Below are 68,557 nucleotides of genomic sequence, written 5' to 3'. Positions count from 1 at the left end.
CGTGAGCTCGGCATGCTGAGGCGGGAGAGGCGCTGTGTGGGGATGGGGTGGGCACGGGGGTGCAGTCGGGTGCGCGAGGTCATAGCACGCTGAGGTGGGATAGGCGCTGTGTAGGGATGGGGTGGGCACGGGGGTGCAGTCGGGTGCCATGAACTCATAGCACGCTGAGGTGGGAGAGGCGCTGTGGGGATGGGATGGGCATGGGGGTGCAGTTGGGTGCGTGAGGTCATAGCACGCTGAGGCGGGAGATGCGCTGTGTGGGGATGGGGTGGGCACGGGCGTGCAGTTGGGTGTGTGAGCTCATAGCACGCTGAGGCGGGAGAGGCGCTGTGTGGGGATGGGGTGGGCATGGGGGTGCAGTCGGGTTTGTGAGCTCATAGCACGCTGAGGCGGGAGAGGCGCTGTGTGGGGATGGGGTGGGCACGGGGGTGCAGACGGGTGCGCGAGGTCATAGCACGCTGAGGTGGGATAGGCGCTGTGTAGGGATGGGGTGGGCACGGGGGTGCAGTCAGGTGCGTGAGGTCATAGCATGATGAGGCGGGAGAGGCACTGTGTGGGGATGGTGTGGGCACGGGGGTGCAGTCGGGTGTGTGAGGTCATAGCACGCTGAGGTGAGAGAGGCGCTGTGTGGGGATGGGATGGGCATGGGGGTGCAATCGGGGATGGGATGGACACGGGGGTGCAGTCGGGTGCGTGAGCTCAGCATGCTGAGGCGGGGGAAGCGCTGTGTGGGGATGGGATGGGCACGGGGGTGCAGTTGGGTGTGTGAGGTCAGAGCACACTGAGGCGGGAGAGGCGCTGTGTGGGGATGGTGTGGGCACGGGGGTGCAGTCGGGTGTGTGAGGTCATAGCACGCTGAGGCGGGAGAGGCGCTGTGTGAGGATGGGATGGGCACGGGGGTGCAATCGGGGATGGGATGGGCACAGGAGTGCAGTCAGGTGCCATGAACTCATAGCACGCTGAGGTGGGAGAGGCGCTGTGGGGATGGGATGGGCATGGGGGTGCAGTCGGGTGCGTGAGGTCATAGCACGCTGAGGCGGGAGAGGCGCTTTGTGGGGATGGGGTGGGCACGGGGGTGCTGTCGGGTGCGTGAGCTCATAGCATGCTGAGGCGGGAGAGGCGCTGTGTAGAGATGGGATGGGCACGGGGGTGCAGTCGGATGCCATGAGCTCATAGCACGCTGAGGCGGGAGAGGCGCTGTGTGGGGATGGGGTGGACATGGGGGTGCAGTCGGGTGCGTGAGCTCAGAGCACGCTGAGGCGGGAGAGGTGCTGTGTGGGGATGGGGTGGGCACGGGGGTGCAGTCGGGTGCGCGAGGTCATAGCACGCTGAGGTGGGATAGGCGCTGTGTAGGGATGGGGTGGGCACGAGGGTGCAGTCGGGTGCCATGAACTCATAGCACGCTGAGGCGGGAGATGCGCTGTGTGGGGATGGGGTGGGCACGGGGGTGCAGTCGGGTGCGTGAGCTCAGAGCACGCTGAGGTGGGAGAGGCGCTTTGTGGGGATGGGATGGGCACGGGGGTGCAGTCGGGTGCGTGAGCTCAGAGCACGCTGAGGCGGGAGAGGCGCTTTGTGGGGATGGGGTGGGCACGGGTGTGCAGTCGGGTGCGTGAGCTCGGCATGCTGAGGCGGGAGAGGCGCTGTGTGGGGATGGGGTGGGCATGGGGGTGCAGTCGGGTGCGCGAGGTCATAGCACGCTGAGGTGGGATAGGCGCTGTGTAGGGATGGGGTGGGCACGGGGGTGCAGTCAGGTGCGTGAGGTCATAGCATGATGAGGCGGGAGAGGCACTGTGTGGGGATGGTGTGGGCACGGGGGTGCAGTCGGGTGTGTGAGGTCATAGCACGCTGAGGTGAGAGAGGCGCTGTGTGGGGATGGGATGGGCATGGGGGTGCAATCGGGGATGGGATGGACACGGGGGTGCAGTCGGGTGCGTGAGCTCAGCATGCTGAGGCGGGGGAAGCGCTGTGTGGGGATGGGATGGGCACGGGGGTGCAGTTGGGTGTGTGAGGTCAGAGCACACTGAGGCGGGAGAGGCGCTGTGTGGGGATGGTGTGGGCACGGGGGTGCAGTCGGGTGTGTGAGGTCATAGCACGCTGAGGCGGGAGAGGCGCTGTGTGAGGATGGGATGGGCACGGGGGTGCAATCGGGGATGGGATGGGCACAGGAGTGCAGTCAGGTGCCATGAACTCATAGCACGCTGAGGTGGGAGAGGCGCTGTGGGGATGGGATGGGCATGGGGGTGCAGTCGGGTGCGTGAGGTCATAGCACGCTGAGGCGGGAGAGGCGCTTTGTGGGGATGGGGTGGGCACGGGGGTGCTGTCGGGTGCGTGAGCTCATAGCATGCTGAGGCGGGAGAGGCGCTGTGTAGAGATGGGATGGGCACGGGGGTGCAGTCGGATGCCATGAGCTCATAGCACGCTGAGGCGGGAGAGGCGCTGTGTGGGGATGGGGTGGACATGGGGGTGCAGTCGGGTGCGTGAGCTCAGAGCACGCTGAGGCGGGAGAGGTGCTGTGTGGGGATGGGGTGGGCACGGGGGTGCAGTCGGGTGCGCGAGGTCATAGCACGCTGAGGTGGGATAGGCGCTGTGTAGGGATGGGGTGGGCACGAGGGTGCAGTCGGGTGCCATGAACTCATAGCACGCTGAGGCGGGAGATGCGCTGTGTGGGGATGGGGTGGGCACGGGGGTGCAGTCGGGTGCGTGAGCTCAGAGCACGCTGAGGTGGGAGAGGCGCTTTGTGGGGATGGGATGGGCACGGGGGTGCAGTCGGGTGCGTGAGCTCAGAGCACGCTGAGGCGGGAGAGGCGCTTTGTGGGGATGGGGTGGGCACGGGTGTGCAGTCGGGTGCGTGAGCTCGGCATGCTGAGGCGGGAGAGGCGCTGTGTGGGAATGGGGTGGGCATGGGGGTGCAGTCGGGTGCGCGAGGTCATAGCACGCTGAGGTGGGATAGGCGCTGTGTAGGGATGGGGTGGGCACGGGGGTGCAGTCGGGTGCGTGAGGTCATAGCATGATGAGGCGGGAGAGGCACTTTGTGGGGATGGGGTGGGCACGGGGGTGCAGTCGGGTGCATGAACTCAGAGCACGCTGAGGCGGAAGAGGCGCTGTGTGGGGATGGGGTGCGCACGGGGGTGCAGTCGGGTGTGTGAGGTCATAGCATGCTGAGGCGGGAGAGGCGCTGTGGGGATGGGATGGGCACGGGGGTGCAAGCGGGGATGGGATGGGCACGGGGGTGCAGTCGGGTGCGTGAGCTCATAGCACGCTGAGGCGGGAGAGGCGCTGTGTGGGGATGGGATGGGCACGGGGGTGCAGTTGGGTGTGTGAGGTCAGAGCACACTGAGGCGGGAGAGGCGCTGTGTGGGGATGGTGTGGGCACGGGGGTGCAGTCGGGTGTGTGAGGTCATAGCACGCTGAGGCGGGAGAGGCGCTGTGTGGGGATGGGATGGGCACGGGGGTGCAATCGGGGATGGGATGGGCACGGGGGTGCAGTCAGGTGCCATGAACTCATAGCACTCTGAGGCGGGAGAGGCGCTTTGTGGGGATGGGGTGGGCACGGGGGTGCAGTCGGGTGCCATGAACTCATAGCACGCTGAGGCGGGAGAGGCGCTGTGTGGGGATGGGGTGGGCACGTGGGTGCAGTCGGGTGCGTGAGGTCATAGCACGCTGAGGCGGGAGAGGCGCTTTGTGGGGATGGGATGGGCACGGGGGTGCAGTTGGGTGCGTGAGCTCAGAGCACGCTGAGGCGGGAGAGGCGCTGTGTGGGGATGGGATGGGCATGGGGGTGCAGTCGGGTGTGTGAGCTCATAGCATGCCTAGGCAGGAGAGGCGCTGTGGGGATGGGATGGGCACGGGGGTGCAATCGGGGACGGGGGTGCAGTCGGGTGCGTGAGGTCATGGCACGCTGAGGCGGGAGAGGCGCTGTGTGGGGATGGGGTGGGCATGGGGGTGCAGTTGGGTGCGTGAGCTCATAGCACTCTGAGGCGGGAGAGGCGCTGTGGGGATGGGGTGGGCACGTGGGTGCAGTCGGGTGCGTGAGGTCATAGCACGCTGAGGCGGGAGAGGCGCTTTGTGGGGATGGGATGGGCACGGGGGTGCAGTTGGGTGCGTGAGCTCAGAGCACGCTGAGGCGGGAGAGGCGCTGTGTGGGGATGGGATGGGCATGGGGGTGCAGTCGGGTGTGTGAGCTCATAGCATGCCTAGGCGGGAGAGGCGCTGTGGGGATGGGATGGGCACGGGGGTGCAATCGGGGACGGGGGTGCAGTCGGGTGCGTGAGGTCATAGCACGCTGAGGCGGGAGAGGCGCTGTGTGGGGATGGGGTGGGCATGGGGGTGCAGTTGGGTGCGTGAGCTCATAGCACTCTGAGGCGGGAGAGGCGCTGTGTGGGGATGGGGTGGGCACGGGGGTGCAGTCGGGTGCCATGAACTCATAGCACGCTGAGGCAGGAGAGGCGCCGTGTGGGGATGGGGTGGGCACGGGGGTGCAGTCGGGTGTGTGAGGTCATAGCATGCTGAGGCGGGAGAGGCGCTGTGGGGATGGGATGGGCACGGGGGTGCAAGCGGGGATGGGATGGGCACGGGGGTGCAGTCGGGTGTGTGAGGTCATAGCACGCTGAGGCGGGAGAGGCGCTGTGTGGGGATGGGCACGGGGGTGCAGTCGGGTGCCATGAACTCATAGCACGCTGAGGCAGGAGAGGCGCTGTGTGGGGATGGGGTGGGCACAGGGGTGCAGTCGGGTGTGTGAGCTCATAGCACGCTGAGGTGGGATAGGCGCTGTGTAGGGATGGGGTGGGCACGGGGGTGCAGTCGGGTGCGTGAGGTCATAGCATGATGAGGCGGGAGAGGCACTTTGTGGGGATGGGGTGGGCACGGGGGTGCAGTCGGGTGCATGAACTCAGAGCACGCTGAGGCGGAAGAGGCGCTGTGTGGGGATGGGGTGCGCACGGGGGTGCAGTCGGGTGCGTGAGGTCATAGCACGCTGAGGCGGGAGAGGCGCTGTGTGGGGATGGGGTGGGCATGGGGGTGCAGTTGGGTGCGTGAGCTCATAGCACTCTGAGGCGGGAGAGGCGCTGTGTGGGGATGGGGTGGGCACGGGGGTGCAGTCGGGTGCCATGAACTCATAGCACGCTGAGGCAGGAGAGGCGCCGTGTGGGGATGGGGTGGGCACGGGGGTGCAGTCGGGTGTGTGAGGTCATAGCATGCTGAGGCGGGAGAGGCGCTGTGGGGATGGGATGGGCACGGGGGTGCAGTCGGGTGTGTGAGGTCATAGCACGCTGAGGCGGGAGAGGCACTGTGTGGGGATGGGATGGGCACGGGGGTGCAGTCGGGTGCCATGAACTCATAGCACGCTGAGGCAGGAGAGGCGCTGTGTGGGGATGGGGTGGGCACGGGGGTGCAGTCGGGTGCGTGAGCTCATAGCACGCTGAGGCAGGAGAGGCGCTGTGTGGGGATGGGATGGGCGGTGGTCGGGTGTGTGAGCTGATAGCACGCTGAGGCGGGAGAGGTGCTGTGTGGGGATGGGGTGGGCACGGGGGTGCAGTCGGGTGCGTGAGCTCATAGCACGCTGAGGCGGGAGAGGCGCTGTGTGGGGATGGGGTGGGCACGGGGTTGCAGTTGGGTGCCATGAACTCATAGCACGCTGAGGCAAGAGTGGCGTGATTTGGGCAGACACCCCTGGGCTTCGCCCTGCAACCAATGACCCTGCCGCCCCGCCCAGGTGGAGTCCCCGACGCAGATGGATGTGGAGCTGGTGTCCGAGTCTCCTGTGGGGCTGTCGCCCCGGCCCCGCTGCGTGCGCTCTGGCTGCGACAACCTGCCCATCAGCAGCAGTGACTGGGACAACGAGTACTGTAGCAGCGAGTGCGTCGTCAAGCACTGCAGGTGAGGGGGGCGCTGCGCCTCCCCCATGTTCCTGGGCACCCCTCCCTCCCCCCTGCTGACACTCGCTCTGTCTCTTTGCAGGGATGTGTTCCTAGCCTGGCTGGCTTCTCGCAACGCCAACAGCAGCGTGGTCTTTGTGAAGTGAGCGGTGCGGCCGGGACGGAGCCTGTTCGGAGTGCGGGCAGCACCCAGCGCAGCCACTGCTGGGGCCCAAGGGGGATCATGGCCCCTGCGGGTGGGGGGGAGGTGGTGATGGCACAGACTTTGCTCTTACGCCAGGCTATGCCTCTGGAGCTGATTAAAGTGGGAGGGGCTGGAGCTTTGTGAGCTGCTTATTGGGACCGGGGGGCACAGCTGCCTGGCCTGAGTCCCCTTGAGTCAGGAGTTGGGAGCTGCCTGTGCCCAGCCAGCGAGGCCTAGCGTTCGTTTTCTCGTTTTATTACAAAATAACCCTGTCCCCTCCGCCCCCTACATGTTCTTGGGCTTGGAAATGATCCCATCTGGGTAGCGCTGCTTGAACTGGGCCACCACATCAGGGTCCAGCAGGTGGATGCCGTCCAGCTGGTTGCCCAGTGTGATCCTGCCAGAGAGAGGAGGGCAGGGTTAGCAGGTAGGGGGTCCCGGTGTCCTGGGAGGAGTTGGGGGAGGGGGCCCTCACCAGTTGGGCTGCACGTTATGCGGGCGGCCAAAGAGTTCGATCTTGCGGGTGCCGGGAGAGAGGCGCTCGATCATGCCGTAGATCTCGTCTGGCTTGTGGCTGGTGGAGCGGACCTGCAAAAGGGGGTGACCATGGGGAGCTGTGGGGAGTGGGGAAGGAGCCCTAGCCACTCCTCGCAGGGATTGCCAGAGCATGGGGAGGTGCTAAACTTACCTCAGCTACGATGACATCGCAGTCCAGGCCCCGGTTGAAGCCCTGGGGGTTCCCCTTGACCCCCACCTGTACAGGACAGAGAGAGAGAGAGGCTGAGCCAGGAGCTGGGGGGACCCCCCATCTAAGCTGGTCCCAGGCAGTGTTCCCCCATACCAGGCAGTGCTCCTTGCCGTGGTTCAGCCAGTGCCCTGTCCGCCCCGTGCGGATGATTCGCTGGAGCTGGTTGGTTTTCACCCAGATGATCTCATCTACCCGCTCATACCTAGGGCAGAAGGAGAGGGGATTAATAGCTGGGCCGGGGGGCAGTGGCGGTGGGGGAGGGGGACTGACCAGACACTCACCCCCAGAGGTTGAGGCACTCGCGTCCCAGCTCCATGGCCCTGCGGGGACAGCAGGTGGGGGTGAGATGCTGAACTGGCCCAGACACACTGTCAACCTGCCTAGCTCCCCCCATAGCCACTCAGTGACCTCTGCAGCCTGACCCACCCCAGGCCCCCTGGCAGGCTCACCTGTCTCCCTGTGCTTGCTGGTGACCCAGAGCCTCTGCTGTGCACCCTCTCCCCCCCCCCCCGCCCATAGCAACCAGTGACCCACAGGCTCAGCCCCCTCCCAGCATACCGGCCAGTGACCCAGAGGAAGAGGAACCCTTCGTCCTGCAGCACAGGGATGTTGAGGCGTCGCATCTCATCATCGGTCAGGGTGCCATAGGGTAGCTCCATGTGGATGTCCCAGGGCGGGTCGGCCATGACCACCGCGAACTTGCCCAGGATGCTGACGTCCAGGTAGCGGATGTCGCAGCAGATCCACTGGGGTGAGGGGAGGGTCAGAGAGAAACCAAAACTACCCACCCCCATCCCCAAGGAGAACGGCCTTTAGCCGCTGATGGGGCAGCAGGAAGCCTCCACCCCCCATTGCAACCCCCAGAACTGTGTCATCCCACAGCTCACCAGCCACTGTGCCACTCTCCAGAGAGCACAGTCCCGCCCCATTGCCCCCCCCCAACCCTTCCCTGGAGACTGGATAGCCCAATCCCCGTAATGCTGCCCAGAACCCCCCTATCGTCCCCTAAACCCTTCCCCAGAGACCCAACAGTCCCACAGCTGTAACACTGCCCAGAACCCCCCCATTGCCCCCACCACAAACTCTTCCCCAGAGACTGGACAGCCGAACCCCCGTAACGCTGCCCAGAACCCCCCCATCGCTGCCCAGAACCCCCCCATCGCCACTCAAACCCTTCCTGAGACCCAACAGCCCCACGCCTGTAACGCTGCACATTGCCCCCCCCATCACCACCCAAACCCTTCCCCAGAGACCTGACAGTCCCACCCCTGTAATGCTGCCACCAGCCCTGTTGTCCCATACCACTTCTTGCCTAACCCCTCACCCCCGAATCGATTTGCCCAGACACTTGCTCCCCCCCGATACCTGTGGGGGGAAGAGGCGGTCGATGCTGGGGTCCCCACCCACCGCCTGGGGCAGTGCCAGCTCCTGGCCAGCACTGTGGTCACGCCCCCCGGGGGCATCCAGATCACTGCAGGCATCAATTTCGTAGTGGACGTATTTGCAGGTGTCCATGTGGAAGCAGGTGTTGAGGAAGGAGCAGTCGCCCAAAGACTCATCCGTGTGCTTGTTAATGATGCGCCTTGGGGGGACAGTGATATATGACAGACATGGAACCCAGGAGTCCGGGTGTCCAACTTGCCATTCCCCCCACTAGATCACCCCCCTTCCAGTGCCAGGGAAAGAACCCAGGAGACCTGGCTCCCAGCCCCCCTTCCCCTCCCAGAGCCAGGGAGAGAACCCAGGCGTCCTGATTCCCAGCCCAAGGGCAGGCTCTCACCTGAAGTGCAGTTTGCGGCAGGGCCACTCAGCGTCCGTGGCTTTCATACACTCCTCCTTGGTGCCATAGTCACAGAACTCCTGTACCTGGGCGCGGCCCCGCGAGCGAAACTTCTCCACGATTGACTGCTCCTTGGCCGTGGTTGTGTTCAGCAGCTCCAGGATCTCCTGGCTCACCTGGGGTGTGGGGAGAGCTGTGAGAAGGACCCAGGAATCCGGGGTTCCCTTCTGCCTGCTCCCTTCCCATATCCAAGGAGTCCAGATTTCCAGCCTCCCCTGCCCCTCCCTATGGGAATAATGGGGGTCTAGCAGACCTTCCTCAAGTGCTGGAAAGCGGGTAAGGGTTCGTATATGGTCACAACAGCCTGTACCAATGAATGTTACTAAATGTTAATGAGGTGTGAAAAGGAGACAGACTGTATTGGTCCAAAGAAAATGGTCTCAGGGTCCCACCCAAGGCCAGGGTTGAGATCATGTCTGCTCTGACCCACTCGTCTCCCAGAGCCAGGGACAGAACCCAGGAGTCCTAGCTCCCAGCCCCTGACCCTAACCCACTAGACCCCACTCCCCTCCCAGAACCATGGTGAGATCCCCCAACACTGGGCCCCTAGCCTGTGTTGAGACTAGGATCCAGGTGTCCAGCTGGTACCTTCTTGCTCTGCTGCTCCTTGGTGGACTGCTGGCTCAGCAGGCTCTCGATCTCCAGGTCCAGGTCTGATGCCTGCTTCCTAGACTTCTTGGCCGGTTCCTTGGCCAGCTCCGAGGTGGTCAAGGCAGAGGGGGTGGCACTGGCTGGGGAAGGAACAGCACCCCCAGCATCCTGCTCCGCCCAGCGCTTCTGGCCCCCAGCGCTGCCTGGCTCAGCAGGGCCCTTCCGCTCAGCCACAGCGCCCATCATGGCAGAGAGCTTGGAGTGGTCAGCATAGGTGACCAGGGTGGGCTGCTCCTCGTCATCCTGCAGCAGCCCCCGGCGCACCTCAATCAGCTCCTGAGCTGCAAACTTCTGTAGCAGGCTCTCCACGCTATGCTGGGTGACAGGGGCCTCCGGCTGTAGGACAGACAGGATCACAGGGTGGGGCAAGTGTGAAAAGAGATGGGGTTACCCCAGTGCCTGGCAGGGGGAGAGACAGGGTCCCCTGGGGAAAAAGATGGTCAAATTGGAGGGAGGATGAGGGACGTGTCAGAGGATCAGCCAATCCAGGGAACGAAGGAACAGCAAATAGTTGACAGAGCAGGTGCTGCTCGGGGACAGCGGGTGTGTTTTCACATGGACAGGCGGTGGAGGAGAATGGGGCTGGTCATCAGGGCACCGGCAGCAAGTGGGAGGGACCAGGCTCTCACCGTGGAGATGGCCAGGCAGATGGAGAGGGCATCGGTGGGCAGCGCCAGCCCCAGGTCCGAGAGGTGATGCAGCAGCTTCTTCTCCAGCTCGGGGTCAGTGGCCAGCTCTCTAGCTGCGCTGTTGGGTGTGGGGGCTGCGGGCACTGGGCTGTCGCTGCGGAAAGGTGACGCCAGCTCTGGGTTCCTGAGGTCTAGGGAGAGAGATGGGATGATGCTGGTGATATCTGAGTATTGAGAGGTGACACCCCCCTTCCAACCTCCCCAGCACTCACCCACTACACCAACCGCCCGCATCCCAACTTCTCCCCGTAGCTCCAGCCAATCAGTCCTGCCCCCTCCCCCACTGCCTCTCACCCTTGTGCCAGTGGGTCCAGCTGGGGTCCCTGCTGCAGCTGTTGTTGACCCCCCTAGTGCTCCGACTCCATGGCTTCTCCTGCCGCCCAATGCATCCTGATTCCTGACCCCCTGTATCCCCAGCACATTTATGCCCTAGTGCCCTTTGGGGACCACTTGAGCCCTGTGCCAAAAATGCCCTTTAACTTCTGACCTCAACACAGGGGTTCTGCTTCTGTCACCGATGCAGCCACCCTCTGCCCCTGCCTCGTGGTTCCCAATTTCCCCCTGCCGCAGTGCCCCTTGCCCCCAGTACCCCTGCATCTGCCCATCTGATCCAGTCATGGCCTTGCTGACATTTGACCCTCACAGTGCTCCTGGATCTCACAGCCACGGGATCTAGCCTGCACCCCCGCCCCCCGCCATCGATAGCTCCCTGAGCCCTGGCCAAACCCCAATCCCCACCAGCCCCTATGCCCACTGTGCCTTCACCGCCTCTAGCTCCCCGACCCCTTGGTATCCCCTAGGCCCTAGGCCCTCACTCATGCCACTTGCCCTTTGACCCTGTGACACCCCCGACCCCATCCCCCCAGAGAATCCTGCTGGTGTCACCACTGCCCCTTCATGCCCTTTGCCCCCTGACCGCCTTGCATCACCAATGCTCTAGGATTGGCCCCTGATTCCGTGCCCTTTGACCCCTGAACTCCATGGTCCCGCTCTGCCCTTTCCCCGCGCCCCCCACCCGCTCACCCAGCGGATCCTGTTTCCGCCGCCGCTGGAGCCGCTCCCGCAGCGAGTCCAGCTGCTTCTTGTGGGCCTGGATCGAGCTCCACGTGTCCGACATAGTCCGGGCCGGCCCGGCCGGGCGCGGTCTCCGGCCCCGCTGCCCTTCCCCGCTCAGGCAGCCCCGAGCACCGGACAGACCGACGCTGCTCAGGCGGACCGCGTGGTCACGAGTAACCGGAAGTGCCTCGGGGGGATGGAGATAAGGAGCGAACAATTCCTGTTTCTGCCCACACCGCGAATCCGCCGCCGCCATCACGTATACTGGCAAGCGACGACCATCTTGGTTATGGATGTGTACAGAGCGGCCATCTTGGTTAGGGGTAATTTTGAACGCCGCCATCTTGGTTATCTTTTGTTTTTTAAAAACAGCCATCTTATTTACTGGCAAACGACGGCCATCTTGGTTTTAAAGCCTCCATGGCGGCCATTTTTGACTGGGGCATACTTGGCGTCCATCTTAATTAGTGACGAATACTGATGTCTTGGCGGCCATCTTGTTTACTGGCACAGAGGCGCCTACCCACCAATCTTGTTACTGGCACAAAGGTCTTTTGGCCTTGTTGGTCATTGGTGTCGGTTGTACTTCGACTCCACACCTGCCACGTTGATGGTTGGCACAGCCTTACGCACCCCCTCACAGGGCAGTGGTTGCAACCATGTTGGTGTCTGGCCCCCATCCGAGGTGGCAGCTCCCCCCCCCCCGCCACCCTTGGTCACCATCAAGGTGGTGAATAGAGGACGTGGCAATCTCAGCGTGAAGTTTTGGCGGCCATGTTGGCTACTGGCACTGGAGCATTGCTTGCCCAAGCCACAAGCCTTGTCAATGCAGTGGACCTGTGGAGGCAGCCATCTTGGTCACTGGCACAAAGGAGCCTGGTAGTGAGCATCTGGCACTGATCCGATCCTGGGGGTGACCGACAAACCCAGTGATAGTGACCAGCTCTGGGCAGGGATGGGGGTCTAACCCTGCTCCCTTTTCTGCTGCAGCTTCTCCTTTCCTTGGTGCCTTTAGGCTGATTGGAGGATAACATTTGCCATTCCTCCAGTCCCTTTGTGTCCCCAAACAACCCCCCCGCCCCAACAGGCAGCCACATCTGGAGGGCAGCAGGAGTGTTTGGGGCAGCAGAAAACACACCCCTGGGTGTTCGCCCCATGTGGAGCAAAGGGGAGCCCTAGATTGCCAGGTGGGTCACACCTTAGGATTCAGGACCCCTGAGTTCCAGTCCCAGTTCTGCCACAGACTCACGGTCCGTGAATCTAGCCCTAGCTCCCTCCTGGGGGTAAAGAACTCTTCCCTCCCCCTAACTTTAACATGGCACCTGGGCTGATGGGGCGGCTGCTCTGCCCTGGTGTGGGGGCTGGAGAGAGGAGAGAGAGGGGAAGAGCTGGCAGATGCTGGAGGGAGGGAAAATGGAATGGGTGGCAAGGTAGGAGGGGAGGGAAGAACAGCTGAGCTGGAGAAGGAATGGGGGGAACAACTTTGGGGATTAGTGCTGGCTGGATGTTCCCCTCACCACAGGCCTCCCAAGCACCTCTGGCTGGCTCAGGCTTAAGCAGCGCAGCATTATGTGACACTGGCAGGGGAAGGGAAAAGAGCTGGGCCTGGAGCAGGACTGGAGACAGGGAGTACTTGAAATCCACTGGGGAGTGTATGCGACCCCCTCTCCCCCCCAGTGCTGATCCACCGAGAACGTGAGCATGTTACAGCCCCCAGCCACATGGGCCTGCCTCCTTAGTCACACTGGAGGTAATGAGGCCAAGTGTGTACATGTCCCTGTTGCCCCCTGGTGGAGATAATGAGTCCTGCCATGTGTGGCCCTGTTGCCCCCTGCTGGAAGGGCCAAGCCCTGCTATGTGTGTGTGTGTGTGTGTGTGTGTGTGGCCCTGCTGCCCCCTGCTGGAGAGATGAGCCCTGCTGTGTGTGTCCCTGCTGACCCCTGCTGGAGGGAACGAGTCCTGCTGTGTGTGTGTGTGTGTGTGTGTGTCTCCCTGATGCCATCTGGTGGAGGGGACGAGTCTTGCTCTGTGTGTGTGTGTGTGTGTGTGTGTGTCCCTGTTGCCCCCTTCTGGAGGGGACAAGCCCTGCTGTATGTCTCTGTTGCCCCCTGCTGGAGGGGACAAGCCCTACCGTGTGTGTGTGTGTGTGTGCGTGTGTGTGCGCTGCCCTCTGCTGGAGGGGATAAGCCCGGCCATGTTTGTGACGCAGAGAAACGTCTGAATCTCCCCACTCACCCCGCCCCATCTCCTCCCTGGGGAGAATAAGACCGAGTTTCTGGGGATTTGTCAAACTGCTTTAATGATAGACACAGACAAAGTCCTGCTGACCCTGGCCAGAGCAGCTGGGCCTTTGTTCTACACTAGAGGGCGCTTCACTATGGGTCCAAGATGGCTGGGACAGCCCTGGTCCCTGCGCCAGGGTCCTGCCTCCCGCCCAGTCCCCTCTGAGCTACGGTAAAAGTAAAAGACTAAAATGCCACTAAAGTTGTGTGGGGGCCGTGTCCCCGATGCCTGATCCCCCCGTGGGGGCTGGTGCCTCTTGCAGCACGCCAGGGCTGGTGCCCCCTGGAAGAGAGAGAGAGAGATGGGGTTAGGGGACAGCACTGCTGGGGAGAGTGGGGTTGCACAACCTCCCAAACTGATGGCATGACCTCTGACATCTAGCCCTCCTACTGATTGACCTCTGACACCAAATATGTCCCACCAAGCAACCTCCTACCCCAGCCCTCTCCCAAGTGACCTCTAGTCTGCCCTGGCCCCCATGCTTTCCATCAACCACCCTCCCAGCTCCCTGCCCCGCAAGAAGTGGCTAAACTGGGGAATGAGCCGTGCCATGGCTGGGAAGGGTGGGGGATTTTCTGTGTCTCTGGAGCAGCCCCCCATCACAGCGGGGCTGGACTTTGGGGTCAAGCGCCTCCTCTTTTTATTCCCCGGGGGAAGAGGGATGTTACCTGCTGAGGGCTTGTTGGCTACTTCTCCGCCTTGTCTTGGCTCTCTGGGGCAGCCTCCCCTGCAGCTGGAAGTCCTCCTGCCGGCTTCTCCTTGGCTTCAGTGAGGGCCGCCTTGCTGGGCGCAATGGCTGGGCCAAAAAGTACAGGGGGTGCAGTAGAGGAGGAAGGGGTGGCGGTGACGGGGGGGCCTCGGCAGGTCTTGGCAGCCAGCCCCCCCCCTGCGATGAAGGCCGTGTACTGGTTCCAGAAGGACAGGGGCCCCACCAGCTGGGTCGGCACATCCCGTGCTAGGAACTCCTGCAGCTTTGCTGCGCCTCCCGGTGCTGTTGGGGCCTCTGGGACCAGACGCCGGCCACGCCGTGCTGTGCTGCAGCTCCACGCTGTGCTGCCTGGGGGAACCTGCCACAGGGACAGAGACAGGCAGGGGAGCCCATTACATCTCAAGGGAGACCCTGTGTAAAGGCAGGGGCAGATGGGGGAAGTTTGAGCAGGGAGAGGCAGGGGACAGGCTTGGGGTGGGGTGGGGAGGGGCAGGGGCTCTCTTACCTGGTGGTGGGCTGCCAGGGAGTGCTTACACAGTGCTGCCCCGTCGGGGAATCCCTCCTTGCAGACCCCACAGGCCAGCGCCACCCCCTCTTTGGCCTGGCTGGCCCGTGGCTCCTCGGCTCCAGGCCCTGCTGCCCCCTCATCCTCTCTCTCCTGTGCTTTGTCTCCTCCTCCCTCTGCCTTCTGCATGCTGGAGTCTCCTTCTCCCTCCATGGCGGGTGAGGGGCTCCCTCCCCCAGGAGGTGAGGCGCGGGGATCGGCTGCTCCCCCCACCTCTAGCTTCCCAGCATCCTCCTCTTCCTTGGTGTGAGCCGGGGCTGCTTCCTCCTCTGGGCTGGATGCCCCCTCTGAGCCCCCCGGGGCCTTCTCCGTGCTGCTGTCCAGTGAGTCCTCATCGCTGCCTTCCTCCTCCTCTTCCTCCTCAGACAGCTCCTCCTCATCCCTCTGCGAGGCGGGGACCTCGGGCTGGCGGGTGCCCTCCCCCAGGGCAGCAGGGGGCTCGGGCAGCAGGGCCCCATTGGGGATCTGGCCCCCGAGGTGCATGCGGACGTGTTGCTGGAGGCTGACGGCGTTGGTGAACTTCTTCTGGCAGATGGGGCAGGAGTTCTGGGCTCGGGCAGCCGGGCTGGCCTTGTGGCCCACGAAGTGCGCCCGCAGGTTGCCCCGGGTGGAGAAGGCCCGGCCACACACCTTGCACTTGAAGGGCCGCTCCCCACCATGCTGCCCGTAGTGGAGGCGCAGTGCCCGGGGGCAGCTCAGCACCCGCAGGCAGATCACGCACTGGTTGGGCCCCGAGGAGGAAGAGGAGGGCGGCGAAGAGGCCGAGGGAGCCGCCAGGCCGGCTCCGGGTGAGGCCCCCTGTCGGTCGATCTTCTCCACCAGCTGCTGCAGCTTGGAGGTCTCCGAGGGGGAGGCTCCCACCGGCTCCAGCACGTAGGGGAAGGGGAAGCCAGTGCTGCCCGCCTTGAAGTGGTTGGCCAGCAGGGCCCAGCTGGGCAGCTTGCCCAGGGGTACCCGTGCTCCTTCTGCTTCCCTCCCTGGCGGCGTGTTCTCGTCCCCCTTGCCCCGCCCCTCGGCCGCTTTCATCAGCACCAGCTTGTTGAAGACAGGCAGGGTCTGAGTGGTGGCTGCGCCCCCGGCCGCAGTGCCCGAGAGCAGCGTCAGACTCTCAGTGGCACTCAGCCCCTTGCGCTCGGGGGGCGCCGCTTCCTCGCCTGGCTCGGCCTTCTCGGGCGGCACTGACATGCCATAGGGCAGCCCGGCGCCGGTCAGCACGTAGTCGAGGTGCTCGGGGACCGGGTGGGGGTTCATCTGGACATGCGGGTACTTCTCCCGGTGCCGGTGGAAGTGCACCTTGAGGTTCCCCCGGGTGGTGAAGCGGTTGCCGCAGACGTTGCACTTGTAGGGGCGCTCGCCTGTGTGGGAGCGCAGGTGGATCTGCAGGGCACTGTCGCTCCCGAAGACCTTGGCACAGAAGCGGCACTTGTGCCGACCCCCTGGCTTCTCCTCCAGCCCTGGCTCGGCCCCTCCGGCCCCGTTCTTCTGCCGCAGCAGCCCTGGAGAGGTGGCCTGCTCCAGGCCCCGCGCCGCACCCAGACACTGGGCGGCCAGAAGTCCCGTGGAGGGGAATGCCGGGGCCAGGATGGGCTCCGCTTTGGGGCCCCTGGCACTGCCAGGGAAAGGGTGGTAGAGGTGAAAGAAGGTGGGCTTGGGCACCTCTGGGGAGCCTGACACCTGGGTCCTCACTGGCTCGGACTTGATGGAGAAGACGGGCAAGGGGGCCTTGGCCTGGTGGGAGGCCCCTGAGGCTGGCTCTGGGGCGGGGGCTGAGGTGGCCGGCTGCCCCAGGGAGCCCAGCAACAGCACCTGCCGACAGATCTCCTCCGTCATCTGCATCTGGTGCAGCTGGCGCTGCTGAAGCACCCGCAGTTCCTCCAGGATCAGGGGGATGTTGAGGTGCCCGGAGTGTGGGGGAGCAGCCGGCAGAGCCGGTGGCGGTGGAGGAGGGAGTGGCTCCGGGGCCAAGGGGTTGCTGGCCAGAGGACCCGTCTCTGTCTCCATGCTTGGGGGGCTGTCGGGCCGGGGCTCCGAGGAGGAAGAGGAGGAGGAGGAGGAAGAGGAGGAAGAGCCAGCGCTGTCTTGCCCGTTGGCTGAGGAGGAGGAGGAGGGAAGGGGCTGGTTGGGGTGACAGGTGTCCCGGTGGGCAGCCAGCTCTGTGGGGCAGGATGGGGCTGCCTCGTCACTTGTGTCCCCTGTGGGGAGAGAGAGACAGAGGGTCAGACCTTGGGGGGCAATGCCAGGGGATCCCCGTGCAGCCCAGAGCTTCTGCAGCTCCCCCAAACCATAGGGGAACCAGAGACATCTCCCATATCTATACAGGAACCTGAGACCTCTGCTATATCTATAGTGGGTGTTCCTACATCCCCCCAAAGCTATAGGGGGCAGAGGAGCCTGCTCCCCTCAAGTCCTCCCCCTTCCCCACTCGGAAATCTGCCCGGAACACAGTGCCCAGCTGGTTTTCCCCGCACGGCACCTCCTGACTCCACGCACCCCTATCCCCCACAGGCACAAGAGAATCCAGGGAGGGGGGTCATGTCCCAGGCTGATAGGGAGACAGTGCAGGGTTCTCCTTTCCCCAGGGTGTAAATCAGGAGTAACTCCATTGGGACACATGAGACATATGGACAGACAGACAGAGAGTGCAGGGGATGCACAGACAGACAGCCACATAGAAGGCTGCAGGGTATGGGTGGACGGACAGACAGAGGCTGCAGGAGGCAGATGGGCAGGGGCGCATGGAGAGAGAGGGCGCAGGGAATACACGGACGGACAGACAGACAGGAAGGTGCGGGGACAGACAGACGGACAGAGGGTGCACGGGGCGGACAGACAGACAGAGGCTGCAGGAGGCGGATGGGCAGGGGCGCATGGACAGACAGAGGGCACAGGGAATACACGGACAGATGGACAGACAGGAAGGTTCGGGAACAGACAGACAGACAGAGGGTGCATGGGGTGGAGACAGACAGAGGCTGCAGGAGGCGGATGGACAGACAGGGCGCAGGGAATACACGGACGGGCAGATGGACAGACAGAAAGGTGCAGGTGACAGACAGACGGACAGAGGGTGCATGGGGCGGACAGAGGATGCAGGAGGCGGACGGACAGGGGCGCAGGGAATACACGGACGGACAGACAGACAGGAAGGTGCGGGGACAGACAGACGGAAAGAGGGTGCACGGGGCGGACAGAGGGTGTAGGGGAGGAAGGGATGGGCACATGGATGCACAGAGGGACAGAGGCTGCAGGAGGCGGACGGACGGGGCGAATGGACAGACAGAGGGCGCAGGGAATACACAGACGGACAGACGGAAAGGTGCGGGGACGGACAGACGGACAGAGGCTGCAGGAGGCGGACGGACAGGGGTGCAGGGAATACACGGACGGACAGACAGGAAGGTGCGGGGGCAGACAGACGGACAGAGGGTGCACGGGGCGGACAGAGGGTGTAGGGGAGGAAGGGATGGGCGCATGGATGCACAGAGGGACAGAGGCTGTAGGAGGCGGATGGACAGGGGCGCATGGACAGACAGAGGGCGCAGGGAATACACAGATGGACAGACAGAAAGGTGCAGGTGACAGACAGACGGACAGAGGGTGCACGGGGCGGACAGAGGCTGCAGGAGGCGGACGGACAGGGGCACAGGGAATACACAGACGGACAGACAGACAGGAAGGTGCGAGGACAGACAGACGGACAGAGGGTGCACGGGGCGGACAGAGGGTGTAGGGGAGGAAGGGATGGGCACATGGATGCACAGAGGGACAGAGGCTGCAGGAGGCGGACGGACGGGGCGAATGGACAGACAGAGGGTGCAGGGAATACACAGACGGACAGATGGAAAGGTGCGGGGACAGACAGACGGACAGAGGCTGCAGGAGGAGGACGGACAGGGGCGCAGGGAATACACAGACGGACAGACAGGAAGGTGAGGGGACAGACAGACGGACAGAGGGTGCACGGGGCGGACAGAGGGTGTAGGGGAGGAAGGGATGGGCGCATGGATGCACAGAGGGACAGAGGCTGCAGGAGGCGGACGGACGGGGCGAATGGACAGACAGAGGGTGCAGGGAATACACAGACGGACAGACGGAAAGGTGCGGGGACAGACAGACGGACAGAGGCTGCAGGAGGAGGACGGACAGGGGCGCAGGGAATACACAGACGGACAGACAGGAAGGTGAGGGGACAGACAGACGGACAGAGGGTGCACGGGGCGGACAGAGGGTGTAGGGGAGGAAGGGATGGGCGCATGGATGCACAGAGGGACAGAGGCTGCAGGAGGCGGACGGACAGGGGCGCATGGACAGACAGAGGGCGCAGGGAATTCACAGATGGACAGACAGAAAGGTGCAGGTGACAGACGGACAGAGGGTGCACGGGGCGGACAGAGGCTGCAGGAGGCGGACGGACAGGGGCGCAGGGAATACACGGACGGACAGACAGACAGGAAGGTGCGAGGACAGACAGATGGACAGAGGGTGCACGGGGCAGACAGAGGGTGTAGGGGAGGAAGGGATGGGCACATGGATGCACAGAGGGACAGAGGCTGCAGGAGGAGGACGGACAGGGGCGAATGGACAGACAGAGGGCGCAGGGAATACACAGACGGACAGACGGAAAGGTGCGGGGACAGACAGACGGACAGAGGCTGCAGGAGGCGGACGGACAGGGGCGCAGGGAATACACGGACGGACAGACAGACAGGAAGGTGCGAGGACAGACAGACGGACAGAGGCTGCAGGAGGCGGACGGACAGGGGCACAGGGAATACACGGACGGACAGACAGACAGGAAGGTGCGGGGACAGACAGACGGACAGAGGGTGCACGGGGCGGACAGAGGGTGTAGGGGAGGAAGGGATGGGCACATGGATGCACAGAGGGACAGAGGCTGCAGGAGGCGGACTGACAGGGGCGAATGGACAGACAGAGGGTGCAGGGAATACACAGACGGACAGACGGAAAGGGGCGGGGACAGACAGACGGACAGAGGCTGCAGGAGGAGGACGGACAGGGGCGCAGGGAATACACAGACGGACAGACAGGAAGGTGCGAGGACAGACAGACGGACAGAGGGTGCACGGGGCGGACAGGGGTGCAGGGGAGGAAGGGATGGGCGCATGGATGCACAGAAGGACAGAGGCTGCAGGAGGCGGACGGACAGGGGCGAATGGACAGACAGAGGGCGCAGGGAATACACAGACGGACAGACGGAAAGGTGCGGGGACAGACAGACAGACAGAGGCTGCAGGAGGCGGACGGACAGGGGCGCAGGGAATACGCGGACGGACAGACGGAAAGGTGCGGGGACAGACAGACGGACAGAGGCTGCAGGAGGCGGACGGACAGGGGCGCAGGGAATACACGGACGGACAGACAGGAAGGTGCGGGGACAGACAGACGGACAGAGGGTGCACGGGGCGGACAGGGGGTGCAGGGGAGGAAGGGATGGGCGCATGGATGAACAGAGGGACAGAGGCTGCAGGAGGCGGACGGACAGGGGCGCATGGACGCACGGACGGAGGCCGGACGAGCTGCCCCCCTCCTCGCTGCGGCTGCGGAGGGGGCCCGGGACCGGTCCCAGCCGGGCGGGCCGAGGGGCAATACCGCACCTGCGGGCTCCGCCATGGCCTGTTTCCCCGGATGCCGGAGCTGCGGGCGCGGGGCGGTCCGGTGCGGGGCCTGCGCGCTCCGAGCGGAGGAGAAGGAGGATGCGGGGGGAGGAAGCAGGAGGAGGGAGCGGATGCAGGGAGGAGCCGGAGCGATCCGACCCGCCGGGGCTGCAGGGACCTCTGGTGTCCGGAGTCCGGGGCGGCGAGCCCGGGGCCAGCGCTGCGGGCGCCTCGACGCACGGGGGTCCCGCTCCGTGTGGAGCCCAGCCGGGGGTCCCGAGCTCCGAGCCCAGCCGTACGTCCCTGCGCCCCGATGCCCGGGGGTCCATGTGCTCTGAATCCAGCCATGGGGTTCCCAAGCCCAGACATGCGTCCCTGCGCCCCAATGCCCGGGGGTCCCTGCACCCTGAATCCAGCCGTGGGGTTTCCAAGCCCAGCCCTGCGTCCCTGCGCCCCGATGCCCCGGAGTCCCTGCGCCCTGAATCCAGCCGTGGGGTTCCCAAGCCCAGCCCTGCGTCCCTGCGCCCCGATGCCCCGGAGTCCCTGCGCCCTGAATCCAGCCGTGGGGTTTCCAAGCCCAGCCGTGCTTCCCTGCGCCCCGATGCCCGGGGGTCCCTGCGCCCTGAATCCAGCCGTGGGGTTCCCAAGCCCAGACGTGCGTCCCTGCGCCCCAATGCCCAGGGGTCCCTGCATCCTGAATCCAGCCGTGGGGTTTCCAAGCCCAGCCCTGCATCCCTGCGCCCCGATGCCCGGGGGTCCCTGCGCCCTGAATCCAGCCGTGGGTTCCCAAGCCCAGCCTGGGGTCCCTACACCCCAATGGCCGTGGGTCCCTGCATCCTGAATCCAGCTGCGGGGTTCCCAAGCCCAGTCATAGGTCCCTGTGCCCCAATGCCCGGAGGTCCCTGCGCCCTGAATCTAGCCGTGGGGTTCCCAAGCCCAGCCGTGGGTCCCTGCACCCTGATGCCCGGGGATCCCTGCATCCTGAATCCAGCCGTGGGGTTCCCAAGCCTAGCTGTGGGTCCCTGCACTCTGATGCCCAGAGGTCCCTGCGCCCTGAATCCAGCCATGGAGTTCCCAAGCCCAGCCGAGGGTCCCTGCACCCCAATGCCTGGGGTTCCCCAAGTCCAGCTGAGGGTCCCCTAGCTCTGAGCCCAGATGGGGGGCCCTGTGCCCCAGTGTGTGGCCCTGGGTGGTCCCCGAGTCCAGCTGGGGGTCCCCGAGCTCCAAACACAGCCAAGGGTCCCTGCGCCCTCATATACGGGGGTGGGGGAGATGTGTCCCTGCACCCTGTAGATCCCAGCTGCGGGTCCCTGCCCCTCCTGAAGAACCGAGATCCCTGACCCCTGATACTCCCCTACAGCTGCCCTCCCCCATGCCCAGGGCATCTGCCCTCCAGGGGAGTGTGTGGGACAGATGGAGGTGGGTTTGCGGCCAGAGTCCCACTAGGCCAGTGGCTCTCAACCTTTCCAGACGACTGTCCCCCTTCCAGAAGGCTGATTTGTCTTGTGTAACCCCAAGTTCACCTCTCTTAAAAACGACTTGCTGACAAACCTAGACATGAGAGAGAAGAGTGACCCAGCACACGAGCGCTGAACAACGGCTAACTTCCTCGCCTTGACCCTATACTCATACAACAACCCAACGGGCACATCGCTATTGTACCCACATCTCCATCTCTGGTGGAGAGAGCAGCACAAAGTCACTGTAGCCATGTTCGTTTGTACTGACTTCCACAGGCTTCTGTAGCCTGTTGTAAAGGAGGCCAATCTCCAGCTGAGCTGACGTGTACCCCCGGGCTGCGAGCGCTGCCACAAGTGCAGGGTAACCTGGGGACACAGAAGCTGGGTGAACTGGCCTGGCTTCCTTCACACCAGCCCGGCCGGGATCCAGCCCCCTGGTTCTGGAGCAGCAGAGGTCAGTGTGCACAGCGGGGGCTTCAGGCCTTGGCACCAGACAGACAGACAGACACAGGGGAGCCAGACTGGGGGGCTGTCCCTGCCATGTTCGCTCTCACCAGCTATCCCCCAGGGAGCCATGGCCTGTTTCTCTGGCTCCCTCGGCCGCAGCCAAAGTCCCAAACCAAACCCCCCCAAATTCAACACAAGAGATTTCCAGGGCTCACAGGGTTACCTAGCAACCGCACAAAGGGTCCCCAGGGGGCTGGGACCGGACCTGCGCTGCACAGAGTGGGGAAGAGACAGATAGATGGAGGATGGATGGTGTATGGAGATGGGTGGGTGGATGGATGGACAGGTAGAAAAGTGTGTAGGAGAGCACAGACCGATAGATTGGGTGCATGGGGATATATGGAGGAGTGGTGTATATGGAGATAGATAGATGGGGGGGTGCCGGTGGATACATAGCTAGATGGGGTGCTGGAGGACAGATGTGGGAGTGTAGGGGACAGGGGACAGATGCAGGGTGCAGGGGACAGAGGAGGGGGTTCAGGGGAAAGATGCGGGATACAAGAGGCAGAGGAGGGTGTTCAGGTGACAGATGTGGGGTGCAGGGGATACACAATTAGAAGGGGTGCCAGAGGACCGATGAGGGGGTTCAGGTGACAGATGAGGGGTGCAGGGGACAGGGGACAGATGCAGGGTACAGGGGATACATAGTTAGATGAGGTGCCAGAGGATGAATGATGGGGTTCAGGTGACAGATGAGGGGTGCAGAGGACAGATGAGGAGTGTAGGGAATACATAGCTAGATGGGGTGCAGGGGACAGATGAGGAGTTCAGGGGCAGGAGACAGATGAGGGATTCATGGGACAGATGAGGGGTTCAGGTGACAGATAAGGGGTGCAGGGATACATAGTTAGATGGAGTGCCGGAGGACCCCTGAGGGGGTTCAGGTGACATATGAAGGGTTCAGGGGACAGGGCACAGATGAGGGGTGCCGGAGGACCGATGGGTGGTGCAGGGGACGGGACAGATGAGAGGTGTAGGGGATACATAGCTAGATGGGGTGCTGGAGGTTAAGGGGACACATGAGGGGTGATGGGGACAGAAGAGGGGTGCAGGGGACATATGCGGGGGTCAGGGGACAGATGAGGGGGTTCAGAGGACAGAGGAGTGGTTCAGGGAACAGGGACAGAAGAGGGGTGAAGGGGACAGAGAAGGGAATTCAGGGGACAGATGAGGGGGTTCAGGGGCAGAGGTGGGGTGCGGGGGACAGGGGTCAGATGCAGGTTGCAGGGGATACATATCTAGATGGGGTGCCAGAAGATCAGGGGACATGTGAGGGGTGCAGGGGACAGAGGAGGGGTGCAAGGGACAGATGAGAGGTTCAGGGGACAGATGTGGGGTGAAGGGGAGAGATGAGAGGTTCACAGGGCCGGCGCTTCCACTTAGGTGACCTAGGCGGTTGCCTAGGGCACTAGGATTTGGAGGGGCGGCATTTTGCCACTCTCGGCGGCAATTCTGCGGTGGGGGGTCCTTCCGCGCTCCGGGTCTTGGGTGGCAATTCTGCAGTGGGATCCGCCGCAGAATTGCTGCCGAAGACCCGGATCGAGGAAGGACCCCCCCCCCCCGTAGAATTGCTGCCAAGGACAGGGAGTGCGGAAGGACCCCCGCCTAGGGTGCCAAAAACCCTGGTGCCACTCCTGGAGGTGCAGGGGACAGATGCGGGGTGCAGGGGATACATAGCTAGATGGGGTGCTGGGGGACACATGGGGGGTTCCGGGGAAAGGTGAGGGGTTCCGGGGACAGATGCGGGGTGCAGGGGATACGTAGCTAGATGGGGTGCCGGGGGACCCATGGGGGGTTTAAGGGGTCAGATGCGGGGTGCAGGGAATAAATAACTAGATGGGGTGCTGGGGGACCAATGGGGGTTCAGGGAACAGATGCGGGGTGCAGGGGATACATAACTAGATGGGGAGTCAGGGTCCCATGGGGGGTTTAAGGGGTCAGATGCGGGGTGCAGGGGATACATAGCTAGATGAGTGCTGGGGATTCCATGTGGGTGTTCAGGGGACAGATGCGAGGTGAAGGGGATACATAGCTAGATGGGGTGCTGAGGGACTCATGGCGGGGTTCAGGGGGCATGTGAGGAGTGCAGGGGACAGATGCGTGGTGGAGGGGAAACATAGCTAGATGGGGTGCCGGGGGACACATGGGGTGTTCAGGGGACTGATGCGGGGCTCAGGGGACAGCTGCAGGGTTCAGGGGATACATAGCTAGAGGGCGGGGCAGGGGAACCTTGCTGGGTTCTGGGGACAGTTGAGGGATGCAGGGGACAGATGCAGGCTTCAGTGGATACATAGGTAGATGGAGTGCCTGAGGATTCACAAGGGGTTCAGAGGAGAGATGCAGGGTGAAGGGGACAGATTCAGGGTGCTGAGGAGAGATGCGGGGTTCAGGGGATAGATGCAGGGTGCAGGGCATACATAGCTAGATGGGGTGCCGGGGGACCCATGGAGGGTGCAAGGGATAGATGCGGGGTGCAGGGGATTCATAGCTAGATGGGGTTCCGTGGACCCATGGGGGGGTTCAGGGGTCAGATGTGGGGTATAGGGGATACATATCTAGAAGGGGTGCCGGGGGTGCTATGAGGGGTTCAGGGGACAGATGCGTGGTGCAGGACATACGTAGCTAGATGGGGTACCGTGGACCCATGGGGTGGTTCAGGGGACAGATGCGGGGTGCAGGGCATACATATCTAGATGGGGTGCCGGGGTAACCATTGTGGGGTTCAGGGGATAGATGCAGGGTGCAGTGGATTCATAGCTAGATGAGGTGCCGGGGGACTCATGGGGGGTTCAGGGGTCAGATGTGGGGTGCAGGGCATTCATAGCAAGATGGGGTGCCGGGGGACCCATGGAGGGTGCAGGGGATAGATCGGGGTGCAGGGGATTCATAGCTAGATGGGGTACTGGGGACCCATGGGGGGTTCAGGGGTCAGATGCAGGGTGAATGGCTTACATAGCTACATGGGGTACCGGGGACCCATGAGGGGGTCCAGGGGATAGATGCGGGGTGCAGGGGATTCATAGCTAGAAGAGGTGCCGGGGCACCCATGCGGGGGTTCAGGGATAGGTGATTTGGCGCAGGGGGCACAGCCCGGGGGAGTTGGAGACTTTGAGGAGTTTCACGTATTTGCGAAGTCCGCCTGCCCGGCTCCCCTGCCGGCCCTGGCCCCTCCCAGCAGCACCTGCCGCCCCCGGGCCCCCGCCCCCGGCACCCACCGTTCTCGGAGCCCGTGGACCCGTCGCAGTCCGAGATGAGCTGCTGGGGTTTGCGCTGCTTGCGGCGAGACATCCCCGCGGGGGCGCCGGGCCAGGCACCCCTGGGTCCGCCACTCGGCTCGGGAGCCCGTGGACACCGGGACGCTCCCGGGCGGGGTCTCGCCCCCCTCCTCGGAGCATGGACCCGCCCCCTCCTTTGCGCCCCTCATTGGAAGCGAAGTCCTAATCCGGCCGGGCACTCGGGTCTCCTTTGTGCTCCTTAACCCCTTCCTGCCTGGCAGGGCCGGGCGCTGGGCTGAGGTGGCTAGTTACCCTGGGCCGGCCTGGTCCAGAGCTGCGGGGCTGGGGCTGGTTCTACAGAGTCGTGGCCGGGGGCTGAGATGCAGCTGCCTCTGGGGTAGGGCAGGGGGAGCTGAACAGCTGCACTCGGGCGGGGGTGGGGTTGGCAGTGCTGTATCCCTCCTAAGCCAGGCAGAGGGGTTACAATGGGAAGTGAAGGCGCTGCCCGCAGGCAGGTGAACCATGGCTCTGGCGTTAATACCCCAATTCGGGCAAATGCAGCATCCCTTTACTGCTCACCAAGTGGGCAGAACTTCCCCAAACATGCCCCCCGGGGCACTGGGGCTTTGGGGTCAGCACTGAGAGCCCCAGAGGGTGCCCCCTACTGAGCCCCTCACCCCATGCCCTGCAGCAGAGCCCCCCATACCCAGCACATGCCCCCTCCCTCCTCCAGCCCTGTCCTCTCCCCCATCCCCGCTCTCCTCCACCCCCCATTACACCCTTCCTTCCTCTTTTCTTTCCACCTCTTCCCCGTGGCCTCCTGACCTCCCCGAGCACCACAAAAGCCCAGGCTTCGGCAGAGCCAGCGCTGCGGGAATGTTAATGAAGCCGCAGCACAAAGGGGGAAAAGACTTCGAAAAACCCTCAGAAAGGGCCCCTTTGAGACAGGCTCGCTGCTGTGTGTGGCTCAGTGGGGAGGGCTTGGGGGGGATGGTGGGGGAGGGCTCTGAGAACATCTCAACATGCTGCCTGTGGGAGCCATGCCTGCCCCCTTCCATTCAGGCAGCTGAGAGCAGACTCAGGCACTGGGGCTGGAGAAGGTGGGGGATGCACAGGGGGTGTGGGGCTGTGTCTCCTGCGGGGCCCCCTCCCTGTATAAAGGGGGTGTAGACTGTGTGTGGAAGCTGAATTTACCATAGGCCCCTGTTTTCCATGGAAATGAGGTGCAGGGGGGGCTGTGTTTCCATAGGGCCCCACTCCTTGTGTTAAGGGGACACGGGGGGGGGAAGGTTTCGCATAGACTTTAATCCGCATTCCTTCCTTCCCAGTCCAGCCTCCCTGACACAGGCATGGAAGCTAAGCTCCTGAAGCTCACAGGGTGATGTTCTCTGCCCCCCAGGGGTGTAGCTGGCCCCTGTGTTTGTGGACATGTATGGGGAGCTTCAGCTGCTCCAGGGGCACTGATGGGGGTGGGTGGGCACGAGGGCACAGACAGGGACCATGCTCTTCCCCCAACCCTTTTGTAAACAGCTGAGCAGAAGCGGGGCACTGGTTTTCAAAAGTGGCCCCCAGTTTTTGGTGCTTAGCTTGAGAAGTCTCCCAGGAGCTGAGCAGCCTCTGAGGGGCCCCACTGGGGAGCTGCCAGCTGTGACCCCCAGTGCCTAGAAGTGTCTGAAAATACAGGCCCTCACAGCTATGAGCACAAAGCGCCCCCAGTACTGCTGTGGGGCTGAAACGAGGGGTGCAGAGGCAGCTCTATCTCTCTGCCCCATCCATCCCCTTGGATCTGTCCCTGGCCCCCTCCCTGAGTCCCTGGGCAGAGTTAACACCCCTCAGCACCTCACACCCAGCCCCACTTTACACCAGCTGGGGATCCGGTCAGCCTTGGCTCCAATGGAGCTGCAGTCGATTTACACCATCTGGATATCCGGCCTGCCTTGGCTCCAATGGAGCTGTGTCCGACTGACACCAGCTGGGGATCCGGCCTGCCTTGGCTCCAATGGAACTGTGGCTGACTGACACCAGCTGGAGATCCGGCCTGCCTTGGCTCCAATGGAGCTGTGTTCGACTGACACCAGCTGGGGATCCGGCCTGCCTTGGCTCCAATGGAGCTGTGTTCGACTGACACCAGCTGGAGATCCGGCCTGCCTTGGCTCCAATGGAGCTGTGTTCGACTGACACCAGCTGGGGATCCAGCCTGCCTTGGCTCCAATGGAACTGTGGCCGACTTACACCAGCTGGGGATCCGGCCTGCCTTGGCTCCAATGGAACTGTGGCCGACTGACACCAGCTGGAGATCCGGCCTGCCTTGGCTCCAATGGAGCTGTGTTCGACTGACACCAGCTGGGGATCCAGCCTGCCCTGGCTCCAATGGAACTGTGGCCGACTTACACCAACTGGGGATCCGGCCTGCCTTGGCTCCAATGGAGCTGTGTTCGACTGACACCAGCTGGGGATCCGGCCTGCCTTGGCTCCAATGGAACTGTGTCTGACTGACACCAGCTGGGGATCCGTCCTGCCTTGGCTCCAATGGAGCTGCAGTCGATTTACACCAGCTGGGGATCCGACCTGCCTTGGCTCCAATGGAGCTGCGGCCGACTGACACCAGCTGTGGATCCGGCCTGCCTTGATTCCAATGAAGCTGTGTCAGACTGACACCAGCTGGGGATCCGTCCAGCCTTGGCTCCAATGGAGCTGCAGTCGATTTACACCAGCTGGGAATCTGGCCTGCCTTGGCTCCAATGAAGCAGTGTCCGACTGACACCAGCTGGGGATCCATCCAGCCTTGGCTCCAATGGAGCTGTGTCCGACTGACACCAGCTGGGGTTCCAGCCTGCCTTGGCTCCAATGGAGCTGTGTCCGACTGACACCAGCTGGGGATCCAGCATGCCTTGGCTCCAGTGGAGCTCCAGTCGATTTACACCAGCTGCGGATCCGGCCTGCCTTGGCTGCAATGGAGCTGCGGCCGACTGACACCAGCTGGGGATCCGGCCTGCCTTGGCTCCAATGGAGCTGTGTTCGACTGACACCAGCTGGGGATCCGGCCTGCCTTGGCTCCAATGGAGCTGTGGCCAACTGACACCAGCTGGGGATCCGGCCTGCCTTGGCTCCAATGGAGCTGTGGCCGACTGACACCAGCTGGGGATCCGGCCTGCCTTGGCTCCAATGGAGCTGTGTCCGACTGACACCAGCTGGGGATCCATCCTGCCTTGGCTCCAGTGGAGCTGTGTCCGACTGACACCAGCTGGGGATCCGGCCTGCCTTGGCTCCAGTGGAGCTGTGTCCGACTGACACCAGCTGGGGATCCGGCCTGCCTTGGCTCCAATGGAACTGTGGCCGACTGACACCAGCTGGAGATCCGGCCTGCCTTGGCTCCAATGGAGCTGTGTTCGACTGACACCAACTGGGGATCCGGCCTGCCTTGGCTCCAATGGAGCTGTGTTCGACTGACACCAGCTGGGGATCCGGCCTGCCTTGGCTCGAATGGAACTGTGTCCGACTGACACCAGCTGGGGATCCGGCTTGCCTTGGCTCCAATGGAGCTGCAGTCGATTTACACCAGCTGGGGATCCAGCCTGCCTTGGCTCCAATGGAGCTGCGGCCGACTGACACCAGCTGGGGATCCGGCCTGCCTTGGCTCCAATGGAGCTGTGTTCGACTGACACCAGCTGGGGATCAGGCCTGCCTTGGCTCGAATGGAGCTGCGGCCGACTGACACCAGCTGGGGATCCGGCCTGCCTTGGCTCCAATGGAGCTGCAGTCGATTTACACCAGCTGGGGATCCGACCTGCCTTGGCTCCAATGGAGCTGCGGCCGACTGACACCAGCTGGGGATCCGGCCTGCCTTGGCTCCAATGGAGCTGTGTCCGACTGACACCAGCTGGGGATCCGGCCTGCCTTGGCTCCAATGGAGCTGTGTCCGACTGACACCAGCTGGGGATCCGGCCTGCCTTGGCTCCAATGGAGCTGTGTCCGACTGACACCAGCTGGGGATCCGGCCTGCCTTGGCTCAATGGAGCTGTGTCTGACTGACACCAGCTGGGGATCCGGCCTGCCTTGATTCCAATGGAGCTGTGTCCGACTGACACCAGCTGGGGATCCAGCCTGCCTTGGCTCCAGTGGAGCTGCAGTCGATTTATACCAGCTGGGGATCTGGCCTGCCTTAGATCCAGTGGAGCCGCGGCCGACTGACACCAGCTGGGGGATCTGACCTTATCTTTGTGTTTTAAGTCTGCTGCAGCCTGATGAGGAAGCAGCACCCCTGACTGTGGAAGAGGGCAAACTGCCCTAGAGGAGACATTAAGGTCCAATGTTCTGCCCTGGCTCCTTTCTTGAGCTTTTCCTGGTGGGACTGGAGAAGTAGGGGGAGGGGACCCACTCGGGTGTGAAAAGGTCAGAACTGCACATTCAAAGCCTTTTGGCTACAATGGAACAAATTTGCATGGCAGCTGCTCCTGTGGGGGTGCAGGGAACCAGTGCATCTTAGCTAGGCAGCGGGATTGCTCTGTGCTCTTAGCCAAGAGCTTCTAGGGGCATAGCGTGGTGGGTCACGTTCCTGATGAGCTGCATCTGGGTGTGTAAACATCAGACAATCACAGACTCACATCTGGATGGGGGAGTAGGTGCAACTCAGGCATAAATCCCACCTAGACAGGTGAGTAGGATACAGCACCAGCCCACATCTGGATTAGCAAGTAGGAGGCCAATGTGCAGTGGCATCAAAAAAGCAAACAGAATGTTGGGAATCATTAAGAAAGGGATAGATCAGGGGTCAGCAACCTTTCAGAAGTGCTGTGCTGAGTCTTCCTTTATTCACTCTAATTTAAAGTTTCGCGTGACAGTAATATATTTCAATGTTTTTAGAAGGTCTCTTTCTATAAGTCTATAATATATAACTAAACTATTGTTGTATGTAAAGTAAATAAGGTTTTTAAAATGTTTAAGAAGCTTCATTTAAAATTAAATTAAAATCCAGAGCCCCCCTGGACCAGTGGCCAGGACCTGGGCAGTGTGATTGCCACTGAAAATCAGCTCACATGCCGCCTTCGGCACATGTGCCATAGGTTGCCTACCCTGGGATAGATAATAAGACAGAAGATACCATATTGCCTGTGTATAAATCCATGGTATGCCCACATCTTGAATACTGCGTGCAGATGTGGTTGCCCCATCTCAAAAAAAGACATACTGGAATTGGAAAAGGTTCAGAAAAGGGCAACAAAAATAATTAGGTGTTTAGAAAGTCTGCTGTATGAGGAGAGATTAGTAAGGCTGGGATTTTTCAGCTTGGAAAAGAGACAACTAAGGGGGGATATGATAGAGGTCTATAAAATCATGACTGGTGTGAAGAAAGTAAACAAGGAAGTGTTATTTACTCCTTCTTATAACATAAAAACTAGGGGCCACCAAATGAAATTAATAGGCAGCAAGTTTAAAACAAACAAAAGGAAGTATTTTTTCACAAAATGCACAGTCAACCTGTGAAACTCCTTGCCAGAGGATCTTGTGAAGGCCAAGGGCTATAACAGTGTTTAAAAGAGAACTGGATAAATTCATGGAGGATAAGTCCATCAATGGCTATTAGCCAGGATGGGCAGGGATGGTGTCCGTAGCCTCTGTTTGCCAGAAGCTGGAAATGGGTGGCTGGGAATAGATCACTTCATGATTGCCTGTTCTGTTAATTCCTTCTGAAGCACCTGGTATTGGCCACTGTGTCACATCTGGATGTATGAATAGGGATACACTCAAAAACCACATTTGAGTTGGTGATTATGATGCACAATCATGAACCCCAACTAGATTTGTGAACATGATACGATTGTGACTCACATTTGGGTTGGTTAATTGAGTGCAGGTGTAAACCACATCTGGATTGGTGATCATGACACAATCATCAACTACACCTGGATAAAATAATAGGCTGTAATCACAAGCATCTAGATTTGTGCAAATTACACGGTTATAACTTGATCCAGAGTCACATCTGGAGGTGCAAGTTAACCCATCTGAACTGGTTAATATGACACACTGACTAGAATACTCTGATGGTGCTGGGGAGAGTTCCTTTTTGCAGGTGGGGGAGATTTGGCCACCTCGCTGCTGCTGCATGCTCTATCTCAGACAGAATAATCAGGCAGGAGGTGTATTTGGAGCTGGCACAAACTAAAAGATTGATGAGGAAAGTCTAGCAATGTGTTCCCAGTGGGCAGGGGAAGGAGGCGGGGGAAGATTTTGTTCCAGGAATGATAGAGGGGAAATCTGTACCCAGACTAACCCGAACTGCTACTAGGGAATTGAGAACCCCAATTGAAGAACTTGAACCTCAAATACAAAATCTAGTTCTCCCCAACTGAAGACTCTCCACCCAGAAGATCCTACACCTCTACCAAGAACCTAAAATTCACACACGGCACCTATAAAATGGGATAGCTACTTCCCCTTGAATAATCACAAACAGCAGTGGGGAAAATGGCGCAGAATGAACCCAACACTTTTCTAGGGAACCTAGAATGCAGCAAGAGACTCTAGAGCACAGATGAACCTGACCATCTTGAACCCCAACAAGTAATCTATAGCCTCAATGGAGAATCTAGAAACCCAATGGGAAATCTATATCCAGAAGTTCCCCAACACTCTTCTATGGAACCTAGAACCATAATGGGAGAATTTATAGTCCCAGTGGAGAATCTTGAACCCAATGAGTAATACATATCCAGAAGAACACCAGTGACTAACCTAGAAACCCAGTGAGTAACCTAGAACATAGATGGAGAATCTAAGAAGCTGAAAATAGAGTAGGATTTGTTAGGCCAGGAGAGAGAAGTGACTGCATAGAAGCAGAAGTGTATAAAAGAACATAAGAACGGCCATACTTGGTCAGACCAAAGGTCCATCTAGACCAGTATCCTGTCTACCAACAGTGGCCAATGCCAGGTGCCCCAGAGGGAGTGAACCTAACAGATAATAATCAAGTGGTCCCTCTCCTGCCATCCATCTCCACCCTCTGACACACAGAGGCTAGGGACATCATTCCTTACCCATCCTGGCTAATAGCCATTAATGGACTTATCCTCCATGAATTTATCCAGTTCTCTTTTAAACACTGTTATAGCCATTGCTTTCACAACCTCCTCAGGGAAGGAGTTCCACAAGTTGACTATGCGCTGTGTGGAGAAGAACTTCCTTTTATTTGTTTTAAACATGCTGCCCATTAATTTCATTTGGTGGCACCTAGTTCTTGTATTATGAGAACAAGTAAATAACTTTTCCTTATCCACTTTCTCCACATCACTCATGATTTTATAGACCTCTATCATATCCCCCCTTAATCTCCTCTTTTCCAAGCTGAAAAGTTCTAGCCTCTTTACTCTTTCCTCATATGGGACCCATTCCAAACCCCTAACCATTTTCGTTGCCCTTCTCTGGACCTTTTTTAATGCCAATATATCTTTTTTGAGATGAGGAGACCACATCTGTACGCAGTATTCAAGATGTGGGTGTACCATCGATTTATATAAGGACGATAATATATTCTCCATCTTATTCTCTATCCCCTTTCTAATTATTCCTAACATCATGTTTGCTTTTTTGACCGCTGTGGCACACTGCATGGACGTCTTTAGAGAACTATCCACTATGACTCCAGGATCTTTTTCCTGATTCATTGTAGTTAAATTAGTCCCCATCATATTGTATGTATAGCTGGGGTTATTTTTTCCAATGTGCGTTACTTTACATTTATTCACATTAAATTTCATTTGCTATTTTGTTGTCCAATCACTTAGTTTTGTGAGATCTTTTGGAAGTTCTTCACTGTCTGCTTTGGTCTTAACTATCTTGAGCAGTTTAGTATCATCTGCAAACTTTGCCATCTCACTGTTTACCCCTTTCTCCAGATCATTTATGAATAAATTGAATAGGATTAGTCCTAGGACTGACCCTTGGGGAACACCACTACTTACCCCTCTCCATTCTGATAATTTACCATTTATTCCTACCCTTTGTTCCCTGTCTTTTAACCAGTTCTCAATCCATGAAAGGATCTTCCCTTTTATCCCATGATAGCTTAATGTACGTAAGAGCCTTTGGTGAGGGACCTTGTCAAAGGCTTTCTGGAAATCTAAGTACACTACGTCCACTGGATCCCCCTTGTCCACATGTTTGTTGATCTCTTCAAGGAACTGTAATAGATTAGTAAGACATGATTTCCCTTTACAGAAACCATGTTGACTTTTGCCCAACAAGTTATGTTCTTCTATGTGTCTGACAATTTTATTCTTTATTACTGTTTCAGCTAATTTGCCCGGTACTGACGTTAGACTTACCGGTCTGTAATTGCTGGGATCACCTCCAGAGCCCTTTTTAAACATTGGCGTTACATTAGCTAACTTCCAGTCATTGGGTACAGAAGCCGATTTAAAGGACAGATTACAAACCATAGTTAATAGTTCTGCAATTTCACATTTGAGTTCTTTCAGAACTCTTGGGTGAATACCATCTGGTCCTGGTGACTTGTTACTGTTAAGTTTATCAATTAATTCCAAAATCTCCTCTAGTGACACTTCAATCTGTGACAATTCCTCAGATTTGTCCCTACAAAAGCCAGCTCAGGTTTGGGAATCTCCCTAACATCCTCAGCCATGAAGACTGAAGCAAAGAACCCATTTAGTTTCTCTGCAATGACTTTATCATCTTTAAGCGCTCCTTTTGTATCTCGATCATCAAGGGGCCCCACTGGTTGTTTAGCAGGCTTCCTGCTTCTGATGTTCTTAAAAAACATTTTATTACATTTTGAGTTTTTGGCTAGCTGTTCTTCAAACTCTTCTTTGGCTTTTCTTATTACATTTTTACGCTAAATTTGGCAGTGTTTATGCTCCTTTCTATTTACCTCACTAGGATTTGACTTCCGTTTTTTAAAAGATGCCCTTTTATCTCTCACTGCTTCTTTTACATGGTTGTTAAGCCACGGTGGCTCTTTTTTGAGTTCTTTTACTGTGTTTTTAGATTTGGGGTATACATTTAAGTTTGGCCTCTCTTATGGTGTGTTTGAAAAGCACCCATGCAGCTTGCAGGGATTTTACTCTAGTCACTGTACCTTTTAATTTCTGTTTAACTAATCCCCTTATTTTTTCATGGTTCCCCTTTTTGAAATTAAATGCCACAGAATTCGGCTGTTGAGATGTTCTTCCCACCACAGGGATGTTAAATGTTATTATATTATGGTCATTATTTCCAAGCTGTCCTGTTATAGTTACCTCTTGAACCAGCTCCTGCGCTCCACTCAGGACTAAATTGAGAGTTGCCTCTCCCCTTGTGGGTTCTCATACCAGCTGCTCCAAGAAGCAGTCATTTAAAGTATCTAGAAATTTTGTCTCTGCATTTTGTCCTGAGGTGACATGTTCCCAGTCAATATGGGGATAATTGAAATCCCCCACAATTATTGAATTCTTAATTTTGATAGCCTCTCTAATTTCCCTTAGCATTTCATCATCACTATCACTGTCCTGGTCAGGTGGTCGATAATAGATCCCTAATGTTATATTTTTATTAGAGCATGACATTTCTATCCATAGAGATTCTATGGAACATGTGGATTCACTTAAGATTTTTACTTCATTTGATTCTATATTTTCTTTCACATATGGTGCCACTCCCTCCCGCTCCCCACCAACCCCGCATGACCTGTTCTGTCCTTCTGATATATTTTGTACCCCGGAATGATTGTGTCCCATTGATTGTCCTCAGTCCACCAGGTTTCTGTGATGTCTGTTATATCAATATCCTCCTTTATCACAAGGCACTCTAGTTCACCCATCTTATTTAGACTTCTGGCATTTATGTACGAGCACTTTAAAAACTTGTCCCTGTTTATTTGTCCACCCTTTTCTGATGTGCCAGATTCTTTTTTATGTGACTGTTTCTCGTCTGATCTGCCCCTTACATTATCCTCTTGCATCCTCTGCTCCTGACTGTAACCTAGAGAATCTCTATCATCAGACTCTCCCCTAAGAGAAGTCTGTGTCCGATCCACATGCTCCTCTGCAGCAATCAGCTTTCCCCCATCTCTTAGTTTAAAAACTGCTCTACAACCTTTTTAATGTTTAGTGCCAGCAGTTTGGTTCCACTTTGGTTTAGGTGGAGCCCATCTCTCCTGTATAGGCTCCCCCCATCCCAAGTTTCCCCAGTTCCTAATGAATCTAAACCCCTCCTCCCTACCCTATTGTCTCATCCACACATTGAGACTCTGAAGCTCTGCCTGCGTACCTGGCCCTGCACATGGAACTGGGAGCATTTCTGAGAATGCCACCATAGAGGTCCTGGATTTCAGTCTCTTCCCTAGCAGTCTAAATTTGGCTTCCAGGACATCTCTCCTACCCTTCCCTATGTCATTGGTACCTATATGTATCACGACCACCAGCTCCTCCCCAGCACTACACATAAGTCTGTCTAGACACCTCGAGAGATCCGCAACCTTCGCACCAGGCAGGCAAGTCACCATACGGTTCTCCTGGTCATCACAAACCCAGCTATGTTTCTAATGATCGAATCTCCCATTACTAACACCTGCCTTTTCCTAGCAACTGGAGTTCCCTCCCCCGGAGAGGTAACCTCACTGCGAGAGGCAACCCCAGCACCATCTGGAAGGAGGGTCCCAACTATGGGAAGGTTTCCCTCTGCTCCCGTTGACTGTTCTGTTTCCCTGGGCCTTTCTTCCTCCTCAACAGCACACAGACTGTCTGACTGGAGGTGGGACAATTCTACAGTGTCCCAGAAAGCCTCATCAACATACCTCTCTGCCTCTCTTAGCTCCTCCAGTTCCGCCACCCTGGCCTCCAAAGCCCGTACGCGGTCTGAGGGCCAGGAGCTCCTTGCACTGACAGCACACATACGCCACCCGCCCACAGGGAAGGAATCATACATGCTGCACTCAGCGCAATAAACTGGATAGCCCCCACTCTGCTGCTGGGCTTCTGCCTGCATGGTCTCCTGCAGCTACCTAGGTTAATGAAGGGTTTTGTTTAAATCAAGAAGTTTTGAACGTATTTTAATTTACAGGTTTTAAAGAATAGCAAGTGAACCCTGCCCCCTTCCCATTCCCCTTCCAAACTGCCTTGCAAAACTCTCTGTTAGCAGCCCCTGGTCTCTTGATCACTGCTTTATAAAGCCCTGGCCTTCCTGATAGCTCTGCCCCTTGACTAAGGCTCAGATATGAATGACGGCAGATATGAATGAACCACATAAGATGCCCAGATGCGGGCAGCATGCCCTAAGCATTGAGCAGGGGTTGCTGTGCTTCTGGGCGAGACTGCAGTGGCTTTCAGCTCACGGTCAATGGGAATTGTTTGAAGTAGAATCAGTCCAGTGATGACTCAGATCTGTACAGAGCGTCTGTAGCACTGGGGAACATGCCCTGGAGTCTGACTCCTCTGTTTATTTCTACAGCATGTGTAAGGGCACGCCCCCCTCCCCCACACAGACTGTCCCATGATTGGGACCAGATCGCCACTGGTGCAAATCAGCATGACTCCAATTTACACCAATTGAGGAGTGCTCTGTTTCTCTCACTCTCCATCCATCCAGTCACATAAACATCATTCGCTATCTATCTATCTATCTATCTATCTATCTATCTATCTATCTATCTATCTATCTATCTATCTATCTATCCACGGTCTGACAGACGCTTGTTTCAACATGCACTAAATGCCCCAGTAATAAGTATGTGGCTCAAACCAGACGCTCACTATGGTCTCACAACTCCTCACATGAAACAATGAACAAAAGATAAAAACACCCTGCCTGCCCTGGGCAAACACTTGTAACAAAGTGATCACTCCACATCTGACCTCTCAGGGCTTGTCCTCAAAGGAACCTGCACAGCACCTGCGAAAGACAAGCAGGTGAGCTTCAATTCCTGACTTTGTTACACACCAAAAATCATGGTCTTAATAAAGGCACCATCTTTATGGCTTGGTACATCAATTTGAACCCCACTAACCCTTCTTCTTTGTCCTTTGACTGCAGGGGTGTTAATGGGCTATGTCACCTCAAATGGGCTCAGAATATGTTAATTACTGGGGCTAAACCATCTGTTCTACCTTCTGTTTCGCTGTGAGACGCTGACCTGAAGATGAGCTCTGGGTTGCTCAAAAGCTTTTCTTGGGCACCAAGAGAAGCTGGTCCAATCCAGGTTATTACCTTACCCACCTTCTCTCTCTCCCAATGCACAGCCATTAGCAGCCTCCCCATCCATTCTCACATGCAGCCATCCATCCAGCTCTCACTCATTCTTGCTGACCCATTCAGCCCATGGTCTTCATGCTGTGGTCAGTTTTAGTCTGTTGCTGGCTGCAGAGATACCCAGTTAGTCTCCAGAAGGGAGGCCATGACAGGGGATTGGAGGAACAGGGCCTTCTGCCTCTGGTTTCTTTGCTCTGATGGCTGAGTCACTTCCTGACTCGCTGCTCTTTCAGCTTTTCTGTGTCTCCTCCACACAGAGGGAGAGATTTCAACATGCACCTCATGTCTCCTCAACATGTCTCCTCCTTGCTGCTGCTCTAAGCGGCTTTTGGGGTAAGCATGGACTTGAGCTCCAACTTATTAGCCCCTCTCCTAAGAAGTTCCTCCCATCTGCTTTGGCCCTTCCTAGGTCTTTGCAGGGAATGGAATGTGCTGACTGAAAGCGCTGGGGGCTGGTTTTAATGCTGGGGAAATGCAGATTGGTGGGGATCTCTCTTTGCTTTGTTTTTGGCCATTCCTTCACAGATCCCGGAACCTTTGCAGCGAAGAACCGAAGACCAAGCTAGAAAAGATCTCTCTATCCCCAATCTGCTACTGGCTGATCAGCCGTTAGCTTTTAGCAGCCAGTGGAGCGTGAGACTTCCAAAGCTGCTAAAGGGAGTCGGATGGACAATTCCCATGAACAGTGGGGCCTGGTGGGGTCAGGCGCCTGACCAGCTCTTGTACTCTCAGCTCAATGCAGTGCTGGGCTTTGGGGAGCCCTGCTGGGATTGCATGCACCGATGCAGCTGATCCTGCCATTCTTCTGCCTTCCAGCTCAGGCCCTCAGTGACTCAATGTTCCAGGTGCCTACAGTGGTGATGTTGCCAGACAGGTAGAGCACGACCCTGTGCTGTAACTTCTCTAGCAGCTGCTCCCAGCTGGATGTGTTTTGGTGCCGGCAGCACCAGGAGCAGCCTCTCCAGCTTATCATGCATGTTAACAACTATGGGCAGGAGTTGTCCCAGAGTGGACACTTCTGGGCAGCGTTGCATCCGCAGAACAACGTGGCTCCCCTCAGCATCCTGGGGGCAGCCCTGCAGGACAGCGAGGGTTACTCCTGTGCCCTGGCACCCACACTGGGCTGGGAGCTCAGCGTCCCTGTTCACAAAAGCCTGCCAGCCTCCCCATCCCGTGTTGGACTTGGGGCTCAGCTCAGCTCTCTCTGCAGGGTACAGGGAGGCCAGCCTCGTGATCTCCCCGAGATGACCAAGGTGTGTCCATGGACCAGGTGTGATTCACCCCCATGTGCAAGACAGACGACAGCTCCCTCCCTCTAGCCAGGCTTCCCTCTGGACTTTCCTGTCTTTGTGAGCGGTACTCTGCTGCACAGCTTCTGACTGTCTCACCCGACGCTGGCTGTCCATTCTTCCCGGGGCTTTACACAGTCTCTCTGTGGCTGTCAGTATGAGACCCCCAATGGTTGTTTTGTTCCAGGTGTGATGGCTCAGACCATTGTGCACCAGCCACAGGGGCCAGTCACCGCCAAGGAAGGGGACGCCTTCCAGATCAATTGCACATACCAAACTGCCAACTTCTCCTGGGTCTCAGATGCTGGACTGCCTCCTACCTGTGTGCTGTGAGAGACACGCTGACTCTAGAGGCTTCCTGAGCTGTGCAGTATCTGGAGCAGGTGTGTGGATGGTGGGGGAATGGGCTCCTCAGGTCCCCCCTCCTGCTGAGAGCAGTTATCTCATGCTGCTGCAAACAGCGCAGAAGTTACTGGATTCAGGCCCCTGCTCCGCCACAGACTTCCCAGGTGATCTTGGGCCAGCACTTAGCCTCAGTTCCCATCTGTCCAAAGGGGAAAACAGCCCTCCCCTGCCTCCCGGGAGGGAGGCTGGAAGGATCAATATGTGAAAGATTGGGAGATGCTTTGAGATCGCCCAAAGTGCTATATGAGAGAAAGACGGCAGCATTATTAACGACAATTTGCGAAGGAACAGAGGGGCTGCCACTCCCAGCAATCATCTCACTCAGTCTCATGTCTATGACAGTGGCTGGCACCAGCTGCTTCTGGGTGTGTTCTTCTGGGCACTGAGTCCCACAGCCCTGCAGCCCTGGCCTTGCCTTGTGCGAGATCCTCCCCACCCAGCCCAGCCCAGCCCCCTCCTCTGGGCATGATCCCCCCAACTCCCTCTGCCACAGCCCCAGCCCCATCCTGTCCCAGGGCGAGAACTTCCCCACCCAGCCCCAGCCCAGCCCAGCCCCCTCCTCTGGGCATGATCCCCCCAACTCCCTCTGCCACAGCCCCAGCCCCATCCTGTCCCAGGGCGAAAACCTCCCCACCCAGCCCAGCCCAGCCTCGCCTCCTCCGGGCATGATCCCCCCAACTCCCTCTGCCACAGCCCCAGCCCGTCCCAGGGCAAGAACCTCCCCGCCCAGCCCAGCCCCTTCCTCTGTGCATGGTCCCCCCAACTCCCTCTGCCACAGCCCCAGCCCCATCCTGTCCCAGGACAAGAACCTCCCCACCAAGCCCCAGCCCAGCCTCCTCCTCTGGGCATGATCCCCCCAACTCCCTCTGCCCCAGCCCCAGCCCCATCCTGTCCCAGGGCGAGAACCTCCCCACCCAGCCCAGCCCCAGCCCAGCCCAGCCCAGCCTCCTCCTCTGGGCATGATCCCCCCAACTCCCTCTGCCACAGCCCCAGCCCCATCCTATCCCAGGGCGAAAACCTCCCCACCCAGCCCAGCCCCCTCCTCTGGGCATGATCCCCCCAACTCCCCACCCCATCCCCATCCTGGTCCAGGGCGAGAACTTCCCTGCCCAGCCCCAGCCCCAGCCCCCTCCTCTGGGCATGATCCCTCCAACTTCCACCCACAGCCCCAGCCCCATCCTGTCCCAGAGTGAGGATTTCCCAATCCCAACCCCCCCGCCTCCCTGCAGCGACTGCTGTCTCAGGCGAGGATCTCTCAGCCACAACCCACTCCCCTTGTGGAAGACCCTCCTAGTCCAGCCCCCCACCCCTGCCCACAGCTCTGAGAGCTCAGGGGTGGGATCATGGCTGTGTGATGGGACAGGACAGTCTCAGAGTTGCGCACTGGGGGGTGACGGTCGCACCTGAGCACCAGGCCCCACTGAAGGCCTAAGCACATGGAGGCCCTGGGAATGCAGCTAGCGAGCTAGAAGAGAGAAGTTTTACAATTGCTGTATCTGTAACTGCATCGCTCTTGCTACCTCGGAGGAGATGAAAGGGGGCTGCTGTGCTGTTGCGACCAGCTCAGAAGGGAAAAGGCTGGTGGGTGGAGGGGAGGGGTGGCTAGGTGCTCTGTGCAGACAGGGTGTTTGCGGTTGCAGAGGCAGCTGGGTGGCAGGCATCAGTCACGGCTGGAAAGCACAGAACGTGAGCAGTGCTCTGAGCATTGCCATGAAGGAATTACTGCCTGTGCTGTCCCTACTCGGTGGGTAATATTCTCCGTCTCTTATCTTCATCAATCCTCTGGCTAGGTGTGAAAAATTGGGATGGGGGTGGGGGGTAACAGGCATCTATATAAGAAAAAGCCACCATTATCGGGACTATCCCTATACAATTGGGACATCTGGTCACCCTACCCCTGGCAGGATCCATCAATTTATCCATCTGTCTTCCTGCTCTCTCTCCAGCGCAGCACTTCTGAGCACCTTTAGTATGGGTTAGAGGTGCTCATTCTTTGAGGTCAGTGTCACTGCACCCAGGTTTTCTCTATCCCTAGGCAATTTGTGCTTCACCGCCCGAGCGGCTGAGAGTCCTTCCCTCTCTCACTTTCTGCCTCTTTTCCTGCAGTGGCTCTGAGATGGGCCCTGGCCCAGGTTTTCCAGTCCTCTCAGCTCATGTATGTGGAAGGAGAAAGGCTCTTGATCCTATGCAGCCAAAATGCCACCTCCCATGACATGATGTCTTGGTACAAACAGCCCCAGCAGGGCCGGGGGGCACTGAGCTTTCTAGGGATTGGGCATGACGGCACCTCCACTGCTGGAGAATTCACCATGGCTGTGGACAAGGTCTCCCGCTCCACCAACCTCACCCGAGATGGAGCCAGCATGAGCGATGCTGGCATCTACTACTGCGCAGTGAGAGACACAGTGAGGGGAACCCAGGTGCCAGCTGCACAGAAACCTGCAGCCTGGCTTCCTGCTGGGTCCTCCTGAGCCAGCCCAGCACTGGGTACCCCTCGCTTCACGTTGAAGCGCCTCTTCTATTCAAAAAACTTTTTCAAAGTGCTCTAGAATCTGCATGCAGAATCAGATCTGCTGGAAAACTGCTAGGATAGATCGGAGGTTAATATACAGTGTGTGCGGGAAAGATCAGATCATTTGGACTAGAGGTTCCTGAGATATGACCTGGTCTTAAAATTCTCACTTTTATTTGAACAGAACTAGGGGATAAACAACAGGCCGGGAAATTCAAAGGGACTTGAGTGTCTAATTTCTTTAGGCACTCCAAGCCTGTGTGACTGGATATCTCCTGTTCTCAGCTAGTGCAGACAGGGTGCCAAGAACTAGCTCCAAAACCCAGTGATCTACAGCCAGACAGACTCTCTCAGCGGCGCAGGGCAGGGTCGGTTCTGCAAGCACCCACAGACTCAGCTCCCAGGAGGGCTGACTGGATCCTCTGCCTTCCTGCTACTTTACTGTGTGGTTTTAGTTCTTCTCCTGGGGAAGGGAATGGAGTGTAGTGGTTAAAATAGTGGGGCTGGGAGCCAGGATTCCTGGGTTCTGGGAGGGGAGTGGGGCCTAACTGGCTAGCATGGGGGTGTGGGAGGGTTGGAGAACCAGGACTCCTGGGTTCTCTTCCCAGCTCTGCTGTGTCACCTGAGCCATGTCATTCTCTGCCTCAGTTTCCCCCTCTATAAAATGGGGATGACAACCTTTTCTTACCTCCTGGGGCTATTGTGAGGACAAATCCATCAGTGTGCCTGAGCTGATAGGGGCCATGTAAATAGAGACAGAACTGGCAAAAGGTGGCAGGAAATGTCATCTTTTGGGAGGAAGCTGAAATAATGAAAGAATAAAGGACTTGGCACAATACTTTGGTCCTTGCTTGCCATAAATTAAGAAGGTTCCATTGCAGTCAATGGGATCTGGTCTGTCACAGGTCAGGGCAACCACACCTGTATGCCCCACTCTGTGGTCCAGCCAGGGCACTCATTCTCAGGCTACCTATATTATATAATTGGAAGAGACCTTGAAAGGTCATTGAGTCCAGCCCCCTGCCTTCACTAGCAGAACTAAGTACTGATTTTTGCCCTAGATCCCTAAGTGGCCCCCTCAAAGATTGAACTCATAACCCTGGGTTTAGCAAACCAATGCTCAAACCACTGAGCTATCTCTTCTCAGCCATCACCCCCCTACACGCACACACACACGCCACGGTGAATTCCCCAGCAAGGCTCGCTGCTTTCCCTGATCCTCAGCGGCTATAAACAGTGCAATTTTCCACACTGCCATTTATAAGCAAGCACATTTATTCTTAAAGTAAAAGGGTTCCAGAGAACACAGATTAGAAACACGAAGAGAACCTACCTGCATGGGGAGAAGCTTGCTAGAGAAGGGCTCTGGCAGGTGAACAGTTCTCCAGACCTCACCAAGGATTTTGCCTGGGGTCACAAGTTCATCACAGTCATTAGCTCAGAACAAGCACAACCATGACAAGGTTAATCCCTCCTTTATACAGCCTGGGTCTTTGGGAATAGGCGATTTGTAGCCGATGGGGCTCTCCACAGGGCTTTGCTTCAAGAGGCTGGGTTTGTGCTTAACTGAGGGAGTTACATTTGCAAAACCCCCACCTAGCAATCCCCTGGGACACCTACTTAGCTTTAAAAGTTCCCATTGTTTGAAACAGTCCTTTGATGTGCATAGCACTTCCCAGGGTTTACATTAGCCAGGTCTCCCCACCACCCACAGTAAGACATGAATGTTTCCATGTCTTAAAATGAACTCCTAATATAATTGAACTTAATTCAGTGAGGTTTGCCCAGGACATTGCAGGAAATTGCTGTATCCTTCATGGTCTGTAGCTGTTTCCGTCCCCCTAAATAAACTAGTTCTAGAGTTATATTCCCCATCAGATGTCAGCAGGTTTCTAGCAGTGCTCAGCTACTATTATTATCTTATCATAATTTGATATTGCCTGACGCTAGCCAGGAGCAGTGTGCTGGGTGCTGTATAGAATAATAGAACAGAATCATAGAATATCAGGGTTGGAAGGGACCTCAGGAGGTATCTAGTCCGACCCGCTGCTCAAAGCAGGATCAATTCCCAACTAAATCATCCCAGCCAGGGCTTTGTCAAGCCTGACCTTAAAAACCTCTAAGGAAGGAGATTCCACCACCTCCCTAGGGAACCCATTCCAGTGATTCACCACTCTCTGAGTGAAAAACGTTTTCCTAATATCCAACCTAAACCTGCCCTATTGCAACTTGAGACCATTACTCCTTGTTCTGTCATCTGGTACCACTGAGAACAGTCTAGATCCATCCTCTTTGGAACCCCCTTTCAGGTAGTTGAAAGCAGCTATCAAATCCCCCTTCATTCTTCTCTTCTGCAGACTAAACAATCCCAGTTCCCTCAGCCTCTCCTCATAAGCCATGTGCTCCAGCCCCCTAATCATTTTTGTTGCCCTCTGCTGGACTCTTTCCAATTTTTCCACATCCTTCTTGTAGTGTGGGGCCCAAAACTGGACACAGTACTCCAGATGAGGCCTCACCAATGTCGAATAAAGGGGAATGTTCACGTCCCTCGATCTGCTGGCAATGCCCCTACTTATACAGCCCAAAATGCCATGAGCCTTCTTGGCAACAAGGGCACACTGTTGACTCATGTCCAGCTTCTCATCCACTGTAATCCCTAGGTCCTTTTCTGCAGAACTGCTGCCTAGCCATTCGGTCCCTAGTCCATAGCAGTGAATGGGATTCTTCCATCCTAAGTGCAGGACTCTTCACTTGTCCTTGTTGAACCTCCTCAGGTTTCTTTTGGCCCAATCCTCTAATTTGTCTAGGTCCCTCTGTATCCTATCCCTACCCTCCAGCATCTCTACCACTCCTCCAAGCTTAGTGTCATCTGCAAACTTGCTGAGGGTGCAATCCACACCGTCTTCCAAATCATTAATGAAGATATTGAACAAAACCGTCCCCAAGACCGACCCTTGGGGTGCTCCGCTTGAAACCAGCTGGCAACTAGACATGGAGCCATTGATCACTACCTGTCGAGTCCAATGATCTAGCCAACTTTCTGTCCACTTTATAGATGGGCTCTGTCCCGAAAAGCTGCCATTTAAATAGAGCAGAAAGCCAGCAGGGGAGGGAAGGGATAGAACTCCCCAGCAGAGCGAACAATGGGATAGCCGCGAATGGCATTGAGTGCCAGGAGTTTTAGAGGGGTGAGTTATCTAGATGGCGTTCAGCGAAATGGAAAGGAAAGGCAAGGGAAGCGAGGGGAGGGACAAGGCAGGGAGAAGCAGATGAGAGGGACCAGTGGGCAGTGAAGTTGGGGAGGGAGAAAGTTGGAGCAAACAGCAGTGGGCCGAGGAAGCCCAGGGAAACCTCCGAATGCCCAGAATTCCCGCCTTTGGCTGCTTCTGGAGCTCACTATGTCTTGCGGAATACTCTGCACTTGGGGAAAACATTTCATATTTTTTCTAAGTCACATCCCTTGTGGTTTAATTAGGGGAAGGTGCACAGTTCTCCCAACAGCTCCTTCTTTAACCAGCCTCCTTCCTGGTGGCTGAGCTAAGCAGATGGTCCGATGTCTGACAGGAGATAGCATCACACTAGGCTGGGAACTCCGGAACAGCTGCAGCAGGCGGAGAGCTGCCAAGCCAGGATGCAGAGATGAGAGGAAATCCTGGAGCTGCTGGGCCCATGTAGCTGTGGAGCTTTCTGACAGCAATTCAGTTAAGGAGGCTGCAGCTTTACTCAGCCCATCTCTGCACTAGATCAGGTAAATCCCCTTATATCAGAGTTACTAGGCTGGGGCCAGATTTTCCACTCTGGCACACTGGTAAGCCAGCAGTGAATCAGCATCTTGATGGGTCATCAGAGCTGTTTGTGATTCCAGTGCAGGGCCGGCTTTAGGAAGTGCGAGGCCCAATTTGAACATTTTCGGCGGGGCCCTGGCAGGGATGACTTAAAAAAAAAAGTGGAGAAAAAAGCCTTTCATTTCTTTCATGTATTATTTACTTTCCATAACTGTATAAATAATAAAATTATATATTATATACATTGCATCATATATGCTGTTGATTGGCTATTAATGACCGCCATTTCACATGTGTGGGTCCCTGCCACTCCCTGCGGGTGTGCACATGTGTTGGTCCCAGCTGCTCCCTGCCCCCCTCATTGAAGCAGGTGTGCAGGGTTACTGCCCTGGGAACTGCAGGGCAGCAGTGGACATGGGGCTGGCTGGAGGCAGGGCAGGGGCTAACTGGAGGTAGGGTCTGGCTGCAGGCAGGGCAAGGGGTGTGGGGCTGGTTGGAAACAGGGGGTGTGGGGCAGGCTGGCTTCAGGCAGGGCCACAGGGAAGTGCAGCAGGGGTTTGCAGGTCTGGAGACAGCGGAGTGTGGAACTGGCTGGCTTCAGGCAGTGGGGTGCAGCAGGGGTTGACTGGAGACAGGGCAGAGGGTGCGGGATAGGCAGGGTGTGCAGGGCTAGTGTGGGCAGCAGTGTGTGGAGGGCTGGCTGGCTTTGGGCAGGGCTGCAGGGGTGTGTGGCAGGGGCTGGCTGGAGACAGGGCAGAGGGTGCGGGCTGGGCAGGGTGTGCAGGGCTGGTGCGGGCAGCAGTGTGTGGGGGGCTGGCTGGCTTTGGGCAGGGTTGCAGGGGTGTGTGGCAGGGGCTGGCTGGAGACAGGACGGGGTTTGGCAGGGGCTGGCTGTGGGCACGGGGTGCAGAGCTGGCTGCAGGCGGGGGGGCTGGACTGGTGTGGGCAGGTCAGGGGGTGCAGCAGAGGCAGCTGGAACCCCAGCCCTTTAAGTAGCCCCCAAACCCCCTTCTACCCACCCTGGACCTTTCAAATAGCCACAGGAGTGCTGGGGAATGCATGGGGGAGGCAGGTCTCTGGCGGCTATTTAAAGGACTGGGGTAGCAAAGGCAGCTGGAGCCCCGGGCCCTTTAAATAGCCCCCAGAGCCCCTCACTGCCCCAGGGCTCCGGCGGCTATTTAAAGGGCCTAGAGCTCCAGCCGGGGTCGTGGGACTTGCCACACTCTGGCCAGAGCTCCAGCTGGGGTCGCAGGGTTTGCCACACCAGGGCTACCCAGAGGGTTCCGGGGGCCTGGGGCCGTAGGCGGCTCCGGTGGATCTCCCGCAGGCGTGCCTGCGGAGGGTCCGCTGGTTCCGCGGCTCCGGTGGAGCATCCGCAGGAACGCCTGCGGGAAGTCCACCGGAGCCGCAGGACCGGCAAGTGGCAGGGCGCCCCCGCGCGGTGAAATGTCTAGAGCCGGCCCTGTTCGGCGGCGGGGGGCCCTTCCGTTCCGGGACCCACCGCCGAAGTGCCCCGAAGACCCGTGGCGGGGGCCCTAGGCCAGCGAATTACCGCCGAAGCAGGACCTGCCGCCGAAGTGCAGCCCGCTCTTCAGCAGTAATTCGGTGGCGAGGGGTCCTTCCCCCCGGAGCTGAAGGTCCCCCCTGCTGGCAAAGACCGGGAGCAGAAGAAGCTCTGGGGACTGGCCCTGCAAGAGTTTTCCAGGCCCCCTGGAGCAAGTGAAGGACCCTGCTCCAGGGCCCCCGAAAAACTCTCGTGGGGGCCCCTGTGGAGCCCAGGGCCTGGGGCAAATTGCCCCTCTTGCCCCGGGCAGCCCTGTGCCACGCTCTGGCCAGAGCTGCCAGGCTTGCTGCACTCTGGCTGGAGCTCTCTGCCTTTATAGGGCCAGCTGAGTCTGTTTGGGGCGTGGCCCCAGCTGCAGCCACTTCCCACAATCAGCCCAGCCTAAAAGCTGCTTTCTCCAGTCACAGCCCCCTCCCAGGGTTGTTTTTAACCCTTCAGGGCAGGAGCAGGAGTCCACCCCGCTACAGGTAGGAATTAATGGTAAATTCTCAGAATGGAGAGGGGTAACTAGTGGTGTTCCCCAAGGGTCAGTTCTAGGACCAATCCTATTCAACTTATTCATAAATGATCTGGAGAAAGGGGTAAACAGTGAGGTGGCAGTTTGCAGATGATACTAAACTGCTCAAGATAGTTAAGACCAAAGCAGACCGTGAAGAACTTCAAAAAGATCTCACAAAACTAAATGATTGGGCAACAAAATGGCAAATGAAATATATTGTGGATAAATGTAAAGTAATGCACATTGGAAAAAATAACCCCAACTATACATACAATATGATGGGGGCTAATTTAGCTACAACAAGTCAAGAAAAAGATCTTGGAGTCATCATGGATAGTTCTCTGAAGTTGTCCACGCAGTGTGCAGAGGCGGTCAGAAAAGCAAACAGGATGTTAGGAATCATTAAAAAGGGGATTGAGAATAAGATGGAGAATATATTGTTGCCCTTATATGAATCGATGGTACCCTCACATCTCAAATACTGTGTACTGATGTGGTCTCCTCATCTCAAAAAGATATATTGGCATTAAAAAAGGTTCAGAGAAGGGCAACTAAAATGATTAGGGGTTTGGAACGGGTCTCATATGAGGAGAGAGTAAAGAGGCTAGGACTTTTCAGCCTGGAAAAGCAGAGACTAAGGGGGGATATGATAGAGGTCTATAAAATCATGAGTGATGTGGAGAAAGTGGATAAGGAAAAGTTATTTACTTATTCTCATAATACAAGAACTAGGGGTCACCAAATGAAATTAATAGGTAGCAGGTTTAAAACAAATAAAAGGAAGTTCTTCACGCAGCTCACAGTCAACTTGTGGAATTCCTTGCCTGCGGAGGCTGTAAAGGCTGGGACTATAACAGCGTTTAAAAGAGAACTGGATAAATTCATGGAGGTTAAGTCCATTAATGGCTATTAGCCAGGATGGAAAAGTGACAGTGTCCTTAGCCTCTGTTTGTCAGAGGGTGGAGATAGATGGCAGGAGAGAGATCACTTGATCATTGCCTGTTAGGTTCACTCCCTCTGGGGCACCTGGCATTGGCCACTGTCAGTAGACAGATACTGGGCTAGATGGACCTTTGGTCTGACTCAGTTCGGCCGTTCTTATGTTCTTATGTGCTGGCCGCCGCTTCCTGCAGCTCCCATTGGCCTGGAGTGGCAAACCGCAGCCAGTGGGATCCGCAATCTGCCAAACTTGTGGATGCTGCAGGTAAACAAACCGGCCCAGCCGGCCAGGGAGCTTACCCTGGCGAGCCTCATGCCGAAGGTTGCCCATCCCTGTTATAGACTGTAACCTTCTCTTTGTTAAGCTAAATAGTTTGAGCTGCTTGAGTCTCTCACAATAGGGCAGGTTTTCTCATCCTTTAATCATTCTCGTGGCTCTTCTCTGAACCCTCCAATTTATCATCATCCGACTTGAATTGTGGCACCAGAACTGGACACAGGATTCCAGCAGCTGTTGCACCAGTGCCAAATACAGAGGCAAAATAACCTCTCTGCTCCTCCTCAAGATTCCCCTGTTTATGCAGCCCAGGATCACATTAGCCCTTCTGGCCACAGTGTTACACTGGGAACCCATGTTCAGCAGATTATCCACCATGACCCCCAAATCTTTTTCAGGGTCACTGCTTCTCAGGAGAGAGCCCCCCATCCTGTATTTTGGTCCGCATTCTTTGTTCCCGGGTGTAGACATTTACATTTAGGTGACTTGATCCCTCTCTATAAACACCTGCTTGGTGAAGAGATGTCTGGTAACAGAGGGTGCTTTACTTTAGCAGCCAAATACAGCACTAGATTCAGTGGCTGGGGGCTGAAGCTAGATAGATTCAGACAGGAACTATGGTTACAAAAAGTTAACAAGCCATTGAGACAATTTACCAAAAGACACGGTGTATTTTCCACCCCTGGAATCCATAAACCAATACGGGACGACTTTCTCAAGGAGTCACTCCAACCTAACACTGAATTATTGGACTCAACTCAGGAATCCCAGCGGTGAAATTCTCTGGTCTGAGCTATGCAGGAAGTTAAACTGGGTGAACAAAATGCCCTCTTTAATCCTTAAAATCCATGAATCTATCCTCCAGGGCAGAATTTGATATTTTATCATTTCAACAGATAATATCCATGTTCTATTTTTTAACATTTGTTTCTATATTTATCTGTTTAAATGTTCATAGTTGTGGGAAATTATGGACGTGTTCAACAATAATTCTTTGACGCTGTGCTATAAAAAGTTAAAACTTTATAACCCTTAACACAAATTGTCAATATCACGTCAAAATATACAAAGTAAATCTCCTTCAATTAAACCCTAATAAGTGCTCACACAGCATCTTTCTTACTTTGCCTAGCTACATTTTGATTATTTATGGATGGAGATATTTTTGTCGGTTTGTGTGTATGGTTAAATCACTGTTCACCGACATTTACTGACAAAAAAAAATCCTTCCAAAAGCTGTATAACATGAGTGCTCAGTAATGGACGGGGGCGGGGGGATTCACTCCACCACCCAGGTGCCTAAGTGAAACCTTCTGCGCTGGGTTATGCTGGAGGTCAGACAAGGTGATCAGCCTTGATTTTGCTAAACAAGCCTGGCTCTTTGAGTCTCCTCTCATAAGATCAGTTCTCTGTTCTGGGATATCTTAGCAGCCCTTCTCTGCACCTGTTATAATCTGAATTCATCTTTCTTGAGCATGAGTAACCAGAATTGGACACAGTATTCCAGATGAGGTCTTGCCAGTACCTTGTACAATGGCATTAATACTCCCCTATTGCTACGGGAAAGCTCTACAGAAAATGTGTTCAGTATTTGTTGCGTGTGAATATTCTGCTCCTTGCTTGCCGTTCAAATCCCAACAGAGAGGGAAAAGGAGTAAATTCATGCTCAGTGCACTGGACCAGGGCCGGCTTTAGGCCGATTCGACCGATTCCGGGGAATCGGTCCCCGCGCCTAAGAGGGCCCCGCGCCTTAGGCACCTTTTTAATTTTTTTTTAACTTACCCGGTCCCCGGCTGCGGTCTGCTCCGGGTTCTTCCATGGTCCCGCTCCTTTGAGCGAAGTGCCGGCGGGAGCGCGGCGCGGCCCCGCTCTCCCAGCTAGAGCTCCAGCCGGGGTGGTGGGGCTTGCAGTGCTCCGGCCGGGGTTCCAGCCGGGAGAGCACGGTGGCGGGGCTTGCCACGCTCCGGCCGGGGTTCCAGCCAGGAGAGCACGGTGGCGGGGCTTGCCGCGATCCGGCCGAGGTTCCAGCCGGGAGAGCGGGGCGGTGGGGCTTGCCGCGCTCCAGCCGGGGCTCCAGCCGGGAGAGCACAGTGGCGGGGCTTGCCGCACTCCAGCTGGGGCTCCAGCCGGCAGAGCACGGTGGCGGTGGGGCTTTGTCGCTCTCCGGCCTGGAGAGCGAGGCCGCGGGGCTTGCCAGCCAGGGGCAGACAGAGCTTCTCTCTGCCTGTAGAGGCAGATGGGCCTGGCTGTAGGAAGCTAGACACAGGGTACCTAATGGAGCAGGGATGGGGAAAGGGCAGAGGAACTGGGGAGCTCCAGCCTGGAAAGCCCCAGGCTGTGGCCTAGCATAAGGCCAATAGGCACTGAGGGTTGCAGAGGGCAGCCCAGGGGTAGGCCAAGGCAGCAGGTCCAAACCCTCCTTGCCGGGGATGAGTGGCTGACACTGCAGTCTGTCCCGGGGTGCGAGGGCTAGACAGTGACTGGCAGTAGCCATATACTGAGGTGAGATGGGGATAGTGGGTGAGGGTCTCCCAGGGAGGGAAGATCCTGAGAGAAAGGGGTTACTGCCAGGGGGTATCACCCCAGATAAAAGGGCACCGAGTCCAGGAAGGGATACGGGGGCCAGAGGACAGGCAGATCACTGGCCTGCAGAGGGAGCTCCAGAGCTGGAAGAAGCTAATTCCCAGGAGTCACCAGCAGGAGGTGCTCCAGGGGTGAGTCCGCACATCTACGCTACCCTTTGTTCCCTGTCTTTTAACCAGTTCTCAATCCATGAACGCACCTTCACTTTTATCCCGTGACAACTTAGCCCGTGATAACATCTCTCAGCCCCCATTGGCCTGGAGCAGCGAACCACGGCCAGTGGGAGCTGTGATGGGCTGGACCTGCTGATGCGGCAGGTAAACACACCGTCCCGTCCCATTAGGTCAGGGTGTTTACCCTGGAGAGCCACATGCCAAAGGTTGCCGATCCCTGGTCTGTAAGTACTTATATGGGGAAAAACTGTTTAATAATGGGCTCTTCAGCAGAGGAACATCTAACATGATCATGATGGCTAGATGTTGAAGCTAGACAAATTCAGATCAGAAATAAGGCTCCATTTTGAACAATGACGATGATTAGCCATTGGAACAATTTACCAAGGATCATGGTAGATTCTCCATCAGTGGCAATTGTAAAATTGAGAATGGATGTTTTTCTAAAACAATTATTTTGGGGAAGTTCTGTGGCCTGGGTTACACAGGAGAACAGGTGAGTTGATTATAGTGGTTCCTTCTGGCCCTGGAATCTGTGAATCTAGAAACCTTTTAACCTTCTCTTGAGCAAGTTGAATAGACATAGCACTTCCCCTTCTCTCTCCTTGTAAGTTGGGAAGACACTGACATTGAGGCTCTCTTCTGAGCCCTTGGTGTGGCGGGTAGACATGTGCGTGTCTGTGGGAATGGCTTGTGTACAATGATTTATTGGTTGTCTTGTGCACGGACTGGATTGTTGAGTATAAGGACTGTGCGTAGAGATCCTCGCTATTAACCTAACATAATGTTCATGATAGCTTCACGTGGCTAATGGTTTCTTTCTTTCTTTCTCCTCTACACATAGGCTGGGATTTTCAAGGGAGCCCAAGGGAGTAAAAGTCAATGTGAATTGGCCACTCTCTTTTTAAAAAACCCACCTGTAGAGTGAGTGTTTCAAAGCCCCCTCAGGGAAGCAAATGCCCGCTATCCACTCATTTTAAGTGTCCAAATCCCTTAGCTGGCTTTGAACCTTTCCTATCCCAAGGCCCTGAACTTCTTGCCCCCAGATCCCAGTGAAGAGCTCTGCTCGGCATACGTCCCCATGATTCCCTGCCTGGTGCAGTGCGTGGGCCTCCCTCGCAGAGCTTGCTGCATGGATGAGGAGAATGTCACCATGGTGACACACTTTGTATTGCTTGGCCTCACCGAGACCCGGGAGCTGCAGCTGGCCCTCTTCGCCCTCTTCTCCATCATTTACCTGCTGATCCTGGTGGGGAACGTCCTCATCATGGTGACGGTGATCAACAACCGGCACCTCCACACCCCCATGTACTTTTTCCTGGGAAACCTCTCCTTCATCGACATCTGCCATGCTTCGGTCACGGCCCCCAAGATGCTGGCTGATCTCCTCTCTGCGGAGAAGACCATCTCCTTTGGGGGTTGCGTGGCACAACTTTTCTTCCTCCACCTCTGCGCCTGCGCTGAGATCTTCCTCCTGACCATCATGGCCTACGACCGCTACGTGGCCATCTGTCATCCACTTCAGTACCCCATGCTCATGAGCTTGCAAGCCTGCACCTGGCTGGTAGGGGCCCTGTGGTCTGGAGCCACCGTCCACTCCCTGGTGCAGACCGTGCTCACCATCCGGCTGCCCTACTGTGGCCCCAACATCATTGATAGCTTCTTCTGCGACGTGCCACCTGTCATCAAGCTGGCTTGCACAGACACCTATTTGACTGGGGTGCTGATCGTCTCTAACAGCGGCATGATCTCTCTCACCTGCTTCCTGGCCCTGCTAGCCTCCTACCTGGTGATCCTAGTCTCTTTGCGGAGTCGGAGCGTTGAAGGGCGGCGCAAAGCGCTCTCCACCTGTGGTTCCCACTTGGCGGTGGTGGCGTTATTCTTTGGGCCATGCATCTTCATCTACACTCGCCCTGCCATCAGCTTCTCACTGGACAAGGTCGTGTCAGTTTTTTACACAATGGTGACCCCGGTGCTCAACCCAGTGATCTACACCCTAAGGAACCAGGAGGTGAAGGGGGCCATGAGGAAACTGAGAGAGAGACAGATTTTCTCCAGGGGGAAATAGGGTAATGTTCAGACAGATGGGGTCCCGAGGGAGGAGAACCCTCCAAGGTAGGAATGAACCAGTGCATGGGGAAATGAGGTCCAAAGGGATGGATTGGAAGACACACAAAAACACACACACACAAATACACAAACACACATTAACACTAAACACACTTTTTCTTTACCAACAAACAGTAAAGCTGAGCTGCTGCAAGGCCAAGGGAATGTAACAACAAAGCAGGAAGAGAAGGAAAGCTCTCCTGGGTCCCAGCTGGACACAGAGTCAGATGCACTGAACACGGGCTATCAGCTGATATTATCCCCAGGCTTAATTGATCCAAAGGCCCAAGCTTGCGCGATTAAAGTTACTTATTCATTAATGTTCTGGGGAGTCAGGAGCACCAGGAAACTCCAGCTGTGGAGTTCTCCTCTGCGCATCCTCTGCTCCCCGCCAAATTTCACCGGCAGTTAAAAGAGAATTTACTTTGGAATCTGTCACACAATCAGGGTCTGCTCAATACAGCGTGTGGGGAGCCCAGGACTGGCCTAGCAGGGGACTATGGGTTGGGACTGAGGGACACAAGCAGAGCTGGAGGGTGGGGAGAGTGCAGCGGGGGCTCTGGTTGGGATAGAGGGCCCCCAGCAGAGCTGAGTGTGCGGGGTCTCAGAACTAGTCATAGGTGACCATAGGTATTTGAGTTTACCAAGGGTCACTCCATGGAATATTTCGCAATAGAACACAGGAGTCTGGTCTCCCAGCCCCTCCTGCTCATCCCAGTGGTCTCAACCTTTCCAGTTGACTGTTCCCCTTTCAGGAGTCTGATTTGTCTTGTGTACTCCCAAGTTTCACCTCACTTAAAAATGACTTGCTGACAAAACCAGACATAAAAATACAAACATGTCACAACACACTTTCACTGAACAAGGGCCATCTTTCTCATTTGTACCATATAATGATACAATAAATGGGTGGGAATATAAATATTGACTTCCATTTCAGTGTACAGAGCAGCATAAGCAAGTCATTGTTGATATGAAATTTTAGTTTGTACTGATTTTCTAGTGCTTTTTCTGTATCCTGTTGTAAAACTAGGCCTATCTAGATGAATTGATGTACCCCCTGGAAGACCTCTGCGTACCCCTGTCTAACCCCTCCTGGGGGAATGCAGAGGTCTTCCAAGGGGTATCTGTACCCCTGGTTGAGAACCACTTCTCTAACCCACTAGACCTCACTCCTCACCCAGAGCTGAGGATAGAACCTAGGAGTCCCAGCTCCCAGATTTTACCCCCTCCCTAAGTTTTGGGGGTTTTGTCTGCATGAGGGTGAGAAGCTTGAATAGGTGACGGGTTTATGGGCAGGTGGGACATTACTAGTTCCCTAGGGGGTCACTCCAGTGCATCGATGACTGGTGGGAATGCAGTGAGAGTTTGAGAGTTGAACAGCCCGAATGCAATGTGCTGGGAATGTTGCGTCATTTCTTACGCCAGCCGGCTTGTGCAGTCTCTCTTGAGAGCTGATTTTGCTTCTGTTTCTTCCACCTGCCTCATCACACTCCTGTTGCTACTTTTAATTAGCTCCTGAACAACTCGTTCCAGAGGCAGCATCAGCCGAGTGGGACTTCCTTTGAAAACTTGTAACGGGACCCAGAGGAATTGATTAGAAGGATGCAAACTTGTGCTGGAGACTTTGCAATGGCATGAAACAGAGATAAGGGACCAGATCCCTAATGGGTGTATGTCAGACAAAACTCCACTAGAGTCAGTAGGACCAGATTCCACACTGGTGCAAACTGGCCATAATTCCACTGGCATCAATGGGGTCCCCAAGTAGTGTAAATCACCCATAGCTCCAGTAGGGTCAATGGGACAGATTCCCAGCTGCATTAAGTTACCCACTCATTCATGCACCAAGGATTTAGACCTGTCAACCTGGGAATGGCCAGGCCAGATCAGACTGGGGCCCATCCAGCCCAGTTTTCTGTCTTGACAGTGCCCGGTGCCAGCCATGGAAACTGCCTAGAGGGAAGTTTCCCCCATCCCCTGTCTGTTAGTGTTGGGTTTATGTTCAGAACCTGGAGCGTTTATGGCCCTTCCAAACTGTGTAATGCAACTCTGGATGTTCTCCTTAGCCATCTTGTTAAGTGAGATGTGTTAAACCAGAGGCTGAGATCAGAACAGATTAGATGAGTCTTAAGACACAGTTAAACCAACAAATGGGGTATTTGAGCCCACCCAGCAGTTTAGACCTTGTGGACAGAGAGCAGCAAAGGGCTTTGTCATTGTAGGTCTGTGGTACAACACAACAAAGGGACACAGGGCTAGAGAGACACAGCAGCAAGGGAGAAGGAGAGTCAACCAGCTGGCTGAAAGAGGTTGGTGTCTGGAGCAAAGAAGCATTCCCTGATTTTTGCTTCTCTCCTGTTTCTGGAGAAGCAGGACTGTACACTCCTTGTAAATAAACATGAATCCATCAGCAAAAATACCAGAGTCCTTTGTCGTTTTCTGCTCCCAACCAGAAAACCCCTAGCTCCCCAAACTTGGACTAGCCACTACATCAAAAGGGATAACGATATAAACGTGGCTCTGTATGAAGCCCTGCTCAGGGGAGCTGGGCAAAACTCAGGATTTCCATGCCACGGGAAAACTGAACATTTTGAAATTTGTTTTCATTCTGAAATCAGAAAGAAAACAACAAAAGTTCAAGCTTTCCCACTTTCAGGTCAATAAAAATGTTCTGTTCTGATTTCAGTTTTAAAATGTATTGTAGATTACAATTGATACAATAATGTACAATGAAGTAGATTTTGAAATAAAATGAAACATCAAAAGATTTCATTCTGATAAGGTCAGAATGAAATAGTTTGATTTTCTCAAAATGTTTTCTCCCCCCGTCCCGCCCATCAAAATTGACATGTTCCCATGAAACAGTTCAAATTCAACAAAATATCCTTTTTTGACAGAAAATGTACAGGTGGAGAACATTTGACCTGCTGCATTGCAAACTCTCAGTGGTACCATAAGGTATTGAGTTCCTGTAGCTAAATATTTCTTGTGATTACAGGCAGAGACAGGCTAACACCTGAATATTTTTGCTGAAAAATGCAGATTTGGATTGACTGAAACATTTCACGCACAAGAATAAGAAACTTAAGAATGGCCATACTGGGTCAGACCAAAGGCCCATCTAGCCCAGTAGCCTGTCTTCAGACAGTGGCCAGTGCCAGAAGCTTCAGGAGGAATGAACAGAACAGGGCAATTATTAGGTGATCCATCCTCTGTCGTCCAATCCCAGCATCTTGGAGTCACAGGCTTAGCTTCTGATGGACCTATCCTCCATGAACTCGACCATGCATTCGTGTCTATTGATAGGCAAAAATATTCTGAAAAAATAAAAACGTTTCATTTTGACATTTTAAAAATAAAATGTTTTGATTTTTTGATTTGAGATTTTTTTTGTTTCAAAGTTTACTTTGATTTTATTAATTTTTTTTTTAAAACTGAAAAAATGAAACAAAAAATTCAGTTTCAGGTTGAAGGAGACAATTCATTCTAACCAAAATTATCCCTCCCCTTCCCCCCCTACATAATTTTTTGGTACTGCCAGGGAACCAAAAATAATTTATTTTGTTAGCTCTGGTAAGCAACACTCAAGCTTAACCCCCAAACCTCGTCCTCCAATGGGCCAGTTAGCTTGACTATAAGCCACCACTTAACTTGAACTAGAAATTGGTGAGTGTGTATAGGAGCTGGGTTAGGGGCGATACTCAAGTTACACCATGAGCGATCATGGCAGTAAAGACAACCCCTAAAGAGGGACAGATACCCAGATAAAACAGTGATGAGTGGTGGAGAAGAGATAAATAGTCATAGATATAAAGGCCAGAAGAGACCACTGTGATCATCTAGTCTGGCCTCCTGCATGACACAGGCCAGAGAACTGCCCCAAACACGATTCCTTGGGACTCAGGGTCATTTGTTTCTGGAATTGACCTGCCTCGCCTGCAGTTTGCGCAGTGCCTGCTGCATGTCCTCGTTCCTCAGGGTGTAGATGATGGGGTTTAGCAGTGGAGTGACAGCCGTGAAGAACACTGACACCACCTTGTCTGCGGCCAGGCTCTTGGCCGGCCTGAGATAGATGAAGATGCAGTGGCCCAGGAAGAACGTCACTACCATCAGGTGGGCTGCGCAGGTGGAGAGTGCCTTGTGCCGCCCCTCGGAGAAGTGGTTCCTCAGGGAGACGAGGATGACACTGTAGGAGACCACCAGCACCATGAAGCAGATCACGGAGATGAGCCCTGAGTTGGAGACGATGAGCACCTCAAAGACATAGGTGTCAGCGCAGGCCAGCTTGAGGACCAATGGGACATCGCAGAAGAAGTTGTCAATGGCATTGGGGCCACAGTATGGGAGGTGTAGGGTCAGGGAAGTCAGGGCCACAGAGTGGACTAGCCCACCCAACCACATGGCTGCGGCCAGCTTCAGGCAGAACTTGCGGCTCATGATGGTGCCATAGTGCATGGGGTTGCAGATGGCTGCGTAGCGGTCGTAGGCCATGATGGTGAGGAGGAAGATCTCGGTGCAGGCGAAGAGGTGGAGGAAGAACATCTGGGCAATGCATTCACCAAAGGAGATGGTCTTCCTCTCCACTAGGAAGTCAGCTAGCATCTTGGGCATCACTACTGAGGAGTGACAGATGTCAATGAAGGAGAGATTGCTGAGGAAAAAGTACATGGGGGTGTGCAGGCATTGGTCGTAGGCGATGGTGAAGACAATGAGCGTGTTCCCCAGCAGGATCAACACATAGATGACTGTGAAGAAGGTGAACAGGACCAGCTCCAGGGCGTGATTGGTGCTCAGGCCAGAAAGGATGAACTCATTCACTCTGCTCTCATTCCATTCCACCATGTTCTGTCTTGGGTTTATTGCCCCTGGAAGAACGGACATGATGAGAGAGGCAGGTGGTTAGCTGAGGGATAGATGTTGCAAGAAGTGATGGCAGTTATTTGGTACCAATATTCTGAAGCCCTGTGCAAGAGGAGAGCCAGGAAAAATGTGCAGAATACATGCACAAGGAGAACAGTGCAACACCTGGACAGCTGGTCAAAACTTGGGAATTCTGTTCCACAGGAAAATTCCAGGGTTTTAAAAAAAATGTTCTCATTTGGCATAAAAAATTGAAAATTCAAAATTTTCTGCAGAAATGAAATTGTGAAATTTAACGTTTCAGAAAAATCAAACTCTTTCTGTTTTACTTTTTTTAAAAGATGAAATGGAGCATCTGGCTGCCCTGACTCTCAGGGATTTCTTATGTTGCCCTGACTCCTGGGGTCTCCCTGGGCTCCCCCCGATTCTGGGAGACTCAAGACTCTGCCCCTGACTCCAGCTTTAAAATCTGTTCAAGAGGAGAGAAGAACAAAAATACATGCAATAAGGGAGCCCTGCAGAATGCATGCAAAGGAGAGCTATGAAGAACACATGCGATGGGAAACCCATGCAAAAATCCATGCCACAAGAGAACTATTGAAAATGCATGCAAGGGAAGAGATGTGGAAAATGTTTGCAACAGGACAGCTGTGAAAAACGTGTGAGGCAGGAAATTTGTGTGAAATGTGTGCAACCGGAGAGCTGTGCAAAATGCATGCAGTGGGATAGCCATGCAAAACGCATGCAGGAGGAAAGCTGTGCAGACTGATAAATAGCTCAAGCTATGTTCCAGGCCCGTTGGGCTGCTTGAGCAGAGTCCCAGTTCTTTCCCTGCTTCCTCACACATGCTCTAGGGGGTAGTAACCCTCCACAAGTGCATGACAGCATTCTATCCCCTATCCTTGCTTGGTTGGGCCCTGTAGGGGTCTAGGTGATGGCCACTGTCTTGGCTAGCTAACCAGAGACTGACCTGTGGACCTTCCTGGTTAATATCATGGGCTGCTGCACCTTGAGTGAGCCAGGCCTCACTCACTGCCGCTGGCACAGACCCATATCCCCAGCAAATGGGGCTCAGCGGGGGCATAGAAGGCCCCAATCTACTGCAAATAGTAAGGGCTGGTCAAGCATTTCCCTGCTCAAAGAGTTTTAAGTGAACAATTCACTTTTGTTCAGAAAACTTTGTTCAGTTTTTGTTTTTTTAAATTTTCTGATTTTTTAAATTTTACAAAAATATTTTTAACACCCTCTCCACTATTTCCCCCCGTTCCCTGCATTTTTCAGTAGGAAAATGTCAAAAGGCAGTAACAGGTGACAGATGTTAGTTGTGTCACTTAATGGAGATCTGGAAGAAGTCTGGTTACAATGCCAGTGAGAACCAGATATAACTTGAAGAGAACAGAAGAGAACAGAGAAAATTATAATATAACAGAGGAAATTAGGAGAGAAGAGAAAACACTGATAACTTTTCATTGACAGTGACATTTTTTCCATGAATTTTTAAATAAAATAAATCAGAAGTGTTTGAAATTTTCCACACAATCCTTTTTCCTAGACTTTTAGGCCAGACGGGACCATTATGATAATCTACTCTAACCTTCTCCATCACACGGACCAGAGAATGTCACCCAGTAATTTCTGCATCAAGACCATAACCTTTGTTTGAGCTAGAGGGAGTCTGTAGGAAAGTCCTGTAGCCTTGATTTACAGACTCCAAGTGATGGAGAATCTCCCACATCTTTGCGTAGGTTGTTCCAATGGTTTAGTTCCGCTCACTGTTCAGACTTTGTGTCTCATATCTAGTCTGATTTTCTAGTAGCTTCAGTTTTGATCAATTGGATCCCATGCCCTTTGCGGCTCAATTTCAGAGCTGTCTGCTGCCAGAAGACTTTTGCACATGTAGGTATATCTATCCGATGTAGATGTGTCCTGAGCATAGAGGGGGAGACACGGTTATGAGAGGAAATGGAAGGAGGTGATTCAGGGGCCTTAAGCCAGGAGATAGCAGTTGTCACACACACAGACACGTGCTTCTTCCAGCAGAGGCAGCAGACAGACATTACAGAGAGATAGATGGGGCAGCTTTCTCTCTTTCATATACATTGGCATTCTGAGCAAGGCTCATTCAGTCAGTAGGGACAGACAGACAGACGCACTCTAATCTTCCCTCAAAGAGAGGTGCCAGCATAAACCAAATTTAGCTATGTTACTTGACTAGGTTACCTGGGGAGGTGTGGAATCCTCAAGTATAATTACCCAGGCCAAAAAAGAATTTGAAGAGCAATTAGCAAAAAAGACAAAAATTGGCAGCATAAAGTTTTTTTAAGTCGATCAGGAGCAGGAAGCTGCCAAACAATCAGTGGGGCCACTGGACCATCCAGGTGCTCATAGACTCATAGACTCATAGATTCTAGGGTCAGAAGGGACCAATGTGATCATCTAGTCCGACCCCCTGCACAAAGCGGGCCAAAGAACCCCACCCATCCACTTCTATAACAAACCCCTAACCTATGTCTGAGTTATTGAAGTCTTCAAATTGTGGTTTGAAGACCTCAAGCTGCAGAGAATCCACCAGCAAGTGACCCATGCCCCACGCTGCAGAGGAAGACGAAAAACCTCCAGGGCCTTTGCCAATCTGCCCTGGAGGAAAATTCCTTCCTGACCCCAAATATGGCGATCAGCTAAACCCTGAGCATGTGGGCAAGACTCACCAGCCAGCACCCAGGAAAGAATTCTCTGCAGTAACTCAGATCCCATCCCATTCAACATCCCATCACCGACCACTGGGCATACTTATCTGCTGATAATCAAAGATCAGTTGCCAAAATTAGGCTATCCCATCATACCATCCCTTCCATAAACTTATCAAGCTTAATCTTAAAGCCAGATATGTCTTTTGCCCACACTACTCCCCTTGGAAGGTTGTTCCAGAACTTCACTCCTCTAATGGTTAGAAACCTTCGTCTAATTTCAAGTCTAAACTTCCTAGTGTCCAGTTTATACCCATTTGTTCTTGTATCTACATTGGTACTAATCTTAAATAATTCCTCTCCCTCCCTAATATTAATCCCTCTGATATATTTATAAAGAGCAAGCATATCCCCCTCAGCCTTCTTTTGGCTAGACTAAACAAGCCAAGCTCTTTGAGTCTCCTTTCATATGACAGGTTTTCCATTCCTCGGATCATCCTAGTAGCCCGTCTCTGAACCTGTTCCAGTTTGAATTCATCCTTCTTAAACATGGGAGACCAGAACTGCACACAGTATTCCAGGTGGGGTCTCACCAGCGCCTTATATAACAGTACTAACACCTCCTTATCTTTGCTGGAAATACCTCGCCTGATGCATCCTAAAACCGCATTAGATTTTTTAACGGCCATATCACATTGGTGGCTCATAGTCATCCTGTGATCTACCAATACTCCAAGGTCCTTCTCCGCCTCTGTTGCTTCCAACTGATGTGTCCCCAATGTATATCTAAAGTTCTTATTATTAATCCCTAAGTGCATGACCTTGCACTTTTCACTATTTAATTTCATCCTATTACTATTATTCCAGTTTACAAGGTCATCCAGATCTTCCTGTATGATATCCCAGTCCTTCTCTGTGTTAGCAATACCCCCCAGCTTTGTGTTATTGGCAAACTTTATTAGCACATTCCTGCTTTTTGTGCCAAGGTCAGTAATAAAAAGGTTAAATAAGATTGGTCCCAAAACCGATCCTTGAGGAACTCCACTAGTAACCTCCTTCCAGCCTGACAGTTCACACTTCAGTACGACCCGTTGTAGTCTTCCCTTTAAGCAGTTCCTTATCCACCTTTCAATTTTCATATTGATCCCCATCTTTTCCAATTTGACTAATAATTCTGCATGTGGAACTGTGTCAAATGCCTTACTGAAATCGAGGTAAATTAGGTCTACCGCATTTCCTTTGTCTAAATAATCTGTCACCTTCTCAAAGAAGGAGATCAGGTTGGTTTGGCACGATCTACCTTTAGTAAAACCATGTTGTAATTTGTCCCAATTACCATTGACCTCAATGTCCTTAACTACTTTCTCCTTCAAAATTTTTTCCAAGACCTTACATGCTACAGATGTCAAACTAACAGGCCTATAGTTACTCGGATCACTCTTTCTCCCTTTCTTAAAGATAGGAACTACGTTAGCAATTCTCCAGTCGTACGGTACAACTCCTGAGTTTACCGATTCATTAAAAATTCTCGCTAACGGGCTTGCAATTTCATGCGCCAGTTCCTTTAATATTCTCAGATGAAGATTGTCTGGGCCCTCCGATTTTGTCCCATTAAGCTGTTCAAGTATGGCTTCTACCTCAGATATGGTGATATCCACCTCCATATCCTCATTCCCATTTGTCATCCTTCCATTACCCCTAAGCTCCCCATTAACCTTATTAAAGGAACACTCAAGGAAGACAAGACCATTGCAGGAAAGCTCAGTGAATTCTTTTCATCTGTCTTTACTGCAGAGGATGTGAAGGAGATTCCCACATCTGAACTATTATCTTTAGGTGACAAAACTGAGAAACTGTCCCAGATTCAGGGTCATTAGAGGACATTTTGGAACAAACTGATAATTTACACAGTAATAAATCACCAGGACCAGATGGTATCACCCAACAGTTTTGAAGAAAATCAAATATGAAATTGCAGAACTACTAATGGTGGCATGTAACCTGTCATTTAAACCAGCCTCCATATCAGATGACAGAAGGGTAGCTAATATAATGCCAATTTTTAAAAAAGGCTCCAGAGGCACACCTGACAATTACAAGCAGGTACACCTAACTTTAGTACCAGGCAAACTGGTTGAAGCCATAGTAAAGAACAGAATTAATCAGACACATAGATGAACATGATACAGTGGGGAAGAGTCAACATGGCTTTTGTAAATAGAAATGCCTCACCAATCTATTAGAATTCTTTGAGGGTGCCAACAAGCATGTGGACAAGAATGATCCAGTTGATATAGTGTACTTGGACTTTCAAAAAAAATTTGATGAGGTCCCACACCAAAAGCTCTTAAGCAAAGTAAGCTGTCATGGAATAAGAGGGAAGGGAAAGTCCTCTCATGGATCAGTAAATGGTTTAAAAAATAGGAGAGAAAGGGTAGGAATAAATGGTCAATTTTCACAATGAAGAGAGGTAAATAGTAGGCTCTCCTAAGGATCTGTACTGGGAACTGTGTTATTTAACATATTCATAAATGATCTGGAAAAGGGGATGAATAGTTAGGTGGCAAAATTTGCAGATGCTACAAAATTACTCAAAATAGTGTAGTCCAAAGCAGATGTCAAAGAGTTACCAAGAGATCTCACAAAACTGGGTGACTGGGCAACAAAATGGCAGATGAAATTCAATGTTGATAAATGCAAAGTAATGCAGGTTGGAAAACATAATCCCAACTATACATACAAAATGATGAGTCTATATTAGCTGTTACCTCTCAAGAAAGAGATCTTGGAGTTTTCATGGATAGTTCTCTGAAAACATCTTCTCAGTGTACAGCAACAGTCAAAAAAGCTAACAGAGTGTCAGGAACCATTAGGGTAGGGATAGCTAATAAGACAGAAAATTTCATATTGTCTCTGTATGAATCCAGGGTATGCCCATACCAAGAATACTGTGTGCATTTCTGGTCACCCCATCCTGAAAAAGACATACTATAATTGGAAAAGATCTAGAGTAGGACAACAGACCTATTTGGACATAGACTGGCTAACCTAATGAGGAGGGCTTTAAACTAGGTTCGACGGGGACAGGTGAGCAAAGCCCACAGGTGAGTGGAGAACATGGAGACCTGGGAGATGGGTAGGAAATAGGAGGGAGTGTGGGCTATAATGGCAGAGAGAAAGGAGGGTCAGGGCAAAACTGGGAGGCAAGATCAAACCAGTATCTTAGATGCCTATATACAAATGCGAGAAGTATGGGTAATAAGCAGGAAGAACTGGACGTGCTAATAAATAAATACAACTATGACATTGTTGGCATCACAGAAACTTGGTGGGATAATACACATGATTGAAATGTTGGTATGGATGGGTACAGCTTGCTCAGGAAGGATAGACAGCGGGGAAAGGGAAGAGGTGTTGCCTTATATATTAAAAATGTACACACTTGAACTGAGGTGGAGACGGACATAGGAGACGGAAGTGTTGAGAGTTTCTGGGTTAGGCTAAAAGGGGTAAAAAACACGGATGATGTCGTGCTGGGAGTCTACTACAGGCCACCTAATCAGGTGGAAGAGGTGGATGAGGCTTTTTTTAAACAACTAACAAAATCATCCAAAGCCCAAGATCTGGTGGTGATGGGGGACTTCAACTATCCAGATATATGTTGGGAAAATAACACAGCGGGGCACAGACTATCCAATAAGTTCTTGGATTACATTGCAGACAACTTTTTATTTCAGAAGGTTGAAAAAGCTACTGGGGGGAAGCTGTTCTAAATTTGATTTTAACAAATAGGGAGGAACTCGAGAATTTGAAAATGGAAGGTAGCTTGGGTGAAAGCGATCATGAAATCATAGAGTTCACAATTCTAAGGAAGGGTAGAAAGGAGTACAGCAAAATAGAGACAATGGATTTCAGGAAGGTGGCTTTTGGTAAGCTCAGAGAGCTGATAGGTAAGGTCCCATGGGAATCAAGACTGAGGGGAAAAACAACTGAGGAGAGTTGGCAGTTTTTCAAAGGGATACTATTAAGCGCCCAAAGGCAAGCTATTCCGCTGGGTAGGAAAGATAGAAAATGTGGCAAAAGACCACCTTGGCTTAACCACGAGATCGTGCATGTTCTAAAAAAATAAAAAGGAGTCATATAAAGAAAGGAAACTAGGACAAATTGCAAAGGATGAATATAGGCAAACAGCACAGGAATGCAGGGGCAAGATTAGAAAGGCAAAGGCACAAAATGAGCTCAAACTAGCTATGGAAATAAAGGGAAAGAAGAAGACTTTTTATCAATAAATAAGAAGTAAGAGGAAGACCAAGGACACGGCAGGCCCATTGCTCAGTGAGGAGAGAGAAACAGTAACAGGAAACTTGGAAATGGCAGAGATGCTTAATGACTTCTTTGTTTTGATCTTCATCAAGAAGTCTGAAGGAATGTCTAACATAGTGAATGCTAATGGGAAGGGGTTAGGTTTAGAAGAGAAAATAAAAAAAGAAGTTAAAAATCTCTTAGGCCTGGTCTACACTACGCGTTTAAACCGATTTTAGCAGCGTTAAACCGATTTAACGCTGTACCCATCCACACTACGAGGCCCTTTATATTGATATAAAGGGCTCTTTATATCTATATAAAGGGCTCTTTAAATCGGTTTCTGTACTCCTCCCCAACAAGAGGAGTAGCGCTAATATCGGTATTACCATATCAGATTAGGGTTAGTGTGGCCACAAATCGATGGTATTGGTCTCCGGGCGGTATCCCACAGTGCACCACTGTGACCGGTCTGGACAGCAATCTCAGCTTGGATGCAGTGGCCAGGTAAACAGGAAAAGCCCTGCGAAATTTTGATTTTCATTTCCTGTTTGCCCAGCGTGGAGCTCTGATCAGCATGGGTGGCAATGCAGTCCCAAATTCAAAAAGAGCTCCAGCATGGACCGTACGGGAGATACTGAATCTGATTGCTGTATTGGGAGACAAATCTGTTCTATCAAAGCTCCGTTACAGAAGACGAAATGCCAAAGCATTTGAAAAAAAAATCTACAGGCTACACAGTGCTGCGTGACAAGCGTAACGGGAAGCCAGAGACTCAAATGGATGCTCATGGAGGGAGGGAGGGAGGACTGAGGACTCCAGCTATCCCACAATCCCCAGCAGTCTCCGAAAAGTATTTGCATTCTTGGCTGAGCTCCCAATGCCTGTAGGTTCAAACACATTGTCCGGCGTGGTTCAGGGAATAGCTCATCAATTTACTCCCCCCGCCCCACGTGAAAGAAAAGGGAAAGAAATCGTTTCTTGACTTCTTTCAATGACACCCTATGTCTATTGAATGCTGCTGGTAGACGCGATGCTGCAGCAGTGAAGAGCAGTATCTGCTCCTCTCCCCTCCCTAGTGGCAGACGGTGCAGTAGGACTGGTAACCGTCCTTCTTCTCAACCCGTGAGTGCTCCTGGCTGGCTTCAGGTGAGGCTGGCCGGGGGCGCCTGGGTGAAAATAGGAATGACTCCAAGTCATTCCCAGTAGATGGTACAGAATGGCTGGTAACCGTCTTCATCATAGCAACTGGGGGCTGAGCTCCATCAGCCCCCTCCCTTTCATGTGAAAAGAAAAGATTCTGTACTGCCTGGACTATCATAGCAGTGGGATGCTGGGCTCCTCTCCTCCACACCACTTAATGTCCTGCCTGGACTATCAAAGCACCAGGAGGCTACCTCCCCCTCATTTTATGTCACTAAAAACTCAGTGTTTCTTATTCCTGCATTCTTTATTACTTCATCACACAAATGGGGGCACACTGCCACTGTAGCCCAGGACGGTTGGGGGAGGAGGGAAGCAACAGGTGGGGTTGTTGCAGGGGCACCCTCCATGAATAGCATGTAGCTCATCATTTCTGCAGGATCTGACACAGAGCAGCTGTACTCTCTGATACACTGCTTCTCTAGTACATTTGCCCCATATTCTAGGCAGGACTGATTCTATTTTTAGAAATCATAAAGGAGGAATTGACTCAGGGAGTCATTCCTAGTTTTGCTTTTGCACCCCTGGCAGATCTCAGCCAGGGGCATCCATGATAGCAGCAGACAGCACAGAAGGACAGACAACTGTCATCTCATTGCCAAATTACCCTGGCAGCAGATGGCACAGAACAACTAGTAACCATCTCTGCTATCATGCAAAAGCAAATGAACGCTGCTGTGTAGCGCTGGAGTATCGCCTCTGTCCGCGGCATACAGTACACATACGGTGACTGTAAAAAAAAAAAGCTGAATGGGCTCCATGGTTGCTGTGCTATGGCATCTGCCAGGGCAATCCAGGGAAAAAGGGTGGGAAATGATTGTCTGCCGTTGCTTTCCCGGAGGAAGGAATGAGTGACAACATTTACCCAGAACCACCCGCGACAATGATTTTTGCCCCATCAGCCACTGGGCTCTCAACCCAGAATTCTAAGGGGCAGGGGAGACTGCGGGAACTATGGGATAGCTACGGAATAGCTACCCATAGTGCAACGCTCCGGAAATCGACGCTAGCCTTGGATCATGGACACACACCGCCGAATTAATGTGCTTCGTGTGGCCGCGTGCACTTGACTTTATACAATCTGTTTTATAAAACCGGTTTATGTAAAATCGGAATAATCCCATAGTGTAGACGTACCCTTAGAAAAGTTAGATGCCTGCAAGTCACCAGGGCCTGATGAAATGCATCCTAGAATACTCATGAAGCTAACAGAGGAGGTATCTGAGCCTCTAGCTATTATCTTTGGGAAGTCATGGGAGACAGGAGAGATTCCAGAAGACTGGAAAAGGGCAAACATAGTGCCCATCTACAAAAAGGGAAATAAAAACAACCCAGGAAACTACAGACCAGTTAGTTTAACTTCTGTGCCAGAGAAGATAATGGAGCAAGTAATTGCAGAAATCATCTGCAGACACTTGGAAGGTGGTAAGGTGATAGGGAATAGCCAGCATGGATTTGTAAAGTACAAATCATGTCAAACCAATCTGATAGCTTTCTTTGATAGGACAGTGAGTCTTGTGGATAAGTGAGAAGCGGTGGTATACCTAGACTTTAGTAAGGCATTTGATACAGTCTCACATGATCTTATCGATAAAATAGGCAAATATAACTTAGATGGAGCTACTATAAGGTGGGTGCATAACTGGCTGGATAACTGTACTCAGAGAGTAGTTATTAATTGTTCCCAATCCTTCTGGAAACATATAACAAGTGGGGTTCCTCAGGTGTCTGT

General features: G+C 54.6%; 5 protein-coding genes and 1 gene segment (V, D, J or C); 3 read left to right on the top strand and 3 right to left on the bottom strand.

The window, feature by feature from the left end:
- Window positions 1–6,192, top strand: part of TOX4 (TOX high mobility group box family member 4) — a 15,390-nt gene extending 9,198 nt beyond the window's left edge. For both annotated transcript variants that reach the window (XM_030545741.1, XM_030545740.1), the window contains exons 8-9: window positions 5,711–5,874; window positions 5,956–6,192. In XM_030545741.1, coding sequence (XP_030401601.1) covers window positions 5,711–5,874; window positions 5,956–6,019 — 228 coding nt within the window. In that variant the 3' untranslated portion in view covers window positions 6,020–6,192. The remainder of the gene's footprint in view (window positions 1–5,710; window positions 5,875–5,955) is intronic.
- Window positions 6,193–6,296: 104 nt separating this feature from the next.
- On the bottom strand, window positions 6,297–11,213 carry METTL3 (methyltransferase like 3). 2 transcript variants are annotated; one of them, XM_030545742.1, is made up of 11 exons: window positions 11,009–11,213; window positions 9,926–10,116; window positions 9,234–9,632; window positions 8,586–8,761; window positions 8,171–8,387; window positions 7,364–7,551; window positions 7,087–7,125; window positions 6,899–7,007; window positions 6,746–6,811; window positions 6,533–6,645; window positions 6,297–6,454 (listed from the first exon to the last, which is right to left on the bottom strand). In XM_030545742.1, the coding sequence occupies exons 1-11, from the start codon at window positions 11,100–11,102 to the stop codon at window positions 6,343–6,345; spliced, it is 1,704 nt and encodes a 567-aa protein (XP_030401602.1). In that variant the 5' UTR covers window positions 11,103–11,213; the 3' UTR covers window positions 6,297–6,342. The 2 variants fall into 2 exon arrangements, with proteins under 2 accessions (XP_030401602.1, XP_030401603.1); XM_030545743.1 differs by lacking the exon at window positions 11,009–11,213 and adding an exon at window positions 10,280–10,460.
- Window positions 11,214–13,321: 2,108 nt separating this feature from the next.
- Window positions 13,322–25,498, bottom strand: SALL2 (spalt like transcription factor 2). 2 transcript variants are annotated; one of them, XM_030545764.1, is made up of 4 exons: window positions 25,396–25,498; window positions 14,539–16,790; window positions 13,993–14,391; window positions 13,322–13,606 (listed from the first exon to the last, which is right to left on the bottom strand). In XM_030545764.1, the coding sequence occupies exons 1-3, from the start codon at window positions 25,466–25,468 to the stop codon at window positions 14,011–14,013; spliced, it is 2,706 nt and encodes a 901-aa protein (XP_030401624.1). In that variant the 5' UTR covers window positions 25,469–25,498; the 3' UTR covers window positions 13,322–13,606; window positions 13,993–14,010. The 2 variants fall into 2 exon arrangements, with proteins under 2 accessions (XP_030401624.1, XP_030401625.1); XM_030545765.1 differs by lacking the exon at window positions 25,396–25,498 and adding an exon at window positions 20,214–20,326.
- A 13,735-nt stretch (window positions 25,499–39,233) lies between these two features.
- LOC115642384 lies at window positions 39,234–41,931 on the top strand. The segment is given in 3 exon segments: window positions 39,234–39,307; window positions 40,970–41,073; window positions 41,436–41,931. Coding segments are annotated over 2 exon segments (399 nt in total).
- Window positions 41,932–52,793: 10,862 nt separating this feature from the next.
- LOC115642382 (olfactory receptor 4E2-like) lies at window positions 52,794–53,729 on the top strand. The gene has a single exon (XM_030545795.1). It carries the CDS (start codon window positions 52,794–52,796, stop codon window positions 53,727–53,729), a length of 936 nt encoding a protein of 311 aa, XP_030401655.1.
- Window positions 53,730–57,679: 3,950 nt separating this feature from the next.
- LOC115642381 (olfactory receptor 4E1-like) lies at window positions 57,680–60,124 on the bottom strand. Of its 2 annotated transcripts, XM_030545794.1 has the most exons (2): window positions 60,108–60,124; window positions 57,680–58,592 (listed from the first exon to the last, which is right to left on the bottom strand). In XM_030545794.1, exons 1-2 carry the CDS (start codon window positions 60,122–60,124, stop codon window positions 57,680–57,682), a joined length of 930 nt encoding a protein of 309 aa, XP_030401654.1. The 2 variants fall into 2 exon arrangements, with proteins under 2 accessions (XP_030401654.1, XP_030401653.1); XM_030545793.1 differs by lacking the exon at window positions 60,108–60,124 and having other exon boundaries at window positions 57,680–58,615.
- Between the last annotated feature and the right edge of the window lie 8,433 nt (window positions 60,125–68,557).

This window comes from Gopherus evgoodei, unplaced genomic scaffold (assembly GCF_007399415.2).
Source record: "Gopherus evgoodei ecotype Sinaloan lineage unplaced genomic scaffold, rGopEvg1_v1.p scaffold_39_arrow_ctg1, whole genome shotgun sequence".
Lineage (NCBI taxonomy): Eukaryota > Metazoa > Chordata > Testudines > Testudinidae > Gopherus > Gopherus evgoodei.
The sequence above is the reverse complement of the archived record's forward strand: the minus strand, read 5'-3'. Positions and strand labels throughout refer to the sequence as shown.

Coding starts and splice junctions, on each gene's coding strand:
- METTL3 (XM_030545742.1), bottom strand. CDS start 11,102: ATGTCGGACACGTGGAGCTCGATCCAGGCCCACAAGAAGCAGCTGGAC. Junction 7,126..7,363: donor TTCCTCTGGGTCACTGGCCG/GTATGCTGGGAG, acceptor CTGTCCCCGCAG/GGCCATGGAGCTGGGACGCG. Junction 6,812..6,898: donor ACGGCAAGGAGCACTGCCTG/GTATGGGGGAAC, acceptor TGTCCTGTACAG/GTGGGGGTCAAGGGGAACCC.
- SALL2 (XM_030545764.1), bottom strand. CDS start 25,468: ATGTCTCGCCGCAAGCAGCGCAAACCCCAGCAGCTCATCTCGGACTGC. Junction 16,791..25,395: donor GTCCACGGGCTCCGAGAACG/GTGGGTGCCGGG, acceptor CTCTCCCCACAG/GGGACACAAGTGACGAGGCA. Junction 14,392..14,538: donor CCCTGGCAGCCCACCACCAG/GTAAGAGAGCCC, acceptor TCCCTGTGGCAG/GTTCCCCCAGGCAGCACAGC.
- LOC115642382 (XM_030545795.1), top strand. CDS start 52,794: ATGGATGAGGAGAATGTCACCATGGTGACACACTTTGTATTGCTTGGC.
- LOC115642381 (XM_030545793.1), bottom strand. CDS start 58,615: ATGGTGGAATGGAATGAGAGCAGAGTGAATGAGTTCATCCTTTCTGGC.